Source organism: Miscanthus floridulus, chromosome 1 (genome assembly GCF_019320115.1).
Source record: "Miscanthus floridulus cultivar M001 chromosome 1, ASM1932011v1, whole genome shotgun sequence".
In the NCBI taxonomy this organism is placed as follows: Eukaryota; Viridiplantae; Streptophyta; class Magnoliopsida; order Poales; family Poaceae; genus Miscanthus; species Miscanthus floridulus.
In genome coordinates this window covers 68,685,302-68,755,060 of record NC_089580.1, presented here as the reverse complement: position 1 = coordinate 68,755,060, position 69,759 = coordinate 68,685,302, and the positions used below count along the sequence as shown (strand labels likewise).

Genomic DNA, 69,759 nt, shown 5'->3' with positions numbered 1-69,759 from the left:
GCCCACTACTCAAAAAGGACATGATTCGATTTGGGTAATTGTGGACCGTCTTACCAAGACCGCTCATTTCTTGCCTGTCAAAACAGATTATCGACCACCTCAATATGCCGAGAAGTATATCGCAGAAATTGTGAGGTTGCATGGTATACCCAAGACCATAATATCTGATAGAGGCTCACAGTTCACGGCTCATTTTTGGGAACATTTACACAAAGGCTTAGGAACTAGTTTAATTCGCAGTACCGCTTATCATCCTCAGACAGATGGTCAGACTGAACGAGTAAATGCTGTTTTGGAGGATATGTTGAGAGCCTGTGTATTGTCTTCCAAGGGATCATGGGAGTCATGGTTACCGTTAGCTGAGTTTTCTTATAATAATAGCTATCAAGAAAGCATCAAGATGGCCCCATTCGAAGCTTTATATGGCAGAAAATGTAGAACACCATTGAATTGGATCGAGCCTGGTGATAGAAGGTATTATGGCATTGACTTTGTAGAAGAAGCCGAGAAGAAAGTTCATATTATTCAGCAGAATATGAAAGCTGCCCAATCACGTCAGAAAAGCTATGCAGACAAAAGAAGGAGACCCCTTGTGTTTGAAGTTGGTGATTATGTTTATCTGAAAGTCACACCAATGAAGAAGAAAAGGTTTGGAATCCGAAGAAAGCTTGCCGCAAGATTCGTAGGACCATACAAGATCTTGGAACGAAGAGGCCCGGTAGCCTACAAGTTAGAGTTACCTGAGACAATGAGTACCGTTTTCCCAGTTTTCCATGTATCACACCTCAAGAAATGTTTGCGTGTTCCGGAGGAAAGAATAGAACCTCAAGGTATCCAACTCAAATCAGATTTGGTGTATCGTGAACAACCAGTCCGAGTGTTAGACACTAAGGAACGTGCTACTCGGAATAGTGTGGTAAAAACTTACAAGATACAGTGGAATCATCATGATGAGGGAGATGCAACTTGGGAAACAGGAGAGTATCTACAAAAAGCTTATGAAGAATTTTATAACAAATGGTTCGTAACCCAAATCTCGGGACGAGATTTTTATAAGGAGGGAGGGCTGTAACACCCCTGGTGTTATTCTTGCCTAATTGCACTTGCATTTCATATTCATGAGCATCATTCATCAATTCATGAGCATATGTCACTTGAAACATGTGAAACATGACTTTGAAACAAATGTATCATTTCAAGTGCTTTCATCATTTCAGTACCTTTAGTGCTTGATTATTGTATGACCAATGTGTGATATAGCTAAATCTATTGTTAAACATCTTAGCTATGCTTAGAAAGTCATTAGGAACAATGTTCAAGTTGATCATTTTGCCCAATTAAGATTTCAAATCATGGTTTGACTTGTTTTGACCCTAGGACTTTTTGGTTTGACTGTTTAAAAAGTACCACTTGGAATGTTTGCATGTCTGAGCAACCTAAAGCAAAGTTGTAGGGAATTTAATTCTAAGCAACTTTCATTTTTGGTACATTTTCAAAAGAGGTCATTTTCTTGCTCAAAATAACGTATGAAAGATGGCATTTTAAAAATTTCTTAAAAATCAATTGAAAAATTCCATTTCTATTTTTCTGGGCCGCCGCCTCGTTTTTGGCCTGCCAGCCGAAGCCGGCCCAGCGAGCTCCCGCGCGCCCCGCGCCTCGCCTCGCTCGGCCCAGCCCAGCACCGCGCCAGCCCAGCCTGCCTCCGCGCGCCGCGCCTTCTTCTCCCGCGCGCCGTGCCCGTCGCCGCGCCACGTCCCGAACGCGTCAGGCGACGCCCGCCGCGTGTCCGCCACGCGCCCGGCTAGCCCTGACCGCGCAGCGCACTGGCGGACTTGAAGAGGAGCGCGCCCTGCTGCCAGCCGCACGCGCTCTGCCCTCACTCCTCCCGCGCTGTCTTTCCCTCCGCCCTCGCCGCGAGCCCGAGCTCCGCCGGCGTCAAACTCCCTCACCACCGAGCCATTCTTCAATTCGTCGCGCCCGCAGCTCCGCCCCGCCTCCCTTTTGCTCACGCTCGCGCTTGCTCCGCCTTCCGAGCCCTGGGTAAGCCTCCCCGCGTCTCGCCGCCGACGGCCATGGCGCCGCTGTGCACGGCCGCCGTGGAATCCGCCTTCCCTCTCCCCTCCAGCCTCGCCTAGCTACCCTACCGAGCTCTCCTTCTCCTCGCGCGTCTCCTGCGCTCGCTCGCTGGCGCTGCCGTGGCCGGAGACGGCCGCCGGCCGCTGGCCGAGCCCCGCCGTCGCGCCAGAGCGCGCTCCGGCATGGCGCTCTGCCTCGGCTGGCCAGGCCGAGCCAGGCCGGGGGCTGACGCCCTGATGGGCCGTCTCCTCTTCCCCGCGCTCGGGCCGCGCAGGCCGGCTGTGGCCGTGGGCCAGTTCCATTCCGCAGGCCGGCCCAGCAACACTTAAGCGAATTGTTTTCTATTTATTATTTGTTATTTGAAATCAAGAATAGTTTGAAAAATGTTTGGATGATCAAACTTGTTCCAAATTTGTTGAAACAAAATTTACTAGGTTCCTTATCACCAGATCTACTTGGGAAAAATAATCTTTTTTATGCATGTCATTTTTGGGATACTTTTCTGTAGAACTTTATTTAATCATGAATATTGCTGATAACTTGAAAAATATGTAGAAAAATATATAGGCTTCAGAAAAATATGATTTCAAGTTTGTTAATCTTCTTGTGTCATGTACTCCTTAGGAAAAATATATTTCATGCATGTGCTTTGGAAAAAATTTGAGGTGTAGTTCAAGCTCCTTTTATAACTGATTTTTGTTATTTTTGCTAGAGAGCAAACTTTGTATAAAACATGCATGTGGTAATTTTTGTACAGTCACTATATGCTATTAAGAACTTAGGAAAAATATTAATTCTGTTGTTTGACACTTTTCATAGTACAAAGTAATTTCATGCTCATTTTCATGCTATAGCTTGTCATTTTTGTGTAGGATGGTTTACTTATCCAAATGCCATGAAATTTTTATGGTAGTCTGTTTAGAGTAGTAGTATGCTACTGTAATTTTCTCAGATTTTTAGGAGCATTAGAAATATAGGTTGCTATTCAAACCTATTATTAATTAGGGTTTAAGCAGGTGTCGCTTTAAGTGTGATTAAGAAAATCGTAAAGCTTTGGTGTATCTTTGAAGCATTTCATAAGATAGGTTAACTTAACATATTAGTAGTAGAAGAGAATGCAGTAGATGACATGTATTTGTAGTATAGTTCTTAGATGATGTTGACTACCTTGCATTTCAACAGATCCATTGCATTCATCTCCTTCGATGCACCGTTTGCATAATCACTTACGCGCATTGCATCATACAGGATCGCAAACCGAGAACCCAGTCGTCATACCCGAGGAGCCAGAGGAGCAGCTCGAGGTGCAGCAGCAGGAAGTGCCAGAAGCCGACGAGGAGGACGTTGAGGAACTTCCGGAGTGCCCTGATCACCGTCCGAGCTCCTTCGAGAGAGGCAAGCCCCGGAGCATTTTTCTCCCGGTTTGCAATTAATCAATTAAATGCTTTACTTTAATTGATGCATTACGTTCAGGAGTTGTTTGCAACCGTTGCTGCATTATACCTTGTTTACCTTTGTTATACTATATCCTTGTTACCCTGGTATCCGCAGTCGAGTCAATGCTTAGCTGGCTTAGACCGGTAGAAGTCGGGTGATTTCCTGTCACCTGCGAGCTATAGGTGGTTACCTGGATCTGCTTGGATGACTATGAAGTCATAATATAACTAAGTGTTAAATGAAGTTGAGACCGGACGGAGACTTGCAGAGTTTTGAACTGTAGTGTTTCCGTCTGTGTCGATTAAGGACCGACCGTTGTTGGGCCTCGAGTCATGTTGAACGCATGCCTTACATTTAGCTGGCCGGATAAAGTACCTTCCGACCGCGAAGCTGGGAGATTTTTCGGGCCGAGTAGATTGCCCGCAACGCACTGTACCGGAGCAGGTGTGGTAGGACACGGGGGCGGGATGATAAGACCAAAGTGCAGTCGGTCGGCCCCCGGGTACATGTGGTTCCTGGCAAACTCGAGATTCCTGGAAAGTTGACTCGGTGATCAATATCTCACTTTAGCGGGTGAGTGAGGTTTGTGTAAGGAATAAATCACCAGCTGGTTAGGAATCGATTCGAATCGCCATCGCTCCTGGATAGTGAGCACTTGACTTGAGTTACTTCATCGTAGTAAATGCTATGGAACACTTGGACGGTTATAGTGAATATGACAGTATGGAAGTTGTTTAATGATCATTGGTTATCATTCTCTGCTTAATCACATGTTTACTCTAGCATAGGTGCAAATCTAGTTGACAGGTTAATAATAATTAACTTGGCAATAATGCTTTTAGACAGGTTCTTGAATTGCTAAAAATGCTTCTTTTTGGCAAATGAGTCAGCTACCCTACTATAAAGCCCTTCATAATCCTTGGTGTCATTATTTTCGGTTATGTCGGGTAAGTCTGGCTGAGTACATTCTCGTACTCAGGGTTTTATTCCCACTTGTTGCAGATGGGCAGATGTACTATGGCTACTGTATCAACTGCCTGTATCCTGTGATGGGTGATGCTTAGGACCATGGGCATGGTCATTCCTTACGTCTCATCTGATGCTTTTGTTGGAGATGATCATTAGCTGGCACTATATTTGAACTCCGTGTGAGTGTGTGTGGTTTTAAGCAAATGACTTCCGCTACTTTTTATTCGAACTTGTTTTGTAATAACTATGTTTAAACTCTGATGTATCTGTTATGCAAACTTTTATGTAATATGTGATTGGTGACCGCTAAACTTAGTACGATCATGGCTGGGACATGAGTTGGTTTGAAATCCTTCGTGATTTCACGGACTACCGGGTTATACGGGCTTAAGTTTGCTAAAGCGTCTGCGCTGGCGGATGATTTTCTTACTTAATTTCGTATAATTGGTCGGTTCTGTCACAACGGGTTAATTCTTTGACACTCCGTCATGGTGAATCACCCACAACCGCTCACAACTTCAGTTGGGTCATCCAAAAGCTTCATCGGATGATCACCAAACTCTCAATCACCACCAAGTCATCTAGGTGATGGCGATCACCAAGAGTAACAAGCACGAACTCTCACTTGACCATAACAAGCCTAATGAGAAGGGTGGATGCACACTTTGCTACTCTTACTTTCACTAATGAGGGCTCTCTTTAGGATTCTTAAATCTCAATCACCTCACTAGGACCTTGTTCTTCTTGGCACTCTCAAAGATGTTTCTCAGTTGTTGGAATGAGCAAAAGTATCCCCTCACATGAATGAAGGAAGTATTTATACACCCATATTCAAAACAAACTGTTATGTGTCTCTACGGGGTGACCGGACGCTCCGGTCATGTTGATCGGACGCTCTGGTCAACTCTCCCTAAACTCCAGTGTTTAAGTTGTGACCGAACACGTCTGGTCATGATTTTTCCTCTCTAGAACCTTACTGGAGTCGACCGAACACTGGCACCTAGCGTCCGGTCGTTCACCTCTCAGCGTCCGGTCGCACCAGACATAATCACCTTGATCAAATGAACTGACCGGACTCTGAGCTAGTGTCCAGTCACACCGAAGCCAGTGTCCGGTCAGCATTTGACCCTCTATTCACTTCCAACTCTCGATCATACGTGAATGAAGTTTGCTCCAACTGATCTAAGGGCTTTTTAGGAGCTACCTAGTGCTAGATTTAGCAAGTGTACACCATACCTAATCCACTAGACTCACCTAGGTCAAGCTACTCGTCCATACCCCCCTTAATAGTATGGCCAAAGGAAAAACAAAGTCCTAAACTACTCTAAGCGTCTCTTTAACTTCAAACGACACTTAGAACTAGTCCATCCTTAACCTTGTCGTCCATCCTTTGAAAACCGAAATGATTTCCATCATAGGGGCATGACAACCATGATTGCCCAATCAATTGCCATTACCATGACCTAACTTAATTGCCTCTACAAAACACACGTTAGTCATAGTAATTATGTATTGTCATTAATCATCGAAACCCAACTAGGGGCCTAGATGCTTTTAGTTAGGATGAGCTTGACACTTGATTTGATAGAGCCGATGGTTAGCTTAATATCTTAGTCCTTAGAGCTAGCTTGTTAGTATGACATATGTGTCCTTATTTTAAGAATTGTTGTTGCCTAAATACTAAATAGATGCATCATCGTCATCGCATGCATCTAGAGAACAAGTCAGCGGAGATCGTGACCACCGGTGAGCACGAGTTCGAGGAGATTGTCGAGGAGTACGAGGAGGAGATTCTCATGCAGGAGGTCCTAGAGCCACCGATGACTGACTCAACTGACACCGCACCTGCCCAAGGCAAGCCCCGATGCATAACCCTTTATTTTTTATAATCACTATATATATATATATATGTTATGTGCATTTACGTTATAGGAATCTTATGAAAACCACCTACATAGATATAAATGTCCTAAGAGTCCTACTAGTACAGGTTCGAGTAGCTGCTATGCTTAGGTTTTCGGTAGCGTGAGTAACCTATCGTTACTCACAATAGGTGATTATTATAATTACTCTCATGATAAAAATGATGAAAGAAAAATAGAGACCGGGCAGGAATATGGTATGGGTTATGGTGGGTGTGATGAGTTGTGCCCCACGGCCATGGAGCTTAGCTTGGTTACACTGTTTTCCCTGTCTGTGTCAATTGAGGACCATCTGTTGTTGTGGATGGTAGTGAGGTCACAGACTTATTATCCTGAGCACATACTTGCTTATGGGAGTAGAAAGGCTCGTTACGCTCTTGTCGTGGGTTCCGGCTCTATTCGGACTGACTGATTGGAGGCGGGGAAAGGTGGAGGTCTAAGCATCATATTGAGACTGGGTCTCAAGTGTGGGGGCTTAGAGTCCAAGTTTGAATGGGGACCTAGACCCCGTAACAGGAGTGGAATGGGTTGGTCTTGTTTGTGCCTGGGGTATAAACGAGGCATGTGTTTCAGGGTACCCGGCTGGGATACATTGGTTCGTGAATTACCATTTCCGTGAGACGGTACGACTTGGCTATGGTCTAGCACCATAGTAAGAACTAGAATATGAAAGATGGTAAATTGGTTCTAATTGCTCAACCCTTGCTTGAAAGTAGAACATGTGCTTACCTAGAATGGTTAGCTAATGAAGTAATCATGACTGCTAAATACACTTGATCTTAAGGATGTACTTCTAGTAATGCTTTTCGCAAACAAAAAGAAAACATATCATACCCTTTAGAGTTGGGAAACTATTCTCACTAGTCAGGTAAGTCTTGTGAGTACATCGTGTACTCAAGGTTTATTTTACCCTATTGCAGGTGTAGCTTGAGGAGTAGCTCTTGTGTGGAGGATTCTTCTGGTGGGCACAGATGGATCCTTGTATCATTTCTGCTATATGTTTATTTTCTTTCTGTTGTTTAATTATCACACTATGAACTCTGGTATTATAATAAATAATTTCCAAGAACTCTTATTTTATGAAATGGACTAAGTATTGTAAGCTCGTACTCATTATTGAATTCTAGAGGTAAAATGTGGATTGAATCGAGTTCTCCCGTGGGGTGTGCTCGATGGAACTGTCCGATGTAGCTAACTTTTAGGGTGCTTAGTGTTTGGTGGAAGACGAGCGTCTCTGAAAGCATGTTATTTCGGACGGTTCTGCCACAATAAGGTGGCTGCCTTGTTTAATTAGTTCTTCATGTTTTTCATCACTGCCATGGAACCCTATGTGTGCCCATCCATTCACTTGTGCTGATGGCAATGAATGGATGTGCACAATAGGGTTCGATGGTCGATGGCAGTCATGACCCTAGATTTGCACTTGTTTGGTGTCTGCCATGTTTACTTGATTATTGTGATTTGTCATGTATGTCATCAAATCCATGTGACACAACCATACCCTTGCAACAGCCCCTTCTTTCTTATGCTAATGGTAGTATATGGAGGTGCACATGGATTCCATGGCAGCCATAAGCTTGGATTTGCTAAACTACTTGTTTTTATTTTCTATGGCAGCCACCAATAATTTGAACTGAAAGAACACCACCACATTCTAAAGCTGAGGCCAACCTTTTACTACAATGCCTGTGATGTCAATTCTCTTACATATTAACTTGATGATGCTGGTCATCAGTAGGGGACTTAAGATCAACGATTTAGTTCACTGCAAATCGTAGATCTTCAAGTTCCACACTCATGGCTAGTTTTATGCTTTACATTTGACTGAGGCTAAACCACTGTTTCATTTCACAGAAATGGCAGGGTACTATGTTGTTTTCAATGGGAAGGCTCCTAGGATTTACCAGAGTTGGCATGACTGCGGTAAGCATGTTCTTGGGGTGAGAAATGCTATATACAAGAAGTATAGCAACTATGACCAGGCTGTTAGAGATTTTCAGACTGCCATGAGAGATGTCCATCCATCTCTTGGAGTAGCACCTCCCCTCCCCTATGATCCTGTCCGTCATGATGCTTTTGCTCTAATCATTCCTCCTTTCTGATGGTAATGGTAAGGCTGGTTGGTGGAAGAAGATATTAATCACCTCACTTGTTATCTTGGTGTTTGGTATATGGATAAAGGGGGGCAGTACTGGCTGCAACGACTATAAAAATAGCCTTGATGCCCCTACATGCTCCTAGAAATGCTAGCACTAGCAGACCATCATCAACTCTTTTGCTTCTGCACCGGCCGCTCGAGGATTGCGAGGGCACGTGGGGGTACCGTAGGGATACAAAAAATACTAACTATACTAGATAATAATAAAAAATATGAAATCAAGAGGGAGGTACCTTAGGAGCGGGCGGCCTTAACGCGCCGGCGTTCGTGGCATGGCCAGCTAGGGCACTGTGCGGCGAGAGTGGCCGGGCGTGGCGTGGGCGAGCAGCCAAGGCTGGGCCATGCGGGCGTGGGCGGGGCGAGGCAAGGCTGGGCGGGCACGTGCGGCCGTAGGCAGGGCGCTAGCGGTGGGGCACGTGCGGCTGGCGGCGGCGGCATTCGGGCAGGCAGGCTCGCATGCGGTATATATTTGGTCTAGCCGCACCACGGATCAGGGTGTGGCACTGCCGCGCCAAGTTCAGTGGCATGGCAAGACCTGCCACGTCATCGGTCCCCTAGGCCAGCCCATGCCATGTCAGCCCTCTGCCGTGCCACCATGCATGGCACGACACAGGCATTTGGCCACGCCAAGGCAATAGGCGCAGCCAAAAGTGTTAGTTTTAAAAAAAAACTGATAGTGTTAGATTTAAAATTATATTAAAAAAGGGTTAAAATTAAAAAAGAATTCGTTGTGGCACCCCCTGAGACTGACTCTCATCAATAACGACACACCATCCTCCAACCATGATAGTCCTAGCTAGACCACCATGACAGCGCTCAACCTGCTCAAGTGCAACCCTCTATGTTGGTGAAAGCTGATCTGCAATAACAACACCACTCCTAGCACCTCCTCTCTCTATGCACTCTGTGGCCTCTACAACTGTGGCTGGTCTCGCTATATCTGCATCAGGGTACTTGCACTTATTTGTTGCAAGCTTCTTCGTCGCCTTGCCTTTTTCATAGTAGGCAAGCGAGGCGGACGCCTCGGATCCTCATCACCTGGACCACCACCGGCATTCTTGACATGGGTCATCTGATGGATCTGAAAAGAACAACTGCCGCTGACGAAGATCAACTTCCAACTATCACTTCTGAGGCTTGGCCTCGATCTGTACTCACGAGCTTGGCCCCGAGTTGACTGACAACTGCCAATGTGACCTCAGAAACACCAACTCACTACATGATGGAATAGATTGGATATATATGAATAATTTAAATATGCATCTAAAGATACGAAACCCTAAGAAGCAAGCATTAGGTATGAAATTGGAAACGAGGGCTTGCTACCTGACGAATCAACGAATCGATGAGAAGAGTAACGAATTGGAGAACCACCAGATTGGCTAAGGTTGGGATTCTGATGAGGCAGTGAGCACTGGATCAGCGAAGTAGACACAAGAGGAGGCTCTGGTGGTGCTGTTGAGCTACAAGCGGCTGGTGCTGTGGTGCGGCTCCGGTGAAGGCACGATGGTGGCGCTGAAGTAGAGCATAGGCACGGCGGCAGCGCTGGTGCAGGGCACGACGACGCGAAGAAGGCGCTGGCATGGATGGTGTGGGCGCAGCGATGCAGCAAGGCGATGCGGGAGTCGGCGCTGGAGGCATGAGCTCACGGTGGGGAAGTAATGCGGCGTAGGCGAGCTAGGGAGTCGGCGACTAGGGCGCAACGGTGATGTTGGCACGATGCGGGGTGAAGATTAGGTCAAACTGCACGACGTTATATGGGGTCCCCCGATAGATTGGATTAGGAAAGAAGAAAGAGTCCGTGATCCAAACGTTTTCTACTAACCGGACGCTCCGGTGGCAACGACTAGACGCTATCACCTAGAGTCTGATCGATTCCAGAGAGGTCCAAAACCCATGGAATCATGACCTTATGCGTCCAATCACAACTGATCGGACGCAGCCAGAGTCCGGTCCAACCTATCTCCATCATCTTCGCTCAATCAAACGCTGAACCACCATCTGACCAGAAGCTAAACAGTAGAGTCCGGTCACTCCATCGCCACAGGTTCACCTCCTGTGAACTGACCGGACACTGGACTTCAGAGTCCGGTGTAGCATCCGATCACTCTTTTTCCAGCAAATCTTCAAAGTCCTTTATGCTGCCTGTTCTCAATCGAGTCCCACCTTCAATAAGATCCAAATAAACACTAATTAGGACTGATGTGAGTGACCTCTCTCAAACCCTCAAATTTTTTAAAATATTTTGCCTTAGGCTATAATTCTTTTTAAGAAAATAGGCAATAAGAGGGCAATTGAAGATAAACAACAAAGCAATATTCATGCATATGCAATGCAATACTTGAAAGTAAATCTAGTTGCTTGTCAAGTTTGATCTAAGGTTAAGCTTCTTCACATGCTTTACAATAGTTATCTTAACCATGTTAGACAAGCCCTAAGTGTATAACCATAAAGTAAACATGTTGTATATTACAATGCAATGCAATGCAAGGGACAATACAAGCTCATTTTTTGTGAAGTTACTAAAATCAAGAACATTGAGCTCATTCCGCAATCGACAAAAAGTCACCTCATCTAGCGGTTTAGTAAAGATATCCACCAATTGATCCTCGGTCCTTACACCTTCTAATGAAATATCATTCTTTGCAACATGATCTCTAAGAAAGTGATGATGGATATCTATGTGCTTGGTGCGAGTGTTAAACCGGATTATTTACAAGTTTTACCGCACTTTCATTGTCGCACAACAGAGGTACTTTTTTCTAGGACTACACCATCTAGCAAAGTTTGTTTCATGTAAAGAATTTGTGCACAACAAGCACCCGTGGCAATGTATTCCGCTTCGGTGGTGGACAAAGCCACACTATTTTGTTTCTTAGAGGACCAAGACACAAGTGATCTACCAAGCAAATGGCACCCTCTGGATGTGCTTTTTCTATCAACTTTGCAACCGGCATAATCCGAATCAGAATAGCCAACTAATTCAAATATAGCTTTTTTGAGATACCAAAGGCCAATGTTTGGTGTGAGCTTAAGATACCTAAAGATTCTTTTAACGATAATCAAATGAGTTTCCTTAGGATTAGCTTGAAATCTAGCACACATACACACACTAAACATGATATTAGGCCTAGATGCGGTTAAATATAACAAGCTACCAATCATAGAGTGGTAGAGAGTTTGATCAACTGTGTTGCCTCCCTTATCTAGGTTGAGATATCCATTAGTTGGCATTGGTGTCTTGATTGGCTTACATTCATTCATCTTGAATCTCTTGAGAAGATCATTTGTATATTTCTCTTGAGATATGAAAATCCCTTCTCTTATTTGCTTGACTTGAAAACCAAGAAATAATATAAGCTCTCAAATCATTGACATCTCGAACTCCTTCGACATCAATTCACCAAACTCTTTGCAAGAATCTTCATTTGATGATCCAAAGATGATATCATCAACATACACTTGACAAATGAAGATATGTCCATCAAGCTTCTTGGTGAATAGTATGGTGTCGACCTTCCCAATGGTGAAGCCCTTCTCAATGAGGAAATCCCGAAGGCGCTCATACCAAGCTCTTGGGGCTTGCTTAAGCCCATATAGCGCCTTGGACAGCCTATAAACATGATTAGGATATCTAGGGTTTTCAAACTCGGGAGGTTGATGAACATAGACTAGTTCATTAATAAAGCCATTTAAAAATGCACTTTTCACATCCATTTGATATAGTTTTATTTCATGATGTGATGCATATGTAAGGAGGATACGAATGGCTTCTAGTCTTGCAACCGGTGTAAAGGTCTCTTCAAAATCCAAACCTTCAACTTTAGAGAACTCCTTTGCAACTAGTCTTGCCTTGTTTCTCACAACAATGCCTTGATCATCTTGCTTGTTGTGGAACACCCATTTTGTTCCAATGACTCTTGCACCTTTTGGTCACTCTTCAAGAGTCCAAACTTCATTACGGGTGAAGTTGTTCAACTCTTCATGCATGGCGTTTATCCAATCCGGAACTTGAAGAACTTCTTCTACCTTAGTAGGCTCAAAGCAAGAGACAAAAGAGTGATGTTCAATAAATGAAGCAAGCTTTTAAGATCGAGTCATTACTCCCTTTGATGGACTCCCTATGATAAGATCTTGTGGATGAGCTTGTAGTAGAAGTGAGTTTCTTATATCAACCACTTGAGGAGGAGAATGTGGAGCATCAACATCTTGTGCTTGTGTCACCATTTACTCATGGGAGATATGAGTATCTTTATTTTCTACTCTTCCATCTTTTTCACCATCTTGTGGCACACTTGATGAAGGAGGATTGATCACTTGTACATCATCTTCATCATCATTAGGCTTGATGTCTCCAACCGGAATGTTCTTTATAGCCTCCCTCAATGGTTCATCACCTACACCATCAAGATTCTCATGTGCTCCTTGGGAGCCATTAGATTTATCAAATTCCACATCATATGTTTCTTCAACCAAGTTGGTGGCATAATTAAATACTCTATATGCTTTGGACTTTGATGAGTAACCAACAAGAAAACCAATATCACAACGTCTTTAAAACTTCTCTAGGTGTTGCCGCTTCTTGTAGATGTAGCATTTGCAACCAAACACCCTAAAGAAGGAGACGTCTGACTTCTTCCCATTGAGCAACTCATAAGGTGTCTTGCCAAGAAACTTTCGAAGGAATAGGCGGTTGGATGCATAGCATGCTGTGTTGATAGCTTCTGCCCATAGAGCTTCGGGAGTGTTGTACTCATCAAGCATTGTTCTTGCTAGTATGATCAATGTCCGGTTCTTTCTCTCAACTACACCATTTTGTTGAGGAGTATATGTTGCAGAGACCTCATGCTTGATCCCAACTTCATAACAATAGGCTTCTTGTTTGTGTTGTCAAATTCTTTGCCGTTGTCACTTCTAATCTTCTTGAGCTTCACTTCAAACTCATTTTGTGCTCTCTTGGCAATCTTCTTGAAGCATGATGCAACTTCAGATTTGTCATGAAGAAAGAACACCCATGTGTATCTTGAATAGTCATCAACAATCACAAGACAATAAAGATTTCCTCCCAAACTCTTGTATGTTGTTGGTCCAAATAAGTCCATGTGAAAGAGTTCTAGCACTCTTGTGGTTGACATGAAAGCTTTTGTTGGATGAGTATTTGCAACTTGCTTGTCGGCATGATATGCACTACAAAGCTTGTCCTTCTCAAACTTCACATTCTTTAACCCTCTCACCAAATTATTCTTCATTAGCTTCTTGAGTGAGCTCATCCCAACATGAGCAAGTCTTTTATGCCATAGCAACCCAAGTGTTGTTTTGGTGAATAGGCAAGTCTTCAAATTAGCATCTTCGGAGGTGAAGTCCACTAGATATAGGTTGTTGTATCTAAATCCTTTGAATATCACTTGATCATCATCCTTCTTAGATACAATAACTTCCTTCTCGGTAAACAAGCATTTGAAGCCAAGATCACACAATTGTCCAATGGATAGAAAGTTAAAGCTCAATTAAGCAACATATAGCACATTTGAGATAGAATGATCATTTGATATTGCTACTTTGTCCAATCCTTTAATCTTGCCCTTTGAATTATCTCCAAATGTGATTCTTTCTTGTCCATCTACTTCTTCATCTAGTGAGGTGAACATACGAGGATCACCGGTCATATGTTGTGTGCAACCACTATCAATAACCCAATGACGTTCACCGATCTTGTAGTTCACCTACACACAAGAGATCAAGCTTTAGGAACCCAAACTTATTGAGGGCTCTTCACCTTCTCAACAAGTGACTTTGCTACCTAAATTTTCTTAGGTCTATTCTTATTGGGAGGTCCTAAGAACATGACTTTCATCTTTCCACTAGAATCCTTTCTAAGCATGTAATGAGCATTAAAAGCAAAAGGTCTAGCATGCTTGGGCAAGGGTTGTGGTGGTGGAGTTTGGCACTCATGGGCAAAGTGGCCTTCTTGTCCACACTTAAAACATCTCTTTGGCTTTGGCTTTGGCTTTGGCTTTGACTTGGGTTGTTGTTGAGCTTGAGCCTTCTTCTCTTGGTTTGCCAAGTACCCAATGCCACTTCTATCCATCTTCATGGTGGTGTTCATTAGTAGCTCACTTTGAAGATGCTTGCCTCTTGTGAACTTGCTCAATCCAATCTTGAGATGCTCTTTCTCTAATTTGAGCTTCTTGTTCTCTTCCTTGAGTGCATCATTATTTTTCTCTTCCTTGAGCTTCTTGTTCCCTTCTTTTAACTTCTCATTCTCAAGAATCAAATCACTATCATGATCAAGAGTTTCTAGCACTATGGTGTTGGTGGTTTTGTGCTCTTCAAGATCTTTCTTTAGCTTTTCATTGTCATTCTTGAGCTTGACATACTCATCATAACTATCGGTCTCAACCACTTGCTTGCCCTTGCTACTAGAACTTTGCTCAATGCTCTCAATGATCAAATTATCACATGATGTAGCTATATCAATCTTAATAATATTGTTAGTAGCATCATGTGGCTCATTGGATAAAAATTCTTGACCAATGACAGGATTATCATGATTAATCTTAAGAGTAGTATATTCTTCTTTTAGCATGTTGTGACTAGTGATGAGCTCATTGTGTATTATCTCAAGTTTATCATATTTTTCTTTAAGCTCTTTCTTAGAAGATTTGAGCTCCTTGAGTTTGGATGATATAGCATCATTTGCTCCTCTAAGCTCAACACTAGCCTTTTCGGCTACATCACATTTAGCTAAAAGAGAATTATTCTTAGCTTCTAGCTTGTCATTCTTAGCTCTAGTCTTTCTAATGATCCTAGTATATTTGTTTAGCAATTTGACAAGCTCATCATATGAAAGTGATTCAAATTCATCATCATCACTATCACTATCACAATCATCATTGTTAGCATGATCATCACTACTACTATCATTATCATTTGATACCTTTCGTTCACCCTTGGCCATAAGGCATAGCTGTGTAGAGGATGATAGCGGTGGTGTCGATGAAGATGATGAAGAGTCAATCACAATTGTGGCCACCTTCTCATTATCACTATCATCATCAGATGAGCAACTAGATGAATCAATGTCCGTGAGCCAATCACCGACAATGTAGGCCTTCCCATTCTTCTTCTTCTTGTGGAAGTCCTTCTTCTTGCCATCTTTCTTCTTGTATGGCTTGCTTTTCTTCTTTTCATCTTCTTCTTCATTACTTGAGTCATCTTTCTTGCCCCTATACTTGTTCTTGTACTTGTCTTTCTTGGGCTTTGTGCATTGGTGTGCTAGATGACTAAGTTCTCCACAATTGTAGCAATCCATCTCCAAGATTGGCTTCCTTCTAGAGCTAGTGAAGAACTTCTTTTTCTTCCCATCAAACTTGATGCCACTCTTGTTGAGCCTCTTTAGCATCTTGGCGGTTCTTCTCACCATGAGAGCAAGACTTGCATCATCTACTTCATCATCACTTGAGCTTTTATACTCAATTCCTGCTTTGCCCTTCTCTTGGCTAGCTTTGAATGCTAAGTCTTTTTCTTTCTTCTTAGTAGAGGATGAGTCATCTTGTGGTGTAATGTGCATGTACATCTCATGAGTATTGATCTTTTCCAAGATTTATGTTGGTGTAGCGGTGGAAATATCACCTTGATGAAGCATGGTCACAATATGCCCATATTTCTCAATGGGGAGGACACTCAAGATTTTTCTTACAACATCGGATGGTTGCATTTGAGTAAGTCCAAGCCCATTAACCTCCTCTACAAGAACATTCAAGCGTGAGTATATTTCATTAACACTCTCTGTAGGAAGCATCTCAAATCAATTTAACTTTTTCATGACAAGATGATAGCGTTTCTCATGCTCGCTCTTTGTTCCCTCATGGAGCGCACAAATGTCCGACCATAGTGCATGGGCGTCCTTGTGGTTCCTTACCTGGTTAAACATATCTTTGCAAAGGCCTCTAAAGATGGTGTTTTGAGCCTTTGCATTCCATTTCTTGTAATTCACCTCATCGCCTTGTAGGTGTGTAGCATCCTGAGGTTTTGGGAAGCCTTGTGAGGCGACTCTAAGTATTCCAATATCTAGAGTTTCTAAATACGCCTCCATGTGGATTTTCCAATATGGAAAATCATCCCCCTCAAAGATAGGAGGAGGACCATCCCCATGAGACATCTTTCTCGAGACGGTTAAGTCTAAAAATGTGAGCACAAGGCTCCGATACCAATTGAAATGATCAAGATACCCAAGAGAGGGGGTGAATTGGGCTAATTCTAAATTTCTTTGCAATAATTAAGTTCTACGGTTAGCCCAATTAACCCCTTATGCCTAGAAAGTGTTTCTATTGATCTACCGCACAAAAGTTTAGCAACCTATGTCCTAATCCTACTTTAGCATGGCAATTCTATGAAAGTAAATGACAAGAATTGAATTGCTTAAAGTAAATGCTCAAAATAAAGAGAGAAGAAGGAACACGGCGATGTTTTGCCGATGTATCAGAGAGTCACCACTCCCCACTAGTCCTCGTTGGAGCACCCACGCAAGGGTGTAGCTCCCTCTTGATCCGTGCAAGGATCAAGTGCTCTCTACGGGTTAATTCTTTGACACTCCGTCATGGTGAATCACCCACAACCGCTCACAACTTGAGTTGGGTCATCCAAAAGCTTCGTCGGATGATCACCAAACTCTCAATCACCACCAAGTCATCTAGGTGATGGCGATCACCAAGAGTAACAAGCACGAACTCTCACTTGACCATAACAAGCCTAATGAGAAGGGTGGATGCACACTTTGCTACTCTTACTTTCACTAATAAGGGCTCTCTTTAGGATTCTTAAATCTCAATCACCTCACTAGGACCTTGTTCTTCTTGGCACTCTCAAAGATGTTTCTCAGTTGTTGGAATGAGCAAAAGTATCCCCTCACATGAATGAAGGAAGTATTTATACACCCATATTCAAAACAAACTGTTATGTGTCTCTACGGGGTGACCGGACGCTCCGGTCATGTTGATCGGACGCTCTGGTCAACTCTCCCTAAACTCCAGTGTTTAAGTTGTGACCGAACACGTCTGGTCATGATTTTTCCTCTCTAGAACCTTACTGGAGTCGACCGAACGCTGGCACCCAGCGTCCGGTCGTTCACCTCTCAGCGTCCGGTCGCACCAGACATAATCACCTTGATCAAATGAACTGACCGGACTCTGAGCTAGCGTCCAGTCACACCGAAGCCAGTGTCCGGTCAGCATTTGACCCTCTATTCACTTCCAACTCTCGATCATACGTGAATGAAGTTTGCTCCAACTGATCTAAGGGCTTTTTAGGAGCTACCTAGTGCTAGATTTAGCAAGTGTACACCATACCTAATCCACTAGACTCACCTAGGTCAAGCTACTCGTCCATACCCCCCTTAATAGTATGGCCAAAGAAAAAACAAAGTCCTAAACTACTCTAAGCGTCTCTTTAACTTCAAACGACACTTAGAACTAGTCCATCCTTAACCTTGTCGTCCATCCTTTGAAAACCGAAATAATTTCCATCATAGGGGCATGACAACCATGATTGCCCAATCGCCCCACTTAGGCCTGTGATGGGTGCATAATGGATGAGCTGCTGCTGTGTCTTACTAATTTCGGTCATCTATTTTCATTTCCTATCTCCTATGTGTTGTTCAAGGTCTGCTGCTTACTGATTAGGGTGTTGATGTTGTTATTTTGTCTTACTTCATTGGTACTTTTGTAACTATGGGAATTAGGCCAATGATGACAAAATGGATGGGTGCATTAGCTGCCTACATGTGCTTTTTGTTTGTGTAATCCATTTTTGTGATCTTCTACATATGCTGGGCTTCACAAACTTATCTTTGGTGGCTGACTATGCTGCAAATAGACATGTTCTTCCTTGCTTACTTCTTTAATTGTACCGTGTAGCTAGCTATGTTATGGATTGATCAACTGTTAATTTGTCTGAGGCCTAATGTTGTTAACAGCACTAATTGTATGGCTTACTTGATCAAAACTGTTGTAATAGATCTATAACTCTTGCTTATTCCATTGCTATAACTGTATTTGTGCATCCTGATTATAGGTCTGGCCGAGGCAGCCAACAACCAAACACAATCTCAGTTTGATAGTTATAGTTAGTTGGCTGCTTAGTTGTATGTGTGCAAACAAACACAATCTTAAATGAGTCTGACCCGTTTAACAATAGATGCCAAACAAAAGCTGTTGCACCACTGGAAGCAAACCTGGCCTGGCCTGGTCAGACGGGCGGGCCAAGCCGGCCTCAGCCACCCTCCCAAGTAGACCCATAGTCACGGTGCGGAAGTCGTCGCCGACAACGCCTTCACTAGTAGAGCCGCGTCCCGGCCCGCGTCCACTCCTCCACCGCCACCTCTCACCCCCCTTCTGACCCCGGCGACCTGGCCCCCTCTCCTCCCCGGCTCCTCCCCGCGCGTTCCACGACTCCACGAGGCACGACCTGCGCCTGCCGCGGTCGTGCGCTCGTTTGCGCGCCGCATCGCGTTCGCATTTCGCATTTCGCATTTCGCATCACGATTCAGACACCAGCATCACCCCCTCCGCAGTCCGCCCTCCTGGGTCCAGGCTCCTGGCCTCCACCACCCACCCCACCCATACCCTCCCGCCCCGACCGGGGCCTCCTCTCCTCCTGCTCTCACCGCGGGTGCCCGCACCGCGCGGCGACGCCTCCCCTTCAAATCTCCCAGGAGCTAGGGGCCTCGGCCACCACCATCGCACCGCACCGCACCGTGTCGGACGCGGCTGCAGACCTGCAGTGCCGAGCATTGGATTTGGACCAACTGACCGAGCGTCGTGTCAGATGATCTCGCCCGCGATGTGGCGTTTGGCGACGCGGCGGTCGGCGCAGGTCCGGCGCCTCCTGTCGTCGTCCGCTCCCCCGGCGCCCGCCGGCGCCGCCGTGCCGGGGCCCTGCATCGTGCACAAGCGCGGCAACGACATCCTCCACGATCCGTGGTACAACAAGGTAGGTAGCCAGCCACACGCTGAGTCCCCCCAACACCCGATCTCGCGGTTGCGCGCGGACTCGATGCGGTTTCAGCTTACCGGGGCTTCCATTCCATTTGGGCGCAGGACACGGCGTTCCCCATGACGGAGCGCGACCGCCTCGGCCTCCGCGGCCTGCTCCCGCCGCGGGTCATGTCCTCCGAGCAGCAGTACGAGCGATTCAGTGAGTCGCCCTTCCCTTTTGCGTCTGTGTTAACTTATTCGTCGCGTTTGCGGCGCGCCGAATGGGTTGCGGGATCACGGAATCTGTCGTTGCTCATGCGACGCGTTATGACTTATATGCGCGTGCTTGCTTCGTTGCAGTAAACTCTTTCCGGTCGCTGGAGCACAACACGCGGGGCGAGCCAGACTCCATCGTCGCGCTGGCCAAATGGAGGATCCTCAATAGGCTGCACGACCGGAACGAGACGTTGTACTACAGGGTGAGCCCTTAGTGCAGTATCGTGTTTGGAAAAAAAAAATGATACAATGGCTAATTGGCGATTGACCTGTATTTTGAGTGCTTATATGGTAATATATGCTCTTTTTGCCAGGTGCTAATTGACAATATCAAGGATTTTGCACCGATAATATACACCCCCACTGTCGGCTTGGTCTGTGAAAATTACAGTGGTCTGTTCAGACGACCCCGTGGGATGTATTTCAGTGCAAAGGATAAGGGGGAGATGATGTCGATGATTTACAACTGGCCAGCAGAGAAGGTATATCTGAAACTGCTGTCTGAATGCACCTCATAAAGTAGTGCCTCTAGTAAAGAGATTAAGGTTGACATTATTTGAGTATCGATTCAACTAATAATATCTGAAACCGAATCATAACATTTGATTGATGCTAGTGGTTTCCTAGAGCTGTACTGCATGCTAATATATTTCAATATGTCATCAACGAATGCATAATGGCAATCACACAGTAATTTGCATTTAAACATACTATTAATTTTCATGTTAAACTTTGTTATGCTTAATGTGTTTATATTTAGAGACCATGGAAATGACATGTCAATATGCAGCATGAGTTCTTCCAATTCTGGCTGTGCCTTCATGTAAGTTGTTGAACACTTTTTTCAGGTTGACATGATAGTTGTGACTGATGGGAGTCGCATTCTAGGCTTAGGTGACCTTGGTGTTCAGGGCATAGGCATACCTATTGGTAAACTGGATGTTTATGTTGCAGCTGCTGGTATTAACCCACAAAAGGTATAGAACATCCTGATACCTGTCTCGCATGACATCAGTTACATATAAATTACTTATGTTTACTTTATAGAACACAGCAAACTAGGCACCAGTTATATTCAATAGCCTGCCCTTTATGGCATACCTTTTTCATATTTTCCTGATCTCTGAGAATATGTTTATACTTGCAGGTTCTTCCAATAATGCTTGATGTGGGAACAAATAATCAAAAGCTTCTGGAGGACAAGCTATGTGCGTGAGATACATTAAACCTCATTCCTGAAATGTTTTTGTTGTGACATTATTTTTAAAACGTTTTTATAACCATTTCTTTGATTAAATGAAAAGTCTGAATGCTGTTTGTTTAGGAAAAAAATAAGAGGTATTTGCTTGTAAATAAATCCATGGCTGCATACCTTATCCAGTTAATTTTACTTAGATTTAGGACTGAGGCAACCTCGGCTGGAAGGAGAAGAATACTTAGCTGTTGTAGATGAATTCATGGAGGCTGTCCATGCACGTTGGCCTAAAGCAGTTGTTCAGGTATGTGTGCTTTAAGGCCATCCTCTACGTGCTTGTTGAAGATTGCTCCGTTTCACTGAGTTAGAATTGTTCTTTTCCTCTTGGCTCCGATCACTTGTTAGTTGTTCTTCCTGTCTGCTTTTTCTCGCTTTCATCTCTCCTGGAGAGAACTGGGTCTTCATGGCCTACCCTTTAACTCTTCTTTTATTATCTCAAGAGAGACCTGTTTGCTTCTTTGCTTTTCTTGTATAAATAAATATTTACCACACTAAGGGCTTCCCCTACTATTTTCGCTCAAAATACTGCTCCCTTTCTGAAGTGATAAAATCACAGTTCGAAGACTTCCAAATGAAATGGGCCTTTGAGACTCTTCAGAGGTATCGGAACCGATTTTGCATGTTCAATGATGATGTACAGGTATTTTGATTCTCAAACTATTACTATGTAATTTATTCTGCAAAGTTCTTTTCGTCCAGTTTTATATATTATTGTTTGATGGGCTTATCCTATTTAAAATAGGGGACAGCTGGAGTTGCTCTAGCTGGCCTACTTGGTGCTGTTAGAGCACAGGGCCGTCCTCTCCAGGATTTTACGAATCAAAAGATAGTTGTTGTGGGAGCTGGAAGGTATCTGATATGTTTGACATTTTTGTAGAATTTCCTCAGTCTTTTTTATATGGCATGTTCATTGTCAAAAATGTGGTTCGTACATTCTAATTCCTCTTTAGAATCCAGTGCTGGGATAGGTGTGCTTAGCATGGCTAAACAGGCAATGTTAAGGATGCCTGGGATCCACAGAACCGGGGAAGGGCATAATCAATTCTGGGTTCTGGACAAAGATGTAAGTCAACTTTCAAATATATTTTTTCCTGCTTTTTACACTAAACAAATGTCCTTTATACGCGTTCAAACTAAATGGCAAAGGCTGATAAATTATGCGCTCTTGTTGTGCCGTACTTGTAGGGCCTTATTACGAAAGCTAGGAAGGATCTGGATTCTGCAGTGGCACGTTTTGCCAGAGGTTTTGGTCCTGATGAGGTCCCAGATCTCCCTGAGGGGGCTAGTCTTGTTGAAGTGGTATGATAATATGATTTCTACAATCACATTTTCAGCTGTTGCAGCTTAGACAGTACTATTATATAGTACTATAGTACTTTCAATGCTTCTGTGTTTGGGCTAATTCAGTTTGATACTAATCGTCAGGTCAAGAAAGTTAAGCCTCATGTGCTTTTAGGACTATCTGGAGTTGGGGGCATATTTAACGAGGAGGTAAACATAAGAATCCAAGAATTACTTATTTAAGGATTTGCAATAAGTTTGAATGCTTTTTCTCCTATCTTACCAGTCCTGATTTAGTAGTCCTCAGTCGGTGCTCCTTGTTAGCACTAATTTATCCATTTAAGTTTCGTCGAGGACTGGGATCATAGTTTCTTTTTTTTCTGAATTTCGAAAATATTCCCACCACCAAAAACTTTGGTACATATGAATGCATTCTTATGATGCCAGTGGATGACTGGATCAAGTACTGCCTTATGGGTGAACATATGATCCTAAAAATGATCTGGTTAATCTTATAGATAAGAATGATTGAACATGTACATGATTCATGAATGATCTCATGGATGACGACAGTCAGTATTACCTTTCTCATATAGACAGATTTCTCAGGCCTCAGTAGTGAGGACACTATCAATCATTGTGGCCAATCAAGGACTTTGGTTGACAGTCCAGAGCTGCAGAACAGAAATAGTGGGTTGGCTGTTGCTAGTTGTGTACTTGCCTAATCTAGTCTAGCCTTGTTTAGTAATGTTGCTTGTTGGCCTGTTGGGCACCATCACCACTTAAGAGAAGTACTGGGAAAAAAAAATCCCTATGAAATTTCCTCATGCAGCAGAGTCCTAATTAAATTGCTTAATTGTACATACTGATGAATGTTGAGCATCAAAGCTGCATTCCTTGTCTTTGTAAATAAGACTGTATTGGAAATGTCAAATCATACTCCAAGTGGTCATGCTTTTACAGTTGAGTGGTAATCCATACATCTCCAGGTTCTCAAAGCTATGAAAGAATCCGATTCCCCTCGCCCTGCAGTTTTTGCAATGTCCAACCCTACTACTAAAGGTTTGTGCAGACACCTACATATAGTTTGAGGACACCCTATGGTGAAATGCTATTTTTTTTTTAGAGAGAGAGGGGAACCCAAAGATGAAACACTAATTTGATCTTCTCTTTTTATTACATTACAGCTGAATGCACTCCTGATGATGTATTCAAACATGTTGGTGAGAATGCGATATTTGCTAGTGGAAGCCCTTTTAGTGATGTTTCTTTAGGTAATTCCTTCCTTGCTATCTTTTACATTGTTTGCTAGCAATACTTTCTAGTAGATGATGGCTAATGCTGGGGTCTTGATTTCTTAGGAAATGGTAAAACCGGTTATGCTAATCAAGCAAACAACATGTATCTATTTCCTGGGTATGACAACCTTTCGCCTTTCCTAGTATTTGGCTTTTGTGTTTTACTGATAGAAGTTTTTTCAAAAAATCAGGATTGGTTTAGGTGCCCTTCTTTCAGGTGCCAGGCATATTTCAGACGGCATGCTTCAAGCAGCAGCTGAGTGGTAAGCCTTTGCTTGATAAAATTATTTGGTTGGCCCACCTGATTAGGTGCCCCTGTATCTTGCTTTGCTGAATTTCCATTGGCATAAAATATCAACTACACTAAAGTTGTCTCCACTTGAGTCATTCTGTTTGCTGTTCTTCCGGAGAGGATCACAAAAATTAGATAAGCATCTATTTATTTTGCAATGCAGCCTGGCATCATACATCACAGATGATGAAATTCGGAAAGGAATCCTCTTTCCTTCAGTCTCCAGGTGAGCTCTGCTCTGCGCTGGATTCAACATCCACCGAATGCTGTTACCACTTACCACACCACATGCAAGCGCTATCTTCCATTTTCATTTCAACTGATGGTCCAATAACACCCGCCAAACCCTGCAGTATTAGGCACATCACCGCACATGTTGGCGCTGCAGTCGTCCGTGCTGCTGTTGCTGAAGACCTGGCTGAGGGGTGTTGCGATGTGGGTCCTAGGGAGCTTGGGAGCATGTCAGAGGTACAGCGCTACATAGGAAAAAAAAATGTCATTCCTATTGCTAAAACTTATAAAACCTACTGCAGTGTCTAAAATATGTTCCTCGTGTGTTGCAGTCGGAAGCAGTGGACTACGTCGCTCGGAAAATGTGGTACCCTATTTACAGCCCCCTTGTGAGCGACAAATAAACCCGAAAATCTCACGACCTGCACAGAAGCAGATGTTCCCGATGTTCCATTGAAGGAATATATCAGGCTTAAGACATTTATTTTGACAATTTTTTGTTAACCATTTATAAATTAGCTCATTTAGAAAGCAATTCGGCGGAGATTGATGCCCACGCATATGGCTATTGTATGGTCACATTCATTTCCTTAGACATGATTTCGTCACCAGGGAACGCTCAATTTTGAGGTCCGTTGAGCTTGCTTCATACTGCCACAGGAACCGTACTTTTCATGATTATTGTAATAAGTGTCAGACACCGGAGTTTCACTCTGTCCAGAAAATAGGCATGAGATCAGAAGCGATTTTTACCACCAAGAAACGTGTTCACAGCCCACTTGCAACACAGTATTACTAGGCAGCGATAGGTCCAGGTACTTCATCAAAGGAATGGGAATTTGATGGAACAATTTTACAGGGGGATACTAAGCTAACTCCACATCGGATGGCCAAGCGCTTCACCTCGAAGTGTTTCTGTCACCTGCCACGACCTTTCGCATCGCTTCCTCCAGTGTTTCTCCGCGCACAGCAGCCAACGAAGTACACGAACGACTAGCCACAATATAATGCACATATAGAGAAAAAACAGTGAGCAGATAAGTACGACAGCGGAGAAAAAAAACAGGTAGTAGATTAAGCGTTTGTGTCCAATTCGACGCCTGGGACTTACCAGGATGATGAACAATATCACGTTGAAGATAGCCACCACTCGCCACTCTGTCTTCATGTACTGCGCGACCCCAGCTCTAGAAGACAGTGTCGCCGCATTAGCATCCCGAAATGGTTTTGATGCTTCGGAGTTAGGGGGTGAGATGTCTGAGTGGCTTACTTGCAAGAATTGCAGTCGTAGCACCTGACAGAACGGGCGTTCTTGTACAGTTTGCAGTCGACGTTTGTGCTCACCGGATGATAGCTCAGATCGAAATAGGATGCATTTAGAGCTGGGTACCCGCACCTGAAAATCAGAGCGATGTGATGAACTGATGATGACAATGTCTGAGATTACGGTGACCACAGGGAATGGTTGAGGTGGACATTCAGGTGCGTACTCTGCTGGTGGGCGGCAGCAACCCGACTCCATGGGAGTAAGGTCTGCAAGCTTGTATTCTCTTGCAGTCTGCATAAAGTTGGGGACTATAAATAAGATCTCAACGAAAGGAACGGCTGCAAAGGGAGCAACTCCAACAGAGTAAATCAAGTGAAAGATGTGAAGAACAGGTAGTCACCTTGTATCTTTTCGACAAGTTGTTGCAGTCATCTGTCTTCACTAGGCAGCTTTTCAGGCGAGCCCATTTCTCTGTGTCATCGAGCTGTATATTTGAACAAAAATAAATTAAGAGAGTTATGGTAGCGCAGTGGAATATTCAAATCTGTTGTATTGCATGGCGGGAAACATAAGTTTTCCAACAAAGAAACGTAGCATGCCTGTTTGACAAACCAGGAGCTGTAATCCTGAAGACGATACTCTTTATACCTACATAGAACATAAGAAATGCTTGAGTATATTTCTTTTTCTTTTTGAAAGGGGGAGCTTAAATTAAGCTAACAGATCATGTTTACAATCAAGGTCTAAAGCTGCTGCCGCAGGCCAGGACACTTTCAGACAAGAAACAAGAGGAAAACTCTCTCCTACCATACTGTCCTAATCCATGGGCTATTCTATTAGCGCTTCGATGGCATTTTAAAACTTTGAAGTTATGGAAAAGTCTCAAAATTCTCTTTGTTTCTTCTATGATGTAGCAGGGTTTAGGTTACTATCTGTAAGTTTCCACACTCTAAAGCTGGAAATCACAGGGACATGATCTTTCTATGAAATACGAATAGTCACATACCTAGCCCCAGGAACAATATGACCACTTCCAGAGTTTGTTATGATAAACCTGCAGCAGTACAAACCAAGAATGAGTTCCTCATAGCTACAAACAAACTGCTAAAAAAAAGCCAAACAGTCAATTGAGAATTAGGACTTTGGTTCGGAGTAACTCCAAAGTCCAAATGGTGGAGTACAACATAATACCATCACATAATGAATGCGCTCGACAACAAATTTTCAAACAAAAAGTACACCATCATTGCCACCAAGTCATCAGCTATAAAGGCCGTGTCAATGCCATCGCAACACAAATTAAGTAGAGGGACTTACGCAAGCACCGTGAACACCATGATTGCCACCAAGACCACGAACAGCATGATTAGGTACTAGGCGCCCACATGTCAAGGTAACAGATAGCTCCAAAAGTACCCCAAAAATAAGGAACCAAAACTATTAGTAGCCACTCATGTGACTGTGACTTTACTAATCCGGTTCACGGGGAAGGAAGGATACTGTCCAGAGCAAGCAGGAAACGTTCTTCCAAGCACCAAGGAATCCGACGAGCGATCTGCAGTGTAAATTGTCAGTGAACCGGTTAAATGGAGAGCATCATAATTCACCACGGCTTGGTGACGCGGATGTGATTAGATGCGCACATGAGAAAGATGACTCCACCGAGAGCAATGACAGGGACGGTCAAGGACCGCCTGCACTCGTCGTTGTGGGTGCTCATCCAGAACCCGAAACCCACCACCAGTAGTGCCAGTATCTGTCCGAGGAACAGCAGTGCAAGAAAGTTACACCGAGAAGTTATTTGTCACGAAATTAGTAAGCAATCTCTCTTTGCCTACGTTCACATGCTAATTTGAACTAGGAGCTATGAAGTTAAACAATTGCCAAGACCATTACCACATCAATGCGCGAGGAATTGGGAGGCGATGCAAGATATAACGTAGTATCAGATAGAGAACGACGACATGAACAACCCAAAAATTTCAGACAAAGTGCAAGTTCCGGGGCAAAAAAAATAGAGAGAGGGTAAAGTAAAATGGTGGGGAAAGTGTACTTCCGCAATCAGCAGCCGAGCGGGGGTAAATGAAGCTAAAAACCCCAATTCGCGATAGAGATAATGAAACCTGAAACTGCTGCTGAACAAGGAATGAATTCTGAACGCTTGCCAGTTCACTCCGAGCATGAAGAAGTAACCAGACAGCTAAATTTTGTTTTCTGTGAACAAAACGGACCAGCTAAAAAAATTGGCGAGCGAATGCGGTACACCAGGAATCGAGAATCAGCCTGAAGCAAGGCCGAGCGGAAGGAAAAACGCCTCCTCTGATTGGAGAAAGGAAGGATGGAGCTGGGCCGAGGCGACTGACTGACCATGGTGAAGAAGTTGATGCACCTGATGACGAACGCGCTGGCGCTGCCCATCCTCCCTCCGTCGCTGCGTCCCCAAGCAACCGGATTGCCACGGGATTCTCGGACGGGATCTGGCGAGGCAGCGGCCGGGGAGACGACGAGGGCACCGGTGGAGACGGAGACCAGCGGCGGCGGCGGCGGCGGCAGTGGCAGTGGCAGTGGCTCGCGCAGAGTGTGGGTCGGTTCGCGTGCGAGCTTAAAGGCAACGGTCGCAGCTTAAGCTAAGCCAGGCACAGGCGCAGATCAGCAGCGGGTTGGCCACCTGCTCGCGCCGTCGCGGTGGACACCGAGTGAAGACGCTGACATGCGGGGCCCCGCGTGCGGGCCCGCGGTGTCGGTGGGGGGAGGGAGGGCGACCGCCCGGGGTGGCGTCGGCTGCGCCTGCTGTGCTGGGACACGGGAGCGGTGCCGGTGCGAGCTGCAGAAGCTGGCAGCGGTGAGCGCGTGGTGGTGGATGGTCCGGCCGGCGGGCCGGGGTGGGGGCCGAGAGAAAAGGGACAAAAAGACGTCGGTTTGAACGTGGTAGGCGCGGTCGCGTCGTGCCTTTCTCCGTGCGCTGCGCCCGGCCCGCGTGCTTTGAACCACCACCGTTCACGAGCGTGGTCGGAGGTCGGTTCACGAATCGGCCAACGGTTTTGTTTGTTGCCGTTTGCTAGAGAGGAGCTGCGAGAGCCACACCACCCAGTGGAGCGGAGGTTTAAAACCGTTCCCGGCAGTAGAGTTCTCGGTATCAGACCGCTGGTTCGTGGATAAAATGCTCCTTCCATCGGTTGCCCTAGCAGTAGCAGCAGCTCCGGCAGACCGGCACGCTCGCATGGTCCGCGTGGTGCTTGCGTACCGGGCCGTACCGGGGTACTGCTAAACATCTTCCATTTGTCGCCAGCACAGCTACGGCCTATGTGGCTCCACCGCGGGCGCACGGGCATGCCACAACACCGAGCGTCCGAGCTACTCCTACGTATGGTTCCCTCCATGGGAAGTAAGAGCAACTCCACCCAACACTCTATTTGAGCCCTTGAGTAGGCAGCGTTTAGTTTGAGAATTTTGAGAATTTGACTACTGTAGCACTTTCGTTTTTATTTGGCAATTATTGTTCAATCATGGACTAATTAAGCTCAAAACGTTTGTCTCGTAATTTCCAACCAAACTGTACAATTAGTTTTTTTTTTCCGTCTACATTTAATGCTCCATGCATATATCGCAAGATTCAATAAGATGGCTACTGTAGCACTTTTTGGGAAAGTTTTTGGAAACTAAACAAGCACTCAAACACATGAAAAAGCTCTTGCTTCGCATGCTTGGCTGCTCAATACCCAGCTGTGATCTTCTAGGTCTGGCTTAAGCTCCCATTCCTCAATGATGCTTCTTCCCATCATTGCATTGCATTCAGCCTTTTAGCTCTTTCCTGCTTAATAAGATGCCAAGTAGAGTCGGCAAAGAAGCTAGGTATGCCTTTGTAGAGTGAAAGCAATCCTTATGCTTTGTTTTATTCTATTGTTTGAGAGCCTTAAGCCTTTATTTATCAGTCAATAGCAAGCCTGAGCCTTAACCTATGATTTATGGGCCACCAGTAGGCCGTTCAAGCATATTGAGTGGTGTAGCTATGAGCGCGAAGCAACACAAAGCCTGTTATTGAGTAGCTAACAGAATGCAGTAACCGGAATCAAAGATATAGCTTTGTAGAGTGAAAGGAAAGATTAAGCCAATCCTGCGGTGAAAGCAGAAGAAGAACCCAATACTGCAGAATTTCTCCATTTTGCTAGGTTTCGCCCATGGCGAGATAGAAGTTATCAGAAAATGGAGGCTGAAAAATAGCTAATTTAGAGGGAAATCTAAAATTTACTACTTTTTCCACTAGGCGGGATAGAACTGATCGGAAAATTGAGCCGCAAAAACCGCTTTTTAGAAGGCAAATGCAAAATCATGACTTTTTCCACTAGGCGAGATAGAACTTGACTTTTGCCTTAGTAAGCAGTCGAAAAACGGACCAAAAACAAGAAAAAAAAAAGTTATGCCACCATAGGCCAAAAGTACATAAAATCGAATTATGCTTTGAAAATGCCTATTTTCAGCATCCCAGTTCTGCACTTTTTTATCTCCCCTAGTGGCAAAGTAGTACTTTTTCTCAATTTCCTCTTCTTCATTCAGTCAACCAAAAGGATCGGGTCTCTTTTCAATAGACAGCTAGCTTGGTTATTGATCCTAAACTTACTTCGGAATAGGTAGGTTCGAGAGCTTCTATTTCAATTTATCCAAATTGGAGGAAGTTAGCCGCTTGTGTCTTGACTCGACATTAGTACTTGCTTGAACCGTGGCCTCGTTACTATGTGGTGGATCCCTATGAACTCTAGGATTTTATTATTTACCTTCTTTCCCCTGTTTTAGTTTTAGGTTGGCGTGAACCTGAGAGTCCAACAAAAGATAAGGGTGCCGTAAGATCAATAGGCGGGAGTGCTCTGTTCTGTTCAAGATTTCTCTCAAGCCTAAACCTTCAAAGCTAACTAGTAGGCTTTGGATCCATGGCTCTGACCTGGTGGAAGGTATTCAATAAGGTCCTGATTGTTATTGTTTCAAATAGATCGATTGGACTTAGTGGTCAACATTAGGGAGAGTCAATTCATAAATATCCCATCCATTGGAGGCGCCCTCTAGTCGAGTTTTCAGTGTGGAATACCTTGCTCTCTGTGCCCAGTATAGTAACACCGTGTTCAGCGTGCCCATAGGGAAGCTGTTCATTGAGATCCATAGGTTCAAGCTAGAACTGATTCATTTCCAAGCTCGAATAATCGTATTTCAAATAGTGCCATGTTTTCATTCCTTCGAATGAAACGCCTTGTTTCTATTTACAGAGAAAGGGCCAGGTTTGCTTCTTGATCTCCTGCTTGGCAGGCTCCCACCTGAAAGGTAGATTTACAATAAAGAGTATTTATAGATGGTTTGCATGTGCTCTAGGGTCATTCCCTTCGAAAGCAACCCAAAGTGAGTTCTAAGTGAGATTCTCTAAAGAAAGTAGGCTTCCGCAATTAATGTTTCACGGCCTACTTGTTCATATCTTATTCTAAATCGAAGAATCGAGCCAAAGAATCAACGGAAAAAGTATGTTTCCAACCCGATAGTTACGATTCGCATTCGTCTGTCCTGTGGTATAGGCAAATGCACTTGACTAGTTATGCGGCCCACCCTAGATTACCAAGTTCCTCTTGGAGGAGCAGGTACCAGAGCACTATCTTTGGAAGGAGCCAGATACCTAGACTTTGTTTCCAATACAGAGTTCGATAACAAAACAACCAATCATCACCTAGCGAGAAAATGGCTGCACGGGTTTCCCGTGCCTCCTATCTAGTTAGTACTTTCGAGTTAAGACGTCATCTCGATAATAGGAAAAGTCATACTGAAATTCGATAATGGGAAAAGTCATATATAGCGCTCACCCGAATGTTCTCATTGGTTACTTGCTCGAGGGCTAAGGGAGCCGGTGCACATCCCACCTAAAAAGCAAATAGTATCATCAAACAAATAAGACCTAATAAGCAAGGAAATCATCACAACAAATAAGGAATTCACCGGATCAAAGTAAAGAATATGGTTCTTATGGAAAAAGGTATCATGCTTATCCCGACTTTCTGGTAGAAGTAGGTGCTCTATCCAGACTTCGTGATATCGACAGGTTCTTCCTCACTAAGAGATATCAAGAGTTTCGCTTCCTTCATTACCTGAATCTGCTTAGTTTAGACCTGCCAACTAGAAAGATTTACGAACAAGGGTTTGTTTTTACAACAAGGAAATCGGAACGAACACCCCGAGAGGGAGACCCACAATTAGAGAATACCTGCAATATTAGTGCTTACTTTCTTCCTTATCTTTTCTTGTCCTTAATACTTCTCTTCGAGTAGGGGCAATAGCATACCATACTTCTTTCGCTGGACACTGTACTTTATGACGTTTCTTCGACACAGCATCGCATTCCTCCTCTCTCAGGCATTGAGGAGTTGGCTCATCCATGCTATGCTATCAATCGATAATACGTAAAGGATCTGGTATTACAGGTTATGTGATGATTGACTGCCCCTCTTGATCATTCACAATTCACCAAACTGTTGATATCCTGCTGGGCGATTTGGAGTGCAAGACGACGGGCTATTCACGAAGGAGAGTTCCAAAGCCCTCTCTCTACGTTGGGATTTATTAACTCTTATCTGAATGAACTTGGTGAGGTGCCCATGGTGGCTAGGCCAGTGGGGGTCGCTGTGTGACTGGTCCTTCGGGGTGGACGCCGCCTCCACCGGGCGTTCATAATTCATGTTGATGGTGCTGTTGCTCGGGCTGGGTTGGGCACAGTGAGTGCGTTCTATTTCATTATGGTTCACATACTTGGCTGCTACCAGGCCTAACTATCAATAAGTATAACTGCCTTCTAGCTCTTCTCTCTCGACGAAAGTACGGGGAAGATGCAATTCTAGGGAAGAGGTTGGTACAATCTCTCTAGAAGTATTAGTCCCTCTAGAAGTATTAGTTGCCCTTCAAAGGGCAGCACCATACCTTTTTACCAGGAAGAAGAATCCACTTGCCTAGTTTCATAGACGAATCGAGCCTTCTTCGGCCTTTGGTTACCAGGAGAACGGGATGCATCACCTGCGTGCGAGATAGGAGTGGTGGGTACGATCTCAATCGAAGGAAAATAGGTGTAGGTTGCGCTTTCGCAATAGTGTAGTACTTGAGGCAGAATCCACCACCTAAGAATTAGGCATGATTGATACAAAGCTTATCTGTAGACGGATAAGTGAGTCTCCAACCTTAGCTAGTTGTACAAGGCACACTGCCAAGGCGTATGTATTAGCCAGACCTAGAAATTCATTACCATGATTCCCCATCAAAGAAATCCATTCCTTCTCTTCCTAAATTCTAAACCAAAGTGGTGAACTTCCACAATGGTCGGCACTCTCTACTCTTTTCCCTCTATTGACTAGAGTCAAGAATTAATCCACATCTGCTGAGCCCTATTCTCTGGTATCTGCTGACCCTTCGTTTGTTGAATGAATTATACTTAGCATACCACCATGGCATGGCTAATAGCATAACCATTGTCTATCTCTACCCTTGCATGAAAAACAGTCTTGAAAAAACGACTTGCTTTTTAAAATTATACATCAGACTATCAGGCATTCAGGCTATCAGGCAAGCAGTCAAGTAGGAGGGTGCCCATGAAGAGGTTGTCTTACACCGCACAGGTGCTAAATCATTACCATTAAAATATGGCAACGATGGCGGATGTTATCTTAATTAGAGGTTCACTTTCCTTGGATTGAATATGAGGGAAGCAAAATTGAAGGGCTGATTGGAGTTGCTCTAACACCCCAACGTCGGACGACTGAACTGCAGAAGCTAGGCGACTGAATGATGGGGGATCAGCCGGACGCCACGCCAGCAGGCCGCGGCATCGTCTTGCGATACTTCTAACCGCAAAGTTCTAGTATACGTGCCGCTAATGGGTATGGATTCTACTACTAAAAGACGGGTATTCTCGCAAAGAAGTTGATACAGAAATAATTTCAAGCCAAACTGTATACATACACCATGCAAAAATCAAAATCAACAAAGAATACGGCTACAGAAAGACATCCATATGCATCATAACATTTGGAAAGAAGACGAAAACGGAAGATGAATCAAATGATAACAAGCAACACAATTAGAACTGAGACTGGCAAACAAGTTGAATGAAAATGTCAAGTGAGGTAAGATAATGTCTCGTCTCATCATAGTTCTGGGCCTCCAAGCAGCCCAGTGTGCATGTCCTCAGCTAAACGGGTTAGTATCAATGCCTACAGGAAACACTTCCTCTACTAATCCAAGTAAGCTTACAAACGTCATCAAGGCGCCAAAACAAAACCCTACAAGAATGGGAGCGAATTTGGTATCTGTGACGATATAGGAATGTAGCCATTTAGGTAGCTTCGGAAATAGTGGCGCCTTAGTTGGAGAACTCACTTGATAGGTTGCTATGTACAGATGTATTTGCCTGATAAGTTTCTCAAAAAAAAAAGTGTTTCATGCTCCTGAAACTGTCACGTTCATCATTGGCAGTATACGGCCAGGTCAATCTGTGGGGGTATTGTCTTGATTTCTGTTCCAAGTTCTTGCTCAATCCTATACCTGCAAAACAAAGGGGGAAAAGGGATCAGGAATCTTGATGCAAGACTAGAGAAACAGACCACTTTATTAATGCAGGCTTACAAGTTGAAACGGTCCTCATAAGTGATCAAGTTCACTGCCAAACCAAGGTGTCCATATCTCCCAGAACGACCAACCTAGGAACATGACAACACACATAAATTTTAAATTCTAAAGGTTATAAAACAAACAGCTTCTACAGAATAAAAGATAAAAAAGTACCCTGTGTAAATATGTCTCAGATGTCTTAGGGAAGTCAAAATTAATGACCACATTAACAGCCTGGATATCAATTCCTCTGGTAAACAGATCTGCAACAAAGAGAGTCATGACACTCTTATAAGGAAACCTTCATAAATGACAATTGAAACTATGCTGAAAAGTAATTACTAAATTCGAGAAAGACTAATAAGATAGGAAAATATCAGTACAGACCTGTGCACACAAGGTTTCTGCAAGCACCATTACGAAAATCATGAAACGCTCGGTTCCTGTGGTCTTGCAACATCTTAGCATGGATATAGAAGCATGAATAACCGAGTTCAGTTATTTTCTTAGCCAGTAGCTCAACTCTATTAACAGAGTTGCAGAATATAATGGATTGATTAATTTGAAGCTAGCAAAAACACACAAAAAAAGAAATGTGTCAGTTTATACTCAACTGTGGATGAAACAGAAAATATAGAGTTAGTGTTTGCTGTACCTTTGAGAAAAGTGTATTCAGGCAATGAACTTTCTGCCTTTCTTCAACAAAAGCATAATATTGTGTTATTCCTTTCAGGGTCAGTTCATCCATTAGATTAATCACATAAGGTCTAGGCAGATATTTCTCTTTGAATTCCTTGACAGATACAGGAAAGGTTGCTGAAAACATCAACAGTTGCCGACTAGGTGGAAGGAAATGAATAAGTGCCCCCACAGAAGGCTGAAACTCTGGAGCTAATAGCTTGTCTGCCTGCATGATATCCCAAATAATGTGTTTGTTCAACTTGTAACTTTCGACAGATAATAAACATATTAACATATGAAATGGATGCTATATTTGCATCAGATCGTTGCAGAAGCAACAATAATAGACCTCGAAAAGTTACTAACACTATCAACAACAAAGCCTTTTAGTCCCAACCAAATTGTAACAAACCCCACATGAGCTTGTAACACTATGGATTATCAAAAACAAACCATGAACCCACTTTAAAGGCACAAATGCACCCACAAAACCGCAAATCATCGAATTGTAGAAATTAAGACATATAAGTACTCCAAGAACAACATTGTTCTGAAATGTTATTTGAGCAATGTATCAACAAGTGTGCATTATCAAGACCAATGTTAGCATCAGGAGCATAATCGGAAGGGCAGTCAACATCACAGTAAAATTGATGAAACGAGATACAAAAGCAATTTCAGATTCTTTTCTTTCAGTGAGGGAACACAACATCATATAGCAAAGTGACACGATTTAGCGTAAATCAAATGGGGGAGAGAAACTTTGTGAAAAGAACACCAGTGTAGCTATGATAAAATATATACAGCACAAGAAAACAAGTGTAATTATTTCTAATTATACCTCATCCATGACAAGCATTGAACAATCTTTCAGCACGCAAATGCCCTTCCTGGTAAGATCAAGTATCCTGCCAGGAGTACCAACGAGTAAATGAACAGGTTGGTATAAACGCATGATGTCATCCTTCAAGCTGGTTCCTCCAGTGCTAACCATAACTTGAATGTTCAGGTATTTCCCGAGCTCTTTACAGACTTGTGAAGTTTGCAGAGCCAGTTCCCTTGTTGGTACTAGTATAACAACTGAAGAAAAGACCAACAGAACCAGAAAACAAAAATAAGAGAGACTATATGAAACCCAACTATGAACTAATTCACTAGTGGAAGTAAAACTGGCACTACATAAACATCATCCATAACACATATTTTTTAAAAGGCGCCAGTGATCAACAAAGTAGAATGTTGTTGCACTATTACAGATTCAGTCTGTCAAACAGCCATAGTAGAATGCTAAAAGTGCAAATGGTCTGATTTTCCACAAAAAATCTACATTTCATACCTAGTATCGGTACCATTTTTTTTTGTGATTATTTCTCACGTCAATAAAAACAACACACCAAAATTTCAAGAATGTGGATTTGCCTAATACTCCCTCCGTCCCACAAAGAGTGTCATTCTCACTTCCCAAGAAGTAAACATTTTTAACTATGACCCAATACATATAAGGAATTTTCAATATTTATAGTACATAATAAATGTCATTAGATTAATTGCTGAATATATTTTCACAATAAACTTATTTGGAGATATAAATGTTAATAATATTATCTATAAATCCAGTAAACCTTAAGAATGTTTGACCTGCATGGAACCCATAGCTACACTTTTTTGGGGGGCGGAGGGAGTACATACGGAAGACAGATTAAAGGACTGGTCCATTCACCATATCAGAATCATCAACGTGACCAACAGTAATGAGTAATAACAATAATTCAGTGGGCTTATAATATTAATAGAGAACAAATGGATACATAGAGGAATTGGTGAAACAGTAACTTGTATTTTGTGGCCAGTTAAGTTGTTCATGTTATGGTAGCAAGCTAGCAGCAATTAAAAAAATGACTCCATATGCTAAATTCCAATTTGAATGTATGAAAGAATAATTCACCTTGAATAGCATTTTTTTCAGGATCAATTTTTTCAAGTGCCGGAATGCAAAATGCAGCAGTCTTCCCAGTGCCATTTTTTGCCCTTGCAAGAATATCACTTCCAGTCAGCGCAATAGGAATGCTTTCTTCTTGAATAGGAGATGGCCTTTCAAATCCCTTTTCATAGATCCCCATAAGCAGTTCACGTTTCAAGAAATAATCTTCAAACTCATTGCCTTTTGTTGCAGTGACATCCTGTGTACGACGACACAAATATCAGAGGCAAAATATCAATAGCCTGTAGATGTAAGCAAATGGGAGCCATTTAAAACTACTCTGAAACCATTCAAAGGAACCAGGATGCACTGTGCATATATACTTGAACACAGAAAGATAATAAGTATTAGAAAGAAAATTCACCTCTGTCCTGTAGCGTGTATCTGGAGCTGGTATATTTAGTTGAGCCTTCCAATCTTGAGAACTGAAACAAACAAATGAAGGGCTCATTAATGATGCTAGTAATAGATAAAGTTTAATTAGCATCATGACATGCCAGTGCTGAATCCAATGCAGTGCCAAGTGAATCATTTATATAATGGGTAAGTAGAGAATAGCAGCAACTGATAAACAAAAATGTCAAAATCACACGCTTATACATAGAAAAACACAAGATGAAGGCAAGCTATTGTAATAAGGCAAACAAATACAAATGCAGATTAAATTCACAACGGCAATAGTCATTTTTACAGCAATGGTTGTATTTCTTTTTTTTTTCCAGAAACATGAGATAATCAAAGGATACTCAGCATCAGCAAGCTCATTAACTCACGTCAGCATGATATAACAGTAGAACTTATGTAACCAATGAAGCGACCAAAATCACTCCGACACCCCGCATGCCGTCGCCTCAACATCTAAAAAAACAAAGCACAAACCCTAGAGACCGCCAGAGCACCAAGCAGAGTCTACAAATATGGTTCTCACCAGAGGAGATGTGCAGATAAGCAAAAGCAGTACCTCGAGTCTACGGCGTCAAGCTGAGGCGCCGTTTTAGCCGCAGCGTTTCCGGACGCTGCCCCCGCAACGGCGGGGGCCTGGTCTCGCCGCAGCCACTGCTGCTGGTGCGAGGAATTCCTATGCGCGTGCTGCTGCTGCTGCTGCTGGTAGTGGTGTTGCTGCTGTGGCTGCGGGTTCCGGCCGTAGTAGTTGTGGTTTCCACCGCCGCCGCTGCCTCCTCCTCCTCCATTGCCGCCTCCACCGCCACGTCCGGCACCGCCTCCCCCGCTGGAGCCATAGCCGGGTGGGTAGCGGGCTCTGGGATGGTGCATGGCGGATCTGGGGTTTTGGAGCACGGGCGAGAGAGATCTAGGGTTCCGACGGTTTCGCCGTTGCGGCGGGCGTGGGGTTCGCTTTTGGACTTTGGAGGTGGATGGATCCGTGAGCGCTCGCTTTCGAATGGGTAAGGGCATGCCTAAGGATGGCAACGGGTCGGGTTCGGATCGGGTGGAGTCTTCGTGCACCCAAAACCAAAATCCGAAATCGAAATCTGAATCCGCCCCGAAAACCGATTCGGGTGGAAATCCATCACCAAAACCAAACCCGCGGATACCCGAAACCCGAACAGATACCCGAAACCCGAATGGATACCCGAAACTCACGGATATATATACACATATTCACATGTATAAACAAGAGGCAACAAATAATAAATATTTTCATGAGTCAACTTTAAATAAATTTAATAATTTAAGTAAACAAATTATTATTAGTATATTATAAAACATGAGTTTTAATTTCAAATGATTCATTTCGGATATCCATTGGATATCCACGGGTGGAAAACCAAACTCGAAACCGAACCCGATTGGTTTCGGGGCCCCGAACCCGAAAACCGTGGGTGAAAAACCATCCCCGAACCCGAACCCACAGAACCCGAAACCCACGGATATCCGCCCCAAACCCGATCCGTTGCCATCCTTAGGCATGCCCACGGACGGCGTCGTCCGCAGCACCCTCGAATCTATCAAACAGATAACTAAAAAGACAGGTTATACAATGGAGAGTTCGTTGCACTATCTGTAAGCTGTTTAATGTTTTGTATGTAACTAGATCAACCGTGAACACTATTTTATATACCATTATGTTGCTATTTGATAGAAATGGATCAAAAATAAATTAGATGAACATAGTTACAATATTTATTTTAAAACCATCGATATAAATTAATATAAGTCATATATTTTTTTTAAAAAAAATGGAACACTATATAAGCCTGCACACTAGTTCCAAAAATCAACATGACAGCTCCATATATCAACTTAGCTCCATACATCATGAGAGGAAACAAAATCATATGGCAACTCAGTTAATTTAAAAGAAAAAATGATAGCATGCAACAGGTTGATATGATCTTAGTTCTTGTCCAATTTCACAAAAGTAACTCGCAACACTAAATAGTAGATAGCACTCAGATGACAGCATCAGGTAGATCACACCATGTCCTGTAAAAATGAGAGGTTTAGGTTGCTCAAATTCTTCATGGCAGGTGTAGAGGTGTACAGATTACTCAAGTTACCTGTTCAGTCACTTTCAGGAAAAATGACCTTCCTAAGACATTTCATGGCAGCAACTCGCTCCGTCTTTTCCACATCAGACATTGAACTTGTATCTTGTAAGATGAGGCTTTTATAAGCCTCCATCATCTTTGATTCTTTCTCAAGTATCTTTCTCTTTTTTGGTCTCTTGTGCCGTAAGGTGGGCAAGTTTTGTGGTATCAAGCTTCTCAGATGATAGCTTCTGCTGCAGTTCCAATATCTTCGTACGGTTTGCATTTGTTTTCTCCTGAAATTTACCTAATTTGTCTAGATCAATAGCAGATTCCTTTGAGTTACCATTATCTTCACTGCTAGAGCCTTTTGACTTGCCTTTTGCAACTAGAGCTGCCTTCTGACCCATTGGTCGATTTGGCATCTCTTCCAAACTTTCATCATTTTCCTGATCCCTTTCTTCTTCAAGGTGAAATGATTTCCTTATATGTGCATTCCTCAGCTCTTCATTGTATGTTTTCCACTTTGACATTTCTCAACAAATTTTTCAAACCTCAATCCCAACAAAAGGTCCTAGTTTTGCATCTTTGTTGTCCTCCACATAGAACTTATGGGCTACATCAATCCACATTTGATCAGAATATCCACTTGTAAATACTAGGCGAGCCTTTACATAAGCACATTCAAAGAGGTTCGTCTACCTATTAATCTGGTGCCATCTATCCTTGCATTGCTTCAGATTTCTCTTTCGAAGTGGTGGGGTAGTCTTGTTGTAGGATTCAACAACCTCACCCTAATACTGGTTACCACCCTTATCGGCTCCACAGGTAGAGCCTGTTGAATGTTCTATCCAAGCGCTCATCAATCTAAGATCCTCTTCCCCTATCCATAGGATCCTCTTCTCAGTCCTAACATTGTCTTTGTCAAGTAATATTTCTACTTCAGGCTGTGAACTTGCATCATTGTTGGTGGACAGTGGTCTATTCAAAGGGTTATTGTGAATAGGTGCACCAACCAAATAATAGTTGTGTGGCTGATTTTCGAAGTAGCTCATGAAACCACCAGATGGGCATGGATCTTTGTTCCTGCAGGAAACAAACAATGACCACTATGGCTTTGAGTTGCAGAATATAGTACAACACAATCATCTATCCAATATGTTGCAGAATATAGCAGAATCATCTATCCAAAAAGTTACAGAATATAGCACAATCATCTATCCAATATATGTTATTCTTCTACTGGATCTTAAACAATGATTGTAAATTGAAAAAATCACAAACTAGGAGAAGAGGGATTACCATGATACAGGAGAAGAGGGATCACTGTCGGCCGCATCAAACCAGGCTTGAGACGGTGAATGAGGGAACAAAAATCCATCTATGCTGGGGAAGCCACCAACGCTGGATCCATCAATGGAGGATGGCGCCGTCACCGCGCCGTTGCCGACACCACTGGTGGTTGGGCGGGTCCCTGCTGTTGTTGAGCTATCGCCACGTCCGAGAGAGCGGGCCGTCAGCGCCGAGCCGCCACCACGACCGAGAGAGAGAGCCATCGGCGTCGAGAAGTCGTCTACACAAAGAAGCTCTTTAAGTCTAACAAATTCAGTTGGGTATAATACAGAATTTAGAAAATCATGCAACAATCATGTAAGAGCTGATTCATTAGATGGACGTGGGTCTTTATCGGCATCGGCTAGAAAAGAGCAAGCTAGTTGACGAAAATTGTGTGGTTGATTATCAAAATACTATAACTCCCCAAACCTTGAAACTAATAATACAAGAGTGTTTTCTAGCAATGCATGAATAACCATCAAGACTAAGTATGCTACAGGGCATAGTTAGTTTCATTACCAATACATATATGAAGTCCAAATTACCCAAACATTACATTCAGGCTATTGATTTTGTAAATGCAGAGATTCAGATAAATGAGACCACCACACAACAAAGATTCAGATAACTAAAACACTCACTCCATCACAATGTAAATGAAACAAAATGAACACTGGGTAGCTATATAAAACTCTGAAATATGAAATCTGAACTATGAGCTGACACTAAAATTATTTGTGGAACTCTGAAAATATGAACTCTGGAATCTGAACTGTAAAATTTTTCATGTGAACTCTGAAATCTCAACTATGAGCTGACACTAAAATTATTTGTGGGACTCTGAAATCTGAACTCTAAAATTATTTATGTGAACTCTGAACTATGAGTTGACACTAAATTTTTTTGTGAAACTCTAAAATCTGAACTATGAGCTGACACTAATCCAAATAGCATAAAAGATAGATATTACCATGATGGATCCCAACCTGCTGAACACCCAAACGATGGAGAAATCGGATCAACGATGCCTAATTCCGACCAAGCAGTAGACGATGAAGGGAGGAATGGAAACCCACCATCCAATGATGGAGCTGTCGCCGGGCCGAGGAAGGCAGCTCCGCCAGATCCATCAATGGAGGATGGAGCCATCGCTGCGCTGTACCCGAGACCACCAAAATAGGGCGGGATGCCGTTGCCGCCGATGCTGATCTGCTTCCACGACCTAGGGTTCGGCCCGCAGAATCCGCGCCTGAGGCCGAGCTGCCACCACGACCGAGGTTGCGGGCCGCCGCCATCGAGCCACTTCCATGACCGGATGTGTGCGTTGGGGTCGCGGCCGTCACCGTAGCAGCAGCCGAGGCGCCCTTGCTCTTCTTACTTGCGCCAACTAGCTTGCTCTTCCTAGCCGATGTGCTCAACATAGCGGTCGCCGAAGGTTGGCGGTGAACAGCGAGGAAGAAGAAAGGACCGGGCAATGCTTCACCTTCACTAGGTACATATGGAGAAGATTTGGGCGCGAGAGCACCTTCCCGCGCGCGCAAATCACATCTGCGCGCGCGAGCGCTTGGGATCCGCGCAACGACGAGTCGAGGAGGTGGCCTGTACATCGCTGCTGGAGCCATCTTTTTCTCCTTGGAGCACGGGACGTTCATGTCGCCTCGCGAGGCGATGCCGGCTCCGTCTCTACTCTCTCACGGGGTGTTTTCTGTAAAAACTATGCCGAAGGGACGGGGTGAAGGGACCTGTTGTACATGCCCTAAGGTTGCCACTTGCCAGGTGTCGTGGAGAAATCGTCAAGCGGGGTATCTTTTGAAGCTTTCCACCCAGACTTTCGAGTCTATAAGTACTAGTTTTGCAAATTTTCCGTGAGTTTATGGTATCACAATTTGTACACTGTTCCACAGTTAGTGCGTCCAGGAGCATGTAATAAAGTTGCTGACTGCTTAATGCATATATATAGGCTATGCTCTGGACTTTCAGCCTGTTCGTTTGGTCGTAAACGATCGTAAATTTCCAGCCAGAACAATATTTTTCTCTCATACCAAACCATCCAGCAGTAATAATCTACGATCGTAGACGATCGTTTCAGCTCCAGACGAACAGACTATTTGTTGGAGCAATGGTTCTCAGCGACTCATCTAGGGGAGGACCCAGGGCTCAGCGACCCTGGGCAGCTGCACGGGCTGCGGGCTCCAGGTTGGAGCTAAATGGAGTCCTACACAGCATATGGGGTAAGCTTGCTCTGATGTCCTAAAAGAACACGAGCTGAGAAGAGATGTAGGGTACTCGCTCACTAGAATCAGACAACAGTACTACCAAACTGCCAGTGATCTTTCATGCGTTTGTTTGTTGTGGTTGCTCGCAATGTTAATTAGCAAAAGGTATCTAGACTGTTACATGCCTAGTACACACTTATTCAACGAGAAGAGTCTAGGAGATACTAGCAGGTAGCTAATGAATCGATGGACCAGTGTGATGTAGTGCACGTAAAATACAGTACACGATCATGTTATTTGGAACGGGCGAATTCACAGGACCATGAAGCAATATGCATGGGCGTTGCCGCCGATTGAGCGCCACCAAAATGGCTTCATATGTATGATGTTAACCATTTAAATCGTTGTCCAATGGTCGCAACTTTTCTTTGTTGGAGATGAAAAGAGAAAGTTGTCTTAGACTTCGTCCGCACTCGGTTAAATTTCTGGGTCCGCCACTGGACTCACCCGCTTGACTCACATTGATTGTTATAGGATTTGTATGTTTCCTTGAGTGAAATTAAGCCTACCTTGTGGCTCTAATTAAGAGGAATGAATGTCTGCATATAGTGCATTCTTCTTGAGAAGGGTTCGCTTCACACCTTAGAACAGCGTTTGAAAATTTTGGACACTTCAAAATCTTCATTTGGCTTGCAGTGAAAAATCCATGTTGGATTCCTCATTATCTTGCCAAGAGTGATCTTTCTCACATGGTCGTCTATCCTCTTTATGATCAAATTGAAGAATCCATCAAACACCTTCTTGACTCATGTGTTTCGCCTGTCAAACTTAGGATCGTGTTCTTCATTCTTTATCATCTTGCCAAGTGTGATCTTTGTTGCATGGTTGTATATCCTCTTTATGATCAAATTGAAGAATCCATCAAACACGTTCTTGACTCATGCGTTTCGCCTGTCAAACTTGGATGGTGGTTCTTTAGAAGTTAAGTCTAGTCCTTCAAGCGCATCATGCCAACACTGGTAGGTTTCCATGTTGGTGGTGCCAAGCAATAAAAACATTGCCAAATGAACTCACGAAAGGCCTCAATTCTCTCATCATCCTAGTGGTATGGAAAATGTGGAAGCACGACATGACTATGTTTTTAATGGCATGAGGCCAAATGCCATAACAATCCTATAGGTAGTAGGAGGATGGTGACTTTGTCCTATGGTGCTCATCTGGAGCTAAAGATCTCCAAGAGCTCCTAATTAGGGCTATTATAGAGGCATATGTTCTAGTTTCGGGGTAGCCAGTTGTTTCTAGTATTTTAAAAGTTTTCGTATTTTGGGTGTGTCCTCGGGTGGGAGGACTCCTCGTTAGTAAAAGAAAAAAATCTACTTAACCCCATAACTATTGGACCCCTTAAACTATTGAAAGTTGTATAAATAATCCCATAAGATGGTTTTGAAGGCAATTTCACTCATGTGGCACATTACATGGGCGTTGACACAATGGTAAGTCTGCAAATAGTAGGAAAAGGTCCACATATATAGTCCCCTGATATTGTGGCTCTTAAAGCACCTAATAGTGTTCAAATAACCCACAAATGGTTTTTTTTTGTGTCGTTTTGACATCATATCCCATCACAAGTCGCCTGAGTAACTGTGCATGCATGTAGGTCAAATACATAGATACAATAGAGCCTATACTCAACCCCCCCCCCAAAAGTAGAAGACGCTCAAATTCTCCTACATTCCTGACAGATTCATTACAAAAGCATTATAATAATGTAACTTGTAACTACAACTTGCATTAGAGACTACATACGTCATCCATATCTAATGGTGCACAAAGATGTGTTTGCTTGATTGTATCCTCTTTATTCTGGCGGGTGGATTCATATAATCTGAGTAAAAAGTATGTCTTTTTACATATTGAGTGGATGCCACCTTCATGAGTGAATGCAAAAAATACGTCCTTCGTTCTGGCCCGGCAAATATGCTAAAAATGAGCTTCACTAACCATCCTAGCTAGTGGATACAATGCAGCTTGTGCTTGCCAGATGTCATCCTCATATCTATCCACACAGACAACCAAATATCTTCATAGCAGATTACTACATTTACCATGCAACCAACCAAATAATATTTTTTTCAGACTAATACATCCACTCATATAGGATATAGGATGCAGTGTCATGAAAGTAACCAAACACACCTAAAAAAAGTACCAGCTTCATAGCCATCATAGGTGCAGCAACGTATATGTACACGAGATGTTTGAACAAGGAGGCCAAAAGCCCAAGCAAACCTTGTATGTGCCAGGCTGCCAGCACCAGAACCAGAACCAGCACCACAAGGACAAGCAGCCGCGAGGGCGGAGGAGGCAACGCAATCAGCAGCGGCGTGTGGTCCGGCTACCCCCTGCCGAAGAGCCCGAGGCCGAAGAGCCTGGTGGGCGCCTGCCCCCTGGCGCGGTACCTGGCGGCCGCCTCCTCCGCGGCGATGACCTCCTCGCCGCGTCGCGCCACGGCAGCCGCGCGCTTCTCCTCGGCGGCCCTGTGAAACGCCGCCGCACTGTTCTTCAGCTTCTCCGCTTGCGCCGCCTTCTTCATCTCCAGCTGCTCCTGCACGTACGCACACACCGCTCCTTCCGTTGAACAACGCAGGCATTGCATTTACATCGGCGGTTCGGTAAAAAAGAAGAAGCATGACGGTGGTTTTTGGTGCATGCGACTCACGTGGATCTTCTTGAGCTCGGCCTCCATCTCCGCGACCTTGGAGTTCTCCCAGGAGGTGACGCTCGCCAGCCTCCTGGCCGCCCTGCGCCACACGGAGATTTCAGACCCAAGGATTGGAGACTGCAAAAGGCATTTCATGACCCGTACGAGAGGGAGGGAGAGGACTTCGCCTGTTCTCGGCTTTGGCCTTCTCGCTCTCCTCCCAGGCCCTGATGAACGACGTCCTCTTCGCGGTCACGACCCGGGTGAGAAACGCGTCTGAATATTAACGAGACAAGAGTTAGGACAACGCCGTGCGATTCCTCGGTGGATTCAGAGTAGAGAGCACACACACCTCTGTCGCGTGAGCCACCTGTGGCTGTAGCTGCAGGCGTCTCCGCATCTGTCGTCCCAAAAGGCAAGAGAAGAGGTCGGCACGTTTATCATCAAGGGGTAAATTGTGGTATTGCTACTGATAAATTGTGCTAATATAATGAACGTACGAAATATTTTGGTATTGCTGACAGGTAAATTGTGCTGCATTGCATTCATGCTATCCTCTAAGATTCTTAAGTGTTTATTTCTACACTGTCATAATTCAGATTCTTACGGTTTAAAAAATTGTAATCTTGCCATGAAGTGCCAAACCATAAGATTTTATATGGCTACTACATTCAGAGGTCCATCAGTGTCTAACTGCACCCTCCTCAAGCTCAACGAGAAATGCTAACCCTCTGTTTCCGAAGCAAAACTTGCGAATTAACTCATCATGGAAACACAATCGAGGCCATATCTACTCGTGCAGTTCATGCATCATGTTCATACGATCTGCGGAAGCCGGTGTGGCCACAATCAAAATTAAAACTAGTCTTACTCTCCACCATGACGAGGGTCACCTCCGGCGCCGGCGCGGCCGTCTTCTCCTCGGCGATGTCCTTGGTCGGTACCGCTTCCGCACCTGTGTTCTTGGCCTCCTCGGCCATCTCTGATGATCTCCCACTGCTTTCTTCAACAACCCGACCAGCAAAACCAAGAAAGATGTTTGGAGACGGATGCGGGGCTTGCTCGATTGACACGGGACACAACACCTTCGGGGAACTGAAAAGAAACAAAGGTTGGCAGCAGAAAGCAACGCGTGAGATGGATACAGAACGGCGTGAGATACAAGTCACAGACTGACACTGACTGCTGACTGGGGAGGTCACGACTCACGACCTCCCTCCTTTGCGTTACCGAAAACTATGTGCAAAATTTCCCCCTCCTGTTCTTATAATTCGCAAAAAAAAAAAAAAAAAAAAACTAGTCTATTCCTGTTTCGCTGCCTTCCCACCTTGGAGCATTGTTAATAGTGAGCGTCGACGACTGACGACAGTTGAAACAAGAGATTACAGTGGCTCATCGACCTTTCCTCCCATGCTGTTACTATCCTGACAGCCAATTTTTTTGTATTGGTTTTCACAGCAAAAACTATTCTGGGGCAAATGGCTTAATCAGTTAGGATGGGGGCAAAAGGATCGATTGGCTTCATTATTAGCCACGCACGGTACCGACGGTTTTGCATCTATGATCTATCATGAAATGCGACAGTTTACCGCAGTACATTTCTGGTCTCTGAGTTGGTGACGGACTCGAGCATTCATGTATATATAAGAGATAAGAGATGCCGGTAAACGCTTTGTCATTTGTAGCAATCAGTTAATTATAAGAGATAAGAGATGCCGGTCAGTACCACCTTGCATGCAACTGATGCTGTCAGTTAAACTGAGTCTGAAAAAACGGCATAATGCGCATAGGATAGACCAGAAAATTATTAGGGTGGAACCTAACCTGTCTGTCATGTGCTCTTTAGCACGGTATTCAATTCATAGGGCAGAATGTACACTCCTTCAATCAGGAAAAAAAAACTATATATCTAGAAAAAACAGAATAATTTACAGTTTAGAACAGAGGAAGTACAACTTTTTTAGATACCATATCAACATCCAAGGTCATTTGAAAATCCTAAATTTTGAATTTCCAAAATATGAGAACTTATTTTTTGGCAATAAATATTTTTTTTAAAAAAAACATGTCAACTATAATGTTGTAGATCTCTACAATTCTGATATAGCGTTCGTCTTTATCTCACTTTATATGCAAAATTTGTAATCATTAGACAACTATTAAGGGTTAGGGTAGAATAGATAACGGCATAGTGCTCCCCTGCACTCCTAGAAACCAGTATTATTTTAATGCATATAGTGTAAATAATAGTTAATTATCATAACTGGAGAGTGCTCTCTAGCAAAAAGAATGTTGAGGTGTGGGTATAAGCAAATACCAATGTTATAAGAGTCCTATAACAAACATATTCCTAACTTCCTTTTTGTGAAGATTCATCAGGTGAAATATGAAGGGTTGTCACTTGTCAGCTGAGGGTCTCAGAAGTCAGAAACCCAACAGCGCCCGGGGATTCGCGGTTTTAGCTTTGGAGCACAGTCCAGCAAATAAAACTCAGGCGCTGGGCACGTACACAAAAACCATGGACAAGACGAGCCATCGTCAGTCTTCATGCTTTTGCACTTTGTGGCAGAATTAGGCAACCTAGTCAACTACTCAACTCTGGTGGTACTAGCTGGTGGTAGTACACTGATAAAAGCGATTAGCCTCCCCTGAACTTGCCCAAGAAGCACTAATCACGTGCACTAACACCAGGTTTTAGGCAGGGTTTCACGCCTGTCTCATGCATATTCTGCCGTCTCTGCATTTCCTGCTGTCGGTGCGCTGCGACCTGAGCCCATGGTTCGCGACTCACATGCTCTGTTCGAGTTCGCGATGCCTCCACATTTGGTACGATTACGATTTACGAACGCTAGATTCTTTCTTTCTCGTGAAGGAAAGGCAGAATATACGAACGCCAAGTTCAGAGCAAATTTTTTTTTTCACTTGCATCCACAGGCCACAGGGAATCGTCACTCCGGGCCCCGCAAGCTCGCGAGCCTCGGTGGACTAGAGACGTCCGTCCGTCGTCTCGGCGTCTCGGAGACCCAGGTCACATCACACGCGACTGCCACATCTGGCGGAAACCGGCAGCTCTGGCTCGCAGAATCGGAGGCCGAGGGAGCGGAGCCCGTGGCGCGACGCGGCTGGTTTCGAGAGCGCCCGGAGGCCGGAGAAACCAAACCGTGGCCGTGCCCACCGGTTGGACGCCCGCCCGGCTCCCGATAAATCCCGGCCGCGCCACATGCTGCAGCTGCACATCCCTACCCTTCCAAACTTGGCAGACCCAGACCCAACGGCTACCGAGCTACCTACCGTTCTCTCGGAGAACTAGCAAAAGATTCGTCGCGATGGACGTGTACATCTCGGAGGAGTACGTGGCCCAGCGGCGCGCCGAGAGGAGGGCCGCGCGGATTGCCGCGGCTTCTTCACGCAGCGGAGAGGGGAAGGCGCGGGCGGACAGCGAGCAGAAGCGGTGGACGGCGGTCGCGTGGGCGGAGAAGGGCAAGCGGCCTGTCGACGGCGGCAATGCCGATACGAACGTCGGCGGTGGCTCCGCCTGGCTGGTCGGGGAGGACGCCGTTCTCAGCTACTTCTCGGCTTAGGAAGGGGTACGTTGTCCCGCTGCATGCGTCGGCGTCGAGCTAGGCAATGCAAATAGCCATGCCACGCACAGTTGCGTTGATCGCTATTGCCTATTGGTGGAGCGTTCGCCATGCTCCTTACTGGTGGCAGGTTTTCTTTGTGAGTAGTGTAAGCGATTCGTGTGTGATTGTTGGGCAACAATGCTAGTTCAGCTCATCGACCATTTTTTTGGCCGCCAGATTTCGCAGAGATAGAACAAGGGAGGCTTGTTACCATTTTTCACATGGCAGTATACATCTTTTGTGTTACTCCTGTCCCGTCGCATATGTTTACCTGCTAAGTACTAACAGAAATTCATATCAAGGAGTATGAAGCAACCAGCCAGTCATCTTAATTTGAAGGTATACATAGTGCCGTGTACTACTGACGCAATCACGCAACTACTACCTCAGACCAGCGCTATTCCGCTGTACTTTCAACAAATTGTCCACTCGTAGAGTTGCTCCACAACTCAACTGCTTTTGTTATATCTTTTTGTGACATCACGGATCTATATTTTAGCTTTTAAGTTTTAATCTCATTAGCTATATTGTATTCCTTCATCCACGTAGTTTAAACTCTAGTGTTTATTGTACCTTTTATTCATTTTTTATTTTATATTTTATTCAATTTTTATTTTATATCTTATTAGATTCTAGGTCAATTTTTATTGTACCTTCATCCACTATAGAATAAACAGCTGTTTCAGCTTGTATGACAGCGCCTAAGATGTTAAATTTACTCTATCAAAGAATTACATGTGTTGTATTATTGATTTGTTTAAAAAAGATAAAGTGCTTACCGTCGGACTACCAATGTTGATGTATAGTCATGTATAAACTTATATAAAGAAATAACACTCAAAATTTAATGTCACAGAGATAGAGTTTTAATATAGCTTAAAATGAACTCTCATTGTCCTTGCATTGCAATGGTGATAAATAAACTATATAAATATATATTTATTGCTAATATATGCATATGTAAACTTGGCATGCATGGTGACACATAACACTTAAGTTTAGATAAAACCGAGTAATCTAGAATATATATATATATATATATATATATATATATATATATATATATATATATATATATATATATATACCTCTTTATGGTTATTTAATACTTTTCAAATAGTAGCTTATATTGATAATTATATGTAGGTTTGAGGGATATTTTTAGTATTATGTTTTATAACATAAAAAATGGATAATTTAGATGTAAACTAAACGTTCTACTTTAGATTATCTTCCTTGATGATAGAGGTGGATAATCTAAAAGCAAATTTAAAGATTACTTTAAATTATCTTACATAATGATAAAGGTTGGTGGTTCAGTTGTAGATTAGGGGGCTATTTATGTCTTTTCATAGTGGAAGAAGTGTGAAATTTTTTTAGATGGAATTGATTCAAGGGCAATTCTCTGTGGTGTTTAAAGTAAATCAAATTAATGACTAGATGTTTCTAATTATTATAAACATTGTTGTGTCTCTTTTTTCTAATGAATCTTGTGAAGGTGAAGGCTCTGAGGATCTCCCGTTAGTAGTGTTAAGATATGTTGTCATCCTTTGTATTACACCTTTGTGGATTTTTTATGTGTATCTATATAAGAACTTTAAATTTGAGGGCTGTCACATCGTCGTGCACTGTTCATCCGCCGGTCTCACAGACTCAGAATCCTGTAGTTCAATAGTACCGGGCGCATTACTGTTCACCCAGCACCCGATAAGTTTTCTCCCCCCCCCCCGAAAAAGGAACAGTGTCAGCCCGATAAAAAAATTTCCCCTTCTTTTTTCCCCCACCTCCTTCCCACGCGAAGCGTGGGCACCCACGCTAGTTTAGTTGAAACTTGAGTATAAGCTATATCAGCTTTGTTGCATTAATTTATGTGACATGATGAATCTATATTTTGACTTTCAGCTTTTAATGTTATTAGTTCTTGTATATTTTTACCCATATGTTAAGTTGGAACTTCATTGCTTATTACATCTTTATTTATATTTTTTGTATTTTATTTAAAAATAGATTTTGCCCTAGGCTCCACTAATAATTACTACAATGGCATAAATAGTCATTTTAACCGACACCACGGCACTCAAGATGTTGAATTTGCTATACCGAAGAATCACATGTGTAGTAGTATTGCTTTATGAAACATAGAATGCTCAAAACTAAGTTACATATGACATAATGCATCAAAATGTATAAACCTAGCTAAAGTAACATCTTACAATATTTATTATCTTGGAGTATTAATATAACTTAATTAAATTGTTAGTATCGTTGGTATGTGGTTTATCAAACAAAGCTTTTTTCACATTTGATAAAAGTGTTAAAACAAATATTTATCCTAATATGTGCATGTTTATTTGGTCTACATGGTAGCACATAACATCTATTATTAGTTTAATTTAACTGTGTTAGAAGTAGTGTGCAATTTAGAAATATACATATAACGTATTTTGTGGGTATTGAATTATCTTTTATGATAGCTTATATTTGTAGTTAGAAAATTTGAACTTATTTTAGTTTACTTTTTATAATAACAGATGTGACCTGTGGGTAATTTAAATAATAATTAAATGCATTAGTTATCATGTTTTTTAGAATGAAAAACATGGGTAGTTTAAAAGCAAATTTAGGATTCCTTTGCAGATTGAAGGCCAGATCAACGCCGTACGCTCTGTCGGGCGCGTCGAGGATGCGATCATCTTCGTCGTGTGCCTTATCCCATCACATGTAGTAAAATCTCATGGATGATTTGGTTTGGGATGTGCTAGTGGAAGATTTCAGCCTGTTCGCTTATTGATTTCAGCCGGCCAATAGTGTTTTCCTCTCACAACAAATCAGCATCAACCAGCCTTATCAGCCCAGAAACCAACCAGCGAACATGCTCGATAATCATCATAAGGGATTCGTATCTGATTTAGGACAAACTTCAGCAAATCAGGTCACCGTGTATTTCTCTTCGCTAGGCTTTATTGGCAGATCGGTAGAATGGAACAGGCAGAGGCCCAAAGAGGTCACTGTAGATCTTTGTATTCCTCCTATTGTTAAGAGGGAAATGCATTTTACAGTATTACACATTTACACGCCACTAAACTGAACTAGTTATTAAGAGTCTCCATAATTCGGGCAGACAAAATTTGATTGGATTTAATTCTTACTCATACAAGGATACACCGACTGGAAATCTGGAACAGAGGAGGCTGTATCAGTGGTTCAGGGTTTGTGCACTGCTGAATACCCCTGCGTGTGGTCGTTGTGCGTTGGGGCGGTGACATACAGAACAACAGAAGCGCCGAGCAGTAGGATCAGAAGAGCTGTGAAGTTCACCAGCAGAGCTTCCGAGCTGTACCTGCCAAGGCCGGCAGCCTGAAGGAAGGTGAGCTTCTCCAGGAAACCCAGCTCTGCAGCAAGCAGTGCCAGTATGTAGACAACAAGCCCAGCGCGAATGTGCCATGGGAGCATTCTGCGCCGGACTGTTGGCGAAGCACCAGGGAAGAAGAAGGTTGTAACACCAAGTAGCCACTGAAATATGAAATCAATGCATTAAGGCTCAAGTTTATTCTGAACTGGGCTTTGTATATATAAATAAATGTCTTACAAATAATAATAGCAGCAAAATTCTCCTAAAAAATAATAGCAGCAAATCAATTACTGCCCTATACCAAACAAAAAACATCACCCTATGTGAACGACAGAACACTGCATGCTTACAAAGCTCAGCTGAAAGGAGAGGAGTTCAATTTCTAGATGTTTGGTTTGCAGCCCACATTGCCATGCTAGAAGTTAGGATGACCATATATATTTCATTCTCATTTAATATTTCAATTGCAAAGTTTGAACAATTTATTCTGACAAATACTCAGATAGCACTATAGCAGTGCAAGGCTTGCACCTGGAAAAGCACTATTCTCATGAATAAAGCAGTATGTCAATCATACTTGCATTGTTACACATGCCAAAAGTTTTTTTTATGATCCTCATAGCTCACAATGTTACAAAAATAAAAAGGGTTTGTGTGCATCACCTGTATACCGTACAGGCAGATAGTTCCAAGTCCAACCCACGAATGCAAGCTGTAGAGATTATCAATTCCACTTTCATTGTGGAACTTGAAGGCAGCATATATCCCAACAGAACCCAGGAAGAGTGCAACACCATGAAGAAGCATGTGAACCATCTTGTTTGCATCATGACTCCATGGCCATATTTTGTAGCCCATTATGGCTGCAGACAAATGCAACAGCTTGGTCACAAATGTTCAATGCTGCCACATGATGGAAAGACCATCGTGTAAATAAAAAAGGACTTGTATTATACCTTCGCTCCCTAGGATGATGAATCCTATTAGCATAAGCACAGGATGCACCTGCACACACCTGGCTTATTACATTAGGAATTCGGACATTTTAAATAGAACCTTATCCTTCAGGGTGGGGGGAGGCAAGCCATGACACCATACGCGTCTAAGGATCCTTTTTGTTGAAATTAAAACTAGGGATTCCCCATGTCAGTGAATGATTTCTGGTTTCTTGGCTTCCTATTGGGGGGCGTACCTAGTGCAGAGAGCTCCCGCTCTGTGCGGGGTCTGGGGAAGGTTGTTAGTGGCAAGCCTTACCCTCGCCTGTGCAATGCGACTTGGCTTCCTATTGATGAGAAGAAAATGATCTAGGTTTTTCTTTCGTTGGCAGTAACTGATTTGGGTAATCTGGGGTGTCAGTAAGATGGCGACAACAACAACAACAACAAAGCCTTTAAGTCCCAAACAAGTTGGGGTAGGCTAGAGTTGAAACCCAGCAGAAGAAATCAAGGTTCAGACACGTGAATAGCGATCAAGGTGTCAGTAAGATGGCGACAAAAAATAAAATTTTAAACTCCGTGACTGAGATTCTGTACAAAATAATTCACTTATGCATCAGCACCGAAGAGACGCAGGAGGGGGGGGGGCAGCAAAGGTACAAAACAGAGTAATTACAATGCCGGATCCATCCATTGGGTTTTTGTGAAGGTAAAACAGCTCAGCCTAATAATTTACTGCTGCCCTAATTGACAAAGTGCTACGGCACCGTCCCTCAATTAGAGCTTTCCTTGCTCCATGCTGTCCTGGAAAACACTCTGGATCTCAGGATTCATGCCCCCCTCATGCTTCATCTAAACTCTAATGTACATATATTTTTTCCAAGCTAAAATAATTGGCAATTAATATATGGCCTCTTTTATTTAGAATATGATTACTAGCTGGCTCCCCCTCTGTACATTTTCTAGCTCCAGTTATATTTTGTTCATGTGCTCTGTTACTTTACTGAAAGCTGGTACCCCCAGCAGTTTTGTTTTAAAACAAATCATATGCTTTCAATAAAAGTAGGTAACAAACTTTGGTTAAAAAGAGACCTAAGGAACTTGACAATGCTGGATGGAAATCCTAATCGATATACATTTATACAACGTCAGGCCTCATAAAGTCTATGATAATTTTTTACCGTAGAGTTGTAACTTTGAAGGGCTTAAGCTCCAATTCTCATCGCAATGTACCCTGATATACTAGTTCTGGATTCAAGAACATATGGCAAAATAAGAACAATAAATTAGATGTCAGCCTATCACATTCATGTTGGTGATGAAAACTCCGAAGCTATAGGGATATAGACAGATTGCTAGTCTTAACAAATTCCTATTGTAGTCTGACAAACGATCTCAAATTAATGAAATTGGTCATATTTAAAATATGCAGATCATTACTCTTAAACATATAAGCAAATTTAAATTGACCAAATTATTATAGGTTAGGATAACAAGTGAAACAAATTCAGCGTTTCAATTGGATGTCACAACTTAAACATGTCCTCCCTGGGTTAGGCTAGCAAATAACAAGAGAGCAGTAATGCAAGGTAAAATGGTGAAACATAACATCTAGATTCCAAACACCTGAAACCTACTAGAGCACACTACAACGCTAGATTGCCATAGGCCAGGGCCACTAGAGCCAAGCAAGCAGTGATTACAGCACAGCACAGCCTAGCAAGTTACAGAAAAGCAACTAAGCAGCCATGAACCGCCATGTGGCATTAAAACCGGTCGATCTCCGCCGTGGTAGTTGAACCCAAAAGAGTATGACCACAGCAGATCCCCGTTCGCCTCGCGGGAATGGGTTCACGGCAATCAGATTCCAACCAAACCAAGGACCCGGGGACCTCTACGGCCATGAAATCGAATGCTACCTGCTTATGTCCACGGGAAGAAACGGCAGAGAAAAGAGTCTTACGTTGAAGATGAGGCCCTTGTTAGTGGGGGAGCCGAGCGAGAGCCCACCGCGAAAATAGACACACCACAGCAGCACGAGCACCGCCGCGGAGGCCGCGAGCAAGCGCGCCACCTTCGCGGGCGCCGGCACGGCCATCTCCTCCTCCGGCGTTGGGAGAGGGATCGGAGCTTGGAAGCCTCGGCCCGACCGCCTTGGCAATGTCACCAGACTCGATGAGATAGTCAACACCGTGTCCTTGTCTGTGGGCCGCAGAGAGGACGACGAAGTTGACCCAGCAAACGAGAATATGGGCCTCGGCCTGAAAACAGCCACATCTGTATTAGGCCTTGGACTGAAATGGGCCTAAATGGTTCTAATTGACACGCTTTCCTCTAAAACGTTATCTGTCCTCTTTATATATATATATATATATATATATATATATATATATATATATATATATATATATGTTTGTTTTCTTCCTAGACCATGTTTGGTTCAGTCGCTCCTAAAATTCCTATCACATCAAATGTTTGGACACATGTATGGAGTATTAATTACAAAACTAATTGCACAACTTGCGACTAATTTGCGAGACGAATCTTTTAAGCCTAATTAGTCCATGATCTGACAACGTGGTGCTACAGTAAACATATGCTAATGATAGATTAATTAGGCTTAAAAAATCGTCTCGCAAATTAGCCTCTATCTATGTAATTGGTTTTATAATTAATCTATATTTAATGCTCCTTATTAGTATCTAAATATTCGATGTAACATAAATTTTAGGGACGACTAAAGAACCAAACACACCCGTAGTGCGATTGTGGTGCCTGTCAATTGCCGTCACTGTCCACAGCAGGGAAGCATCATATTCCTCTCCCCGTGTCACAAACACTATCCACGACGATATACCACGCACAAAAGGTCGTGTCTAATGATGCGCTGCTATGGACGTGCTAAGGGCCAAAATCCTCTGATCGCCACCCCATCCAGTGCACCGTTCTTCCGTGTTGCGTTTCAATCAAATCTGACGAAAGTGAAACAGACGGCACGGATTCGTACGAGAGAGCGCCCTGACTGCCCGCGACGCCGCACCTAACCGACCATGTTGAATTCAGCGGCCGAGTCTCGATCAGTCGGTCGCTGTGCTTAGCGTTTCTCGCGAGACTTCGCAGCGGATTGCGTCGATGGGCGATGACAGTACGGCACATTGTCCTCTCACGGAAACATGGTTAGCTTCATAAGTGAGCTAGAAACTTCATTTTCAAAGAAATGCCATAGTTAAGTGTAATCGCCATCTTGCAATGAACATCTTACCCTTCTTGGGAACATTGCAACCGCAACGGCTCACAAGAATCCCATACTCAGCCTGTTCGGTTGTTGATTTCAGTCAGGGCTTATCAGTCAGTCAACAGTGTTTTTCTCTCACAGTAAACCAGCACCAACTGGTCTTATCAGCCCAGAAACCAACCAGCGAACAGGCTCACTCTTTCGTCTTTCCTGCGCCTGCCATTCTGCCATAGTGCCATACCTTCTAAGCCCAGTCTCCTGCACCACCAGCACATCACTGCTCAACTCTAAATTCCTCTCTTTAACAAAGAGTACCATCTACCACTACACGTTTTTTTCCGAGCTACTGTTCCAGCACACAGCTTCTTGACTACTACCACTGTTCATTCACGCGTCACACAAAAGACAAGCTTTTCCCAGTTCCCTTGCAGTTAAAGCGATGCATACGAACTTAGCAAGGATTGATTTTACTGGCAGAAGGAAGTTAGGAAGGACCAATTCGTGTACACAGTCCCTCTGCTCCAATTTTTAACCTTTTCAGCCTGGCAGAAGCTAACTCGTAACAGTACAGAAAATTTCTCTTCAGAATGTACACAGTACACTAATTCAACCACCATTGACCTTTACAACTGGGAAGCATTTAATCATAAGGTTTCGGCAACGGCAGGTTACCCATCATGCATTGCCATGCCACCACTGTGTTCCTCTCCGTAGGTTTTCAGGCAGAGAGGAAGTTTCGTTCTGCAGTTTTTAACCGGTCCCGGAACACTGCAAGTCTGCAATGCAATGTTCTCTTCTCTTCTCCGACAGACAGGGGGCCGGGTGAGCTGAAAGCCTGAAAACCACCACGACGAACAAGTGGCACATGATGCCGACTGAGCAAGCACAGGCACAGATCGATCCTCTCAGATCTGTCGACCTCGCGCTTTTCTTCTCTCTCTGCTTGGAATGGAACCATGCAAAACTCCAGCCGCAAGCTTGCTACGCGTGACAGCGCGCGTGAGCGGTTTCGTACCTTGGCGGCAAGCTAGCTAGGCAGATCAACTGCAGCTCTGCAAAAAGCACAAGAACATTATAAAAAGAAAAGAAAGGGTGTGTTAGATTAATTTGGGCCAGGCCCATTATTTATTCTAATTAATCAAATAAACTTCAAAGGCCCACAATTATTGTTAAGTGGAAAAGTGATTAGTACCATATGGGAAATTCACTAAAAAGATTATCAACTTAAATATTGAGTCTTAAGACTCTCACATAGACAAGTTGAGAGGGAGAACTGGGAGGCCACACGCGCGCGCCGCCGAGCCGAGCCGCCCGCCCGCGCGCGCGCCGTGGCCTGGCCTGGTTTGGCCTGGTTTTGTCGCTTGGCCCAACCAAAACCCTAGCCGCCGCAGCCAACTCCCAACGTCCAACCACCCTGTCCAGGTTCATTCCCCCGACAGGGCCTAACGGACAGATGGGGAATTGTGCGGCTATAATGAGGGGAGGGCGCCCCTGTTCCAGGTGTGCGAGACCCGACTCTACCTCTTCCTCCTCTCCGCAACATCTGAGCGCTGAGCTGTTCGTCTGCATCTCCGACCGGAGTTCCCTGCGCGCACAGGGAGCTTCGGTAGCAGGCCTCCGGAACTTCCCCCGTCAAGCGTACCTGCACGGGTAGGCGGGGAATCAAGTTTTTGGGGAGCGCCGGCTTCCCGGTGTGACTGCTGCCCCGTCTGCAGTTTCCTGTTCGGGGGCTTCTGCTTCCTGACAGGAGAGTCTCGTTCTACTGCTCCGACGCCGCACCTGCAGGAGCTTTCTGTGCTACTGCTGCGACACCGCACCTGCAGGAGCTTCCCGTGCTACTGCTGCGACACCGCACCTGCAGGAGCTTCCCGTGCCACTGCTCCGACACCGCACCTGCAGGAGTCTCCCGGCGCGACCTCCTCGGTAACATGGTGGACACGAGGAGGACTGGTGGCCGCACCAACACCAACGACGGAGAAGATGGTGGCTCACTGTCCGCGGGTACCGGCAGTCCCACCCTAGGATATAAATCTAATCCCACTATGCGCTATTGTTCATATGCTATTCTGTTAGCGTTTTTAGCGCACTTGGTTGCTGCACTGTTAAATACTATCTGCAGTAGTGGTGCTGTTACAGTATGGTTAGTGGTACTGTTACTATTGTTTAAGTCGTATTTATGGATTAATATAAGTCGTAAATTGACCAAATGTTCAACAATCCAAAAACTTGATAGGTCATTTTCGGCTGCTAGTTTTGCTGCGTCACTAAAACCACCACCATTGAAAGATGATGGATCCAACTATAAAGTGTGGTGTGTCCGCTCCAAGCTATGGTTCACTAGTATGCGTTGTGAGCACGTGATCAAGGGAAAGCGCATTGAACCTCCTTTCTCTCACGAGGAGGAGATTAAGTTCAATGAGGCAGATAACTTGTTCAAGGGGGGTCTCGTCAGCATATTAGCTGAAACCATGGTGCAAGTGTACATGGATATGGACACTGGCAAGGACATGTGGGATGCACTTGAGGCCAAGTTCGGTGTTGCCGATGCTAGCACTGAATTGTACATCATGGAGAAGTTCTATGACTACAAGATGGTCGATGACCGATCTGTAGTAGAGCAGGCTCATGAGATACAGATGCTGGCAAAGGAACTCCAGAACAATGAGTGTGAGTTGCCTGACAAGTTTGTGGCCGGCGGTATCATCGCCAAGCTGCCACCTACTTGGTCGAGCTTTGCCACTACTCTAAAGCACAGGAGGCAAGTGTTCAGTGTGACTGATCTCATTGCTACTCTTGGTGTGGAGGAGAATGCTAGGGCAAAGGACACTCATGGCAAGAAAGCGCATGAGGAAAGTTTTAGCGCCAATCTGGTGCAAAAGAAGAACTTTCATGCCACACAGAGGAAGAAGAAAAACAGGCCTGCAGTCAAGCCTAAAGCTGCAACTTTTAAGAAGAAGGGCAAGGAAAAAGAAAAGGGCCTTTGCTTTGTCTGTGGTGCATCTGACCATTGGGCAAAAGAGTGCCCTGACCGCAAGGACAAGCAGAAGAAGTCCGCAAACATGGTTGTTAGCGAATCTGGAGGATTTGGGTACGGTAATCATCTACCTACAGTTTTTTTAGTTTGTCTCTCGCCTGAGTGGTGGGTTGACACGGGTGCTAACATTCATGTTTGTTCTGATGTTTCTTTGTTTTCTTCTTATCAGGAACAAAGAGGTTGCTCCTTGCTGATGGGAAACGGTACGCATGCTGCTGTACTTGGTGTTGGTATGATCAATCTGAAGTTTACTTCGGGAAAGATCGTGCAGCTAAAGAATGTGCAGCATGTCCCCTCCATCAAGAAGAATCTCGTTAGTGGATCTCTATTATGTAGAGATGGCTTTAGACTTGTATTTGAGTCCAATAAATATGTTGTATCCAAGTATGGAACCTTTGTTGGAAAAGGCTATGAAAGCGGAGGCTTGTTCCGTTTCTCTTTGATGGATTCTTGTGATAAAATTGTGAACCATGTGAGAAATGATAATGAGTCTAATGTTTGGCATTCCCGACTCTGTCACATCAATGTTGGTTGTATGACGCGCTTAGCTAGTTTAAAATTAATCCCTAAAATCGATCTGGTCAAAGGGTCTAAGTGCCATGCTTGTGTTCAAGCGAAGCAACCTCGCAAGCCTCACAAGGCTGTGAAAGAGGCGAGAAATTTGGCACCGCTAGATCTCATTCATTCTGATCTATGCGAGATGAATGGTGTATTGACCAAAGGAGGAAAGAAATATTTCATGATTCTTATTGATGATAGCACTAGATTTTGCTATGTGTACTTGCTAAAAACAAAGGATGAAGCAATGCATTATATTAAAATCTATAAAGCTGAAGTAGAGAACCAATTGGAAAGAAAAATCAAACGGTTGAGGTCTGACCGTGGGGGAGAATACTTTTCACATGAGTTTGATTCATTCTACGAGGAACATGGAATTATTCATGAGAGGACGCCTCCATACTCCCCCCAATCCAATGGGATTGCCGAACGAAAGAATCGCACTCTAACTGATTTGGTTAACACCATGTTAGACACTGCGGGACTTTCCAACGAATGGTGGGTGAGGCTATATTGACGGCATGTCATGTCCTGAATAGAGTTCCTACAAAGAATAAAGAAGTAACACCATTCGAGGAATGGGAAAAGAAAAGGTTGACTCTCTCATACCTACGCACTTGGGGATGCTTGGCCAAGGTGAATGTGCCAATCGTCAAAAAGCGCAAACTTGGACCAAAAACTGTAGATTGTGTGTTCCTCGGTTACGCTTTACACAGCGTCGGCTATAGATTCCTAGTTGTAAGCTCTGGAGTACCTGACATGCGTGTTGGTGCAGTGATTGAGTCCAGAGATGCTACATTCTTTGAGAATGAATTTCCTATGAGAGGAAATGAACCTAGCACATCTAGTCAAAAACCTGTTGATTCCCCCGTGGCGCCAACAGAACATCTTGAACAAACATGTGTTGAGAATCCAGAGGAGGATAATAGTGGAGCTACTCGAAAGAGTAAGAGACAGAGGACTGTAAAGTCTTTTGGTGATGATTTCACTATATACCTCGTGGATGACACTCCAAGCACCATTGCTGAGGCATTTTCCTCTCCCGACGCTGACTACTGGAAGGAAGCAGTGCGAAGTAAGATGGATTCAATTATGACCAATGGAACTTGGGAGATTGTTGATCGTCCTTACGGGTGCAAGCCTGTAGGTTGTAAATGGGTGTTCAAGAAAAAGCTTAGGCCTGATGGTACGATTGAAAAGTACAAGGCAAGGCTTGTGGCTAAGGGTTATACCCAGAAAGAAGGCGAGGACTTCTTTGATACTTATTCACCAGTGGCCCGATTGACCACAATCCGAGTACTGCTTGCCCTAGCTGCGTCTCATGGTCTTTTCGTTCATCAGATGGATGTTAAGACGGCTTTCCTAAATGGGGAGCTAGATGAGGAGATCTACATGGATCAGCCTGATGGCTTCGTAGTAGAAGGTCAAGAAGGAAAGGTGTGTAAATTATTGAAGTCTTTGTATGCCGTAAAACAAGCACCTAAGCAATGGCATGAAAAAGTTTGATAAAACTATGACATCTGCTGATTTTGTTGCGAATGAAGCCGATAAATGTGTGTACTACCGCTATGGTGGGGGAGAAGGAGTAATCCTGTGCTTGTATGTGGATGACATACTAATCTTTGGGACAAGCCTCAATGTGATTGAGGAAGTTCAAAGGACAACATGAAGACCACTAGGCATATAAAGCGGCGGTTAAAATCTGTCAGAAAATTGAGAAACTCCGGAATAATAGCATTGGACTATGTCCATACGTCTAAAAATCTGGCAGATCAATTTACTAAGGGACTATCGTGTAATGTGATAGATAGTGCATCGAGTGAGATGGGACTGAGACCCACATGAAGTTCTATCGTGGTGGCAACCTGTCCTATGTGATCGGAGATCCCGTGAATTAGGATGGTGAAACAAGCTATGGATAGACTGAGGGAAGATACCCTTTTTAATAAAGGTCAATCTCTTGAGTAATGCACTTCTCTTCCTATCTGTATGGCAGGTTGGTAAATACCTCAATGTGATCCGAGTGGCTTAATGAGAAGCAAAGATGTTGGCCTACAGGGCATCTTAAAGGAACACACCTATGTGAGTTCGATTGCTAGTCGCAATCTATGAGATTTGGGTGATCTTTAGATACTCATGAATAGGCCAGGAGTATGACTTATATACTCCAACCAGAGGGGATGCTACAGGCAGCCTAGTATCAGTAAAGGAATCGAGTGAGCCTCACTTTGCACAAAACTGTCAATTCAAGGCATAGTCCATTGGTCAGTTGTAAATGAGTGTAAACTCCTTTTCTAGATGGATGTTCAACTTAACAGTCTCCATTGAAACACTGGTATATCAAACAAGCTCAGATTTGAAGACATTAACTGTGGACTTCTGAAGTTTGGTGGGGATTGTTAGATTAATTTGGGCCAGGCCCATTATTTATTCTAATTAATCAAATAAACTTCAAAGGCCCACAATTATTGTTAAGTGGAAAAGTGATTAGTACCATATGAGAAATTCACTAAAAAGGTTATCAACTTAAATAGTGAGTCTTAGGACTCTCACATAGACAAGTTGAGAGGGAGAACCGGGAGGCCACACGCGCGCGCCGCCGCCGGGCCGGGCCGGGCCGGGCCGTGGGCCGTGGGCCGTGGCCTGGCCTGGCCTGGCCTGGCCTGGTTTTGTCGCTTGGCCCAACCAAAATCCTAGCCGCCGCAGCCAACTCCCAACGCCCAACCACCCTGTCCAGGTTCATTCCCCCGACAGGGCCTAACGGACAGATGGGGAATTGCGCGGCTATAATGAGGGGAGGGCGCCCCTGTTCCAGGTGTGCGAGACCCGACTCTTCCACTTCCTCCTCTCCGCAACATCTGAGCGCTGAGCTGTTCGTCTGCATCTCCGACCGGAGTTCCCTGCGCGCACAGGGAGCTTCGGTAGCAGGCCTCCGGAACTTCCCCCGTCAAGAGTACCTGCACGGGTAGGCGGGGAATCAAGTTTTTGGGGAGCGCCGGCTTCCCGGTGCGACTGCTGCCCCGTCTGCAGTTTCCTGTTCGGGGGCTTCTGCTTCCTGACGGGAGAGTCTCGTTCTACTGCTCCGACGCCGCACCTACAGGAGCTTCCCATGCTACTGCTGCGACACCGCACCTGCAGGAGCTTTCCGTGCTACTGCTGCGACACCGCACCTGCAGGAGCTTCCCGTGCCACTGCTCCGACACCGCACCTGCAGGAGTCTCCCGGCGCGACCTCCTCTGCAACATGGTGGACACGAGGAGGACTGGTGGCCGCACCAACACCAACGACGGAGAAGATGGTGGCTCACTGTCCGCGGGTACCGGCAGTCCCACCCTAGGGTATAAATCTAATCCCACTGTGCGCTATTGTTCATATACTATTCTGTTAGCGTTTTTAGCGCACTTGGTTGCTGCACTGTTAAATACTATCTGCAGTAGTGGTGCTGTTACAGTATGATTAGTGGTACTGTTACTATTGTTTAAGTCGTATTTATGGATTAATATAAGTCGTAAATTGACCAAATGTTCAACAGGGTGTACAAATTTTTTATGTGTCTGGATGCCTCAAGCTACATTCCCATGCATCCACAAGCACGAACTGAAGCAGGCCCGGCCGGTAGCTCATGCTTCCCAGCCAGCCAGCTGAGGTTTAGCCAACCGTGATACCAACGTCCTACTGGTAAGCCACTGGTGCTAGTGCTACGACCGACGACGACGACGTTGGCAGAAAGCATATGCATGACGCTTTCCAGCAAGACGGAAAAAAGGGCGTGAAAATTCAGCCGCAAGACTAATTATCAGCATAACAAAGGCTGCGTCGACCTCCATTTGCGATGATCAGCTTGAGGGCCACTCGCCAACGAAAGCAACAATAACATGTCACCTTCTGATCGATCTGCAGAGCGAGGCGGGAAAAGGAGCCATCGATCGATGCGGTTCACTCTCAACTTTGGCCGCGAAAAGAACCGTGGGGGCCTGCGCGTTTGCTTGCTACTCTTTTTCCCTTTGGCCAATCCTTTGGTGAAAGAGAAGTGATCGTGAATATGTGGCCAGCGAAATAATCGTAACTGGCCTGGCACGCTTCTTTGCTCGGTGCTTATTACTGCCACTGTAAATTTCTCTCTGCCTGCATTGACTTTTTCTTCCTTGTGAATGTGAAATACGCGTACGATCCACTACGTCACATCTTGACCGTCCAGCACGCACGGATTTTACAGCGTGCCAGCACGCCTCAGGGGTCCGGGCTCAGGTCCGGAAAAAGGCAAAAACAAGAGGCAGTCCGGCATACTTATCCCCGGAGTTGACTGCTGCCTGGCACGCACGCTGCGGCGCGATCCATCCAGCTGCGAGATCGCACTAACGTACGGCGGCCCGCAGTAGGAGTAGGCGTGAATGATCGCGGGGGCAGGGCACCCGATGCGATCGGGCGAGCGCGGCCCGCCGCACTGAAGGCTAAGCTGATGATGAGCAGAGCAGGTGGACTGGTGGAGTATTACGTGCCCCGTCCATGGCAGGCAGCGCCGAGTCAGCTGTCACGCGCCGACGCCGTGGCCGTGCGTGCTTGGCCGGCTGGAGACAAGTTGAGTAGTTGACAGGCCCTCACGAGACATCATGGCGGCGGCGCACGTCCGACTCCGATCGGAGCGGCGAGCCGCCGCGCGAGCGCATCCGACCGCGCCACATGGGAAGGGACTTGAGAGGAAGGGCTGCGGCCTGAGGTTGCCGGCCAGCCTTGGCTGGCAGCGCGATGGCAACGTGACGGGCGGGCGAAATGGTAAGGAGAGCTGTGCTGGACACACACCACGGCCGATCGTCTTTTTGGCATCTTTATTTGAGATTGGGACCGTGGCATGTTTCCAGTCCGATCAGACCATATCTGCTCGGATGATTAGTTGTTGACGTGCCCTGCCCCGAGCTAGTATACCGACAATAGGTGGGCTACGGCGCACGGGCAAGGAAGACGCTGGCTGCACTGGAGACGTAAACTAGCCTCAAGCCTGGACTATGATGTCTTCCTTTTTGCTGATCAGGCTGGATTATAACGTGCGGGACAGCGGGTGTAGAGTACAGGATCATCCTTTTTTTCTCTAAATAAACGTTGGTTTGGGAACAGATCACCTGCACCGCTGCACGCTGTGGAATGGCCGAATGGGAGTGGGAGGTGTGGTGGACTGGAGCCGACGCAACCTGCGCCTGCGGACGCTGTGCAGTCTGCAGAGCGGCCGCGTGGGCTCGCTGCAGCGCAGACCGCTGGTGAACGTTTGGTGCGCTGGCGAATTCGATTCATTTCCGTTTCATTTCATGCGGTGCAGAGGTGGAGGGCCATAAATTAGCTGCCAGCTCAGGCACGGCTTCAATGCCTTGCCTGCCGACGAGGCTACGCGCACACCCCCACGGTTTCATCAGCTCTCAAACGTGCCTCTCGGCGGCTCGGCCTCGGTTCAGTCCTACGGCTACGGGTTTATACTCTTTTGAGAAATTACCGTATGTATGTATATATATATATATATATATATATATATATACACACACACACACATGCAAGGTTAGAGGATATGCCTACAGTATCAGCAATGACTTTATTAGATGCATATTAACTTAGAAATTCTAGAACATGCTATGGTCTATGGACGCAGTAAATAACACATGCATGTCACTGGGGGTATTCCGGTTTGCACTTTTTTTGTACGGAATCCCTACTAAAACTGAATAATGCATTTTGCAGTGTTTTAATTTCACATTCTATATGCCATGAGCTGATTTCCCATTCTATTTAGTGGAACAGTTGCCTGTTCGCCAAAAGGCTCCCGCTTGAACTAATTCCTTTCATAATTCCTAGCTTTTTCCGTGACGGCTGTCCTACGTCCTTGCACAATTCTCAGGCTCTTTAAAAATAACTCATCCAGTTGTTCTTGTACAACAGATTTTCTAAACAACTGCAAATTAGAACTCCTTTCTGTACAGTTGATGAGCTACTCATGCAGCTAGAGATATTAGTAGAGCTATTATTCCCCCGTCCCCCCCCAAAAAAGTAACTCTAGAGTAATACTTTGGTTTCATTTGGCAAGGCTTCGGCTCTGGCTTCTCACAGCTCCTAGTAAGGAGCCCTACTAAATGATCCTCTAAGAAAAGGTTATTAGCAATGAGCTCAGGCTAGTTGGCTGCTCATCACAAACCTAATATAAATTATTACAAAACTGCCAAATGTTTTTTTAAAAGACTTCAGCTCTACTAGAGAAACTGCTCCACATGAGGAGTTAGAGTCAAAGCTCTTTTAAGAGAAACTGCTCCACATGAATTTTAATTTTTTTACATAAACTTAGTCAAAATTAAGTTAGTTTGACTTTGATAAAACATTGAATCTGCATCATTTCTGAAACGGATATAAAATCATAAGACTAGCTTCTCGAGGTGTCAAATAACTCTTTACAAGAATCATAAGAATATAAAATATCTTGCGCTGTACTAAACAAAATGCCTTGCAGATTTGCCTAAAGTAGCCACTTCTGTCTTAATATATGAAGCACCTAAACAAATGGCCCCGTTCGCTGGTCTAAAACTTGGCTGAAACTAGCTGAAAAACATTGTTCTGACCGAATTATTGTGAGAGAAAAATATTATTTCGGCTGAAAAACAAGCCGAATATGGGGTAAGCCGAACGGAACCAAAAACCCTGACAGCCCCCCTTCTGTCTTTGTCTGTCCTCGTGCTATTGTACACGAACATTTCCGAATCCATTCTCTGCAACTACCCCGCCAACAGCAGATCGTCATAATTTGTCAAAGGGAGGATTATTGTCGGTGAGCCATCCTTTTCCAAATAATAACAATCAATAGAATGTGAAATGCAGAAAATAATTAGAAATTAAGATGGAGGGAGAGAGAGAGAGAGTACTCCAAGCTCAGCAGCCAGTTAGAAACAAGTGGGTAGGACCCACCAGGTGCCGGTTGGAAAGGTGACGGTTGGGCTGGCAGGAACTGCTTCCACTGCCTGCCTCTGCATGACTGCGACCTGCTACACGCCAGCCCCAACGATGAAAGACTCCAAAAAATCCACGCCCACCGCTTTGACTTTACTTCTTTTTCGCCTTTCTTTTGTTCTACGTGAAAATATGAGTCATGTGCACCCAAAAAAGTCGTATTCTTTTGTTGTTAAGTACTCTACTTTGAGGTTTTCTTAAGTAAAACAGATGGGGCAAACAAAGCTGCATAAGGGCTTGCACAACACACAAAGATTATTTGCAAGTTGTTAGGATTTAACACACTGACAACTCGTACAATTGGACTGTATGTTTAATTGTTTGCAAATTATTTAATATCTATATATAGCCATGATTATTTACATTTGGACTCCATACATCAAGCATGCATCTCCGAAAATAAATCTTCTAGAAAACTTCATGGAAATTTTCTCCGGCACCTACCATGCAACCAAGAACAACACCGCAAACATTCCGGATGCAAGTTAATGTTTAGGGGTGCTCCATCTCTCTTCTTCTTCCTCCAACCCTTCTTCTTCATTTCCTCCCCTCTTTTCTTTTCACTTCCCTCTCTCTCCACTCCGTGGAATCCAGTTGGGTAGGGGGGCTTGTGCACCCATGCTGGATTAGCCCCTTCTCCGACGGGCGAGTTGGCAGCTCGTGCCACCACTATGTCCATGGCATCATTGTGCATAGCCGAAAAGATTGGGGGCATGTTCGCTTGAATTTATCAAGCGGTTTATCAGCTAGAATCTACAATATTTTTCTCTCACGACAAAACAGCTTCAGCCAGTTTATCAGCCGGTTTTAATACCAGCCGAATAGGCCCTGGTTCTTGCAATGGACACCATGGGCACGGACGACAACGATAGAGTGATAGACTACTATATATGTGTCGCAAGCGTCAGCACCTTCTAGGCACAGGACAACCTTGGGCTCGGCTATGGCCACAACGAGCATGGCATGGACTAGTCCAGCTTGTTGTCGTTGTCCGTCGGGATGACGACGATGGAGCTTGCGACTTTGCGGCCGCTGACGCCTCGTCCATTGGACTTGCTCTAAGAGCGGCAGTTGTAGTACTTCGCCATGACTTGACGCGCGAAGCACCGGATCAAGCCACATCAATGACAACTCACAGCACAATGGGAGGGTCATCGTCGATTTGGCCTTGGAGCATGGCCTCGCCCTATTCCTAGCCCCCGAGGGGCTTTTTGCAAGATGCGCGACACAAAGATGTTTCAAAACGGTGCGTTGTATGTGCTCTAAACCGTAACCACAAAGTAGAACAGTACATTAATCTTTCGTCATTGGGAAAGTGAATATAATAATATAGTAGTAGTTGATCTTTATTGAGGTGTGCAACATCCCAACAACAGCAATGCTATGGACCAAAGGATCGAACAATAAAGGAGATGGGTCACTAATCATTTATATTGTGAAAAAGAAGCTTATTTGCTGAGTGCTGATATAGCACTCACCGGATAAAAAAAAAGCCGATTTCATATTTTGGCAGGAACTGAAATTCATGTATGGAGGACAATTGCCATACTCTCCCTTCCCTTGGATGGAGTATATATATATATGCTGCACCGCATTCGCACGAGCTGAAGAAAGGCTCCCTGCGGATTAGGAGTAGATGGTGGGCAGTTATCAGCAGGGCCGAGGGGTGGTTCGGTCTCCGATGTGCCGAGATGCCTTGATTCTTCATCAAGTAACCCCAACTCCCCTTGCTAACAGACCGAAGGCGATGCCTCAGCGGACCAAAGCGCGCAAAGCCGATGGAGGCAAGTGCTCGTCGCCGTTGGTCGATCACATGGCAAAAGACGCGCGAACGGAAAGGAGAGACCACACCTACACTGCAAATGAACATGCTGCTGTTACGCAACCCCGTGTCCATGCAGTTGACACAGTTTGACGTAGTACTAGTGCACGTACATTTATTTATACGAGCACTCTTGCAAGCAGTACAACGGAAAAAGCGCGAGACCTTGCTGTCACTGTGACACAAGAATGCCCGGAATAGGCATTCTCGTAATAGTCCACACTCGAGCACGATGGGTACGTAACGTGGCTACATGGCGAGCATGTTGGTTGGACAAGAAAAGCAGAGGACAGAGGCTAACATTAACCCACTGTCGGTAGAGGCACCAATGCGGCAATGCCACCACAGCAGCGCCTAGCAGATCTGTGAGGCACTGAGGCTCGCTCGCTGATACCATATCCGTTCTACTCCATCCATCCACGGCTGGAGCTATATGCTTTAGTATTTATTACCTTTCTAAAAAAGAGTAACACTGCTTGATCACCTAAAACTTTCCCCTTAATCGGCAATTATTATTCAGTAGGGCCGGCAATCCCCATCGGGGCAGCCCTACTACTGTCCGGAGTCCGGACCAACAGGACCAGCCAGCCAGCCACCGGAGGATGCATGCCTGCCAGTCTGCCACTGCGCGCTAGCTCCACAGCAGAGTACCGAACGCTGCTCCCGGGCCCCGGCCGTCCCATTTTCTCGTGCACGGAGCACGGGGGCCGCGGCGGATGCATGCCGTCGCGTACGTGACGCGGGCCGGGGCACGGCGGC

General features: G+C 44.4%; 6 protein-coding genes and 1 pseudogene across 8 annotated transcripts; 2 read left to right on the top strand and 5 right to left on the bottom strand.

Annotated features, from left to right (window-relative positions):
- The first annotated feature begins 19,191 nt into the window (after positions 1–19,191).
- Positions 19,192–24,829, top strand: LOC136535695 (NAD-dependent malic enzyme 59 kDa isoform, mitochondrial-like). Its single transcript, XM_066528072.1, has 19 exons — positions 19,192–19,551; positions 19,659–19,755; positions 19,896–20,014; positions 20,126–20,293; positions 20,660–20,788; positions 20,959–21,019; positions 21,207–21,310; positions 21,623–21,706; positions 21,809–21,915; positions 22,024–22,129; positions 22,252–22,365; positions 22,492–22,557; positions 23,337–23,409; positions 23,535–23,621; positions 23,709–23,763; positions 23,837–23,908; positions 24,101–24,163; positions 24,291–24,405; positions 24,501–24,829. Exons 1-19 carry the CDS (start codon positions 19,387–19,389, stop codon positions 24,570–24,572), a joined length of 1,857 nt encoding a protein of 618 aa, XP_066384169.1. The 5' UTR covers positions 19,192–19,386; the 3' UTR covers positions 24,573–24,829.
- A 106-nt stretch (positions 24,830–24,935) lies between these two features.
- Positions 24,936–28,160, bottom strand: LOC136535704 (tetraspanin-10-like). 2 transcript variants are annotated; one of them, XM_066528080.1, is made up of 11 exons: positions 27,803–28,160; positions 27,079–27,191; positions 26,936–26,990; positions 26,753–26,808; positions 26,442–26,489; positions 26,035–26,083; positions 25,836–25,919; positions 25,659–25,726; positions 25,439–25,564; positions 25,280–25,355; positions 24,936–25,161 (listed from the first exon to the last, which is right to left on the bottom strand). In XM_066528080.1, exons 1-11 carry the CDS (start codon positions 27,851–27,853, stop codon positions 25,087–25,089), a joined length of 801 nt encoding a protein of 266 aa, XP_066384177.1. In that variant the 5' UTR covers positions 27,854–28,160; the 3' UTR covers positions 24,936–25,086. The 2 variants fall into 2 exon arrangements, with proteins under 2 accessions (XP_066384177.1, XP_066384181.1); XM_066528084.1 differs by having other exon boundaries at positions 27,825–28,158.
- Positions 28,161–33,556: 5,396 nt separating this feature from the next.
- Positions 33,557–38,121, bottom strand: LOC136486537 (DEAD-box ATP-dependent RNA helicase 12). Of its 2 annotated transcripts, XR_010766865.1 has the most exons (10): positions 37,684–38,121; positions 37,087–37,147; positions 36,687–36,921; positions 35,583–35,821; positions 34,716–34,967; positions 34,448–34,628; positions 34,235–34,323; positions 34,076–34,149; positions 33,830–33,994; positions 33,557–33,732 (listed from the first exon to the last, which is right to left on the bottom strand). XR_010766865.1 is itself a non-coding variant. In XM_066483456.1 (9 exons), exons 1-9 carry the CDS (start codon positions 37,992–37,994, stop codon positions 33,916–33,918), a joined length of 1,521 nt encoding a protein of 506 aa, XP_066339553.1. In that variant the 5' UTR covers positions 37,995–38,121; the 3' UTR covers positions 33,557–33,915. The 2 variants fall into 2 exon arrangements, 1 of the variants encoding a protein (XP_066339553.1); XM_066483456.1 differs by having other exon boundaries at positions 33,557–33,994.
- Positions 38,122–39,129: 1,008 nt separating this feature from the next.
- LOC136458317 (uncharacterized) lies at positions 39,130–40,767 on the bottom strand (annotated as a pseudogene).
- Positions 40,768–44,489: 3,722 nt separating this feature from the next.
- LOC136486529 (remorin-like) lies at positions 44,490–46,677 on the bottom strand. The gene is made up of 6 exons (XM_066483443.1): positions 46,647–46,677; positions 46,335–46,558; positions 45,816–45,863; positions 45,652–45,739; positions 45,482–45,563; positions 44,490–45,367 (listed from the first exon to the last, which is right to left on the bottom strand). The coding sequence occupies exons 2-6, from the start codon at positions 46,441–46,443 to the stop codon at positions 45,158–45,160; spliced, it is 537 nt and encodes a 178-aa protein (XP_066339540.1). The 5' UTR covers positions 46,444–46,558; positions 46,647–46,677; the 3' UTR covers positions 44,490–45,157.
- Positions 46,678–48,716: 2,039 nt separating this feature from the next.
- Positions 48,717–49,354, top strand: LOC136486519 (uncharacterized). Its single transcript, XM_066483433.1, has one exon. It carries the CDS (start codon positions 48,790–48,792, stop codon positions 49,042–49,044), a length of 255 nt encoding a protein of 84 aa, XP_066339530.1. The 5' UTR covers positions 48,717–48,789; the 3' UTR covers positions 49,045–49,354.
- A 2,709-nt stretch (positions 49,355–52,063) lies between these two features.
- Positions 52,064–55,565, bottom strand: LOC136486511 (probable ascorbate-specific transmembrane electron transporter 1). The gene is made up of 4 exons (XM_066483426.1): positions 55,337–55,565; positions 53,395–53,443; positions 53,102–53,301; positions 52,064–52,599 (listed from the first exon to the last, which is right to left on the bottom strand). The coding sequence occupies exons 1-4, from the start codon at positions 55,469–55,471 to the stop codon at positions 52,291–52,293; spliced, it is 693 nt and encodes a 230-aa protein (XP_066339523.1). The 5' UTR covers positions 55,472–55,565; the 3' UTR covers positions 52,064–52,290.
- Positions 55,566–69,759: the final 14,194 nt, after the last annotated feature.

Excerpts from the sequence above, each read along its gene's own strand:
- LOC136486519 (XM_066483433.1), top strand. The coding sequence starts at position 48,790 with ATGGACGTGTACATCTCGGAGGAGTACGTGGCCCAGCGGCGCGCCGAG.
- LOC136486511 (XM_066483426.1), bottom strand. The coding sequence starts at position 55,471 with ATGGCCGTGCCGGCGCCCGCGAAGGTGGCGCGCTTGCTCGCGGCCTCC. Across the intron at positions 53,302-53,394 it reads CATCATCCTAGGGAGCGAAG|CCATAATGGGCTACAAAATA; the intron begins GTATAATACAAG and ends ATTTGTCTGCAG. Across the intron at positions 52,600-53,101 it reads TCTGCCTGTACGGTATACAG|TGGCTACTTGGTGTTACAAC; the intron begins GTGATGCACACA and ends TTCATATTTCAG.
- LOC136535695 (XM_066528072.1), top strand. The coding sequence starts at position 19,387 with ATGATCTCGCCCGCGATGTGGCGTTTGGCGACGCGGCGGTCGGCGCAG. Across the intron at positions 21,020-21,206 it reads GCTTCTGGAGGACAAGCTAT|ATTTAGGACTGAGGCAACCT; the intron begins GTGCGTGAGATA and ends AATTTTACTTAG. Across the intron at positions 23,410-23,534 it reads GTCCAACCCTACTACTAAAG|CTGAATGCACTCCTGATGAT; the intron begins GTTTGTGCAGAC and ends ATTACATTACAG.
- LOC136535704 (XM_066528080.1), bottom strand. The coding sequence starts at position 27,853 with ATGGGCAGCGCCAGCGCGTTCGTCATCAGGTGCATCAACTTCTTCACC. Across the intron at positions 27,192-27,802 it reads GCATCAACTTCTTCACCATG|ATACTGGCACTACTGGTGGT; the intron begins GTCAGTCAGTCG and ends TTCCTCGGACAG. Across the intron at positions 25,565-25,658 it reads TGCTGCCGCCCACCAGCAGA|GTGCGGGTACCCAGCTCTAA; the intron begins GTACGCACCTGA and ends TCTGATTTTCAG.
- LOC136486537 (XM_066483456.1), bottom strand. The coding sequence starts at position 37,994 with ATGCACCATCCCAGAGCCCGCTACCCACCCGGCTATGGCTCCAGCGGG. Across the intron at positions 34,324-34,447 it reads CAGAAACCTTGTGTGCACAG|ATCTGTTTACCAGAGGAATT; the intron begins GTCTGTACTGAT and ends TCTTTGTTGCAG. Across the intron at positions 34,150-34,234 it reads CTGAGACATATTTACACAGG|GTTGGTCGTTCTGGGAGATA; the intron begins GTACTTTTTTAT and ends TCATGTTCCTAG.
- LOC136486529 (XM_066483443.1), bottom strand. The coding sequence starts at position 46,443 with ATGGCCGAGGAGGCCAAGAACACAGGTGCGGAAGCGGTACCGACCAAG. Across the intron at positions 45,740-45,815 it reads AGGTGGCTCACGCGACAGAG|ACGCGTTTCTCACCCGGGTC; the intron begins GTGTGTGTGCTC and ends GTTAATATTCAG. Across the intron at positions 45,368-45,481 it reads CCGAGCTCAAGAAGATCCAC|GAGCAGCTGGAGATGAAGAA; the intron begins GTGAGTCGCATG and ends GCGTACGTGCAG.